This window comes from Salmo salar, chromosome ssa06 (genome assembly GCF_905237065.1).
Source record: "Salmo salar chromosome ssa06, Ssal_v3.1, whole genome shotgun sequence".
Lineage (NCBI taxonomy): Eukaryota > Metazoa > Chordata > Actinopteri > Salmoniformes > Salmonidae > Salmo > Salmo salar.
In genome coordinates this window covers 69,345,422-69,417,101 of record NC_059447.1, presented here as the reverse complement: position 1 = coordinate 69,417,101, position 71,680 = coordinate 69,345,422, and the positions used below count along the sequence as shown (strand labels likewise).

Sequence of the window (71,680 nt, the reverse complement as noted above, 5' to 3'; positions counted from 1 at the left end):
TATTACATTTGTAAAAATTTCTAAAAACATAATTCCACTTTGACATTATGGGGGTTTTGTGTGTAAGCCAGTGACAAACAATCTCAACTTAATCCATTTTAAATTCAGGCTGTAACACAACAAAATGTGAAAAGGCAAGGGGTGTAAATACTTTTTGAAGGCACTGTATAAAAAGCAGGCAGACGGGCATCGAGGCATTCAATTACTGTTCGAATGAATGTCAGAAAAGGGTAAAGTGACCTAAGCGACTGAGCGTGGTATGATCATTCAGTAGCTCAGAAACGGCCAGCCTTCTGGGCTTTTCACGCATGACAGTGTCTAGGGTTTACAGAGAATAGTGCAACAAACAAAAAACTCCAGTCAGCGGCAGTCCTGTGGGTGAAAACAGTACTAGTACTGACCCAATAAAAGATGATAGTCCCACACTAAGCTCAAACCAGATGAGATGGCGTATCACTGCAGAATTCTGTGGTAGCCGTGATGGTTAAGTGGGCCTTGAATTCTAAATAAATCACTGACAGCGTCACCAGCAAAGCACACCCACACGATCACACCTCCTCCTCCATGCTTCACGGTAGAGGTCGACCGATTAAATCGGAATGGCCGATTAATTGGGTCCGATTTCAAGTTTTCATAACAAATCGGTAATCGGCATTTTTGGACACCGATTGTGGTCCATTTTCTTTTTTATACCTTTATTTAACTAGGCAAGTCAGTTAAGAACACATTATTTTCAATGACAGCCTAGGAATGGTGGGTTAACTGCCTTGTTCAGGGGCAGAACGACAGATTTTTACCTTGTCAGCTCGGGGATTCGATCTTGCAACCTTCCGGTTACTAGTCCAACGCTCTAACCACCTGCCTTACATTGCACTCCACAAGGAGCCTGCATGGCAGGCTGACTACCTATTATGCGAGTGCAGCAAGAAGCCAAGGTAAGTTGCTAGCTAGCATTAAACTTATCTTATAAAAAACAATCAACTTAACATAATCACTAGTTAACTACACATGGTTGATGATATTACTAGTTTATCTAGCATGTCCTGCGTTGCATATAATCGATGCGGTGCCTGTTAATTTCTCATCGAATCACAGCCTACTTCTCTAAAGGGGTGATGATTTAACCTCTTGGGGCTAGGTGGGACGCTAGCGTGCCACCCGTGATGCACTCCATCAACAGCAGGTGCATTTCAAGAGCGGCAAATTTGAATCCAAATAAATGTCAAAATTCAAATTTTTCAAATATACAACTATTTTACACCATTTGAAAGATAAACATCTCCTTAATCTAACCACGTTTTACGATTTCAAAAAGGTTTTACGGCGAAAGCATAAATTTAGAGTATGTTAGGACAGTACATTTACAAGAGTTGTGTGTAATGTTTTGTCAAGTCAAAGACAGGGTCACCAAAACCATAAAACCAGCTAAAATGATGCACTAACCTTTTACAATCTCCATCAGATGACACTCCTAGGACATTATGTTAGACAATGCATGCATTTTTAGTTCTATCAAGTTCATATTTATATCCAAAAACAGCGTTTTACTATGGCATTGATGTTGAGGAAATCGTTTCCCTCCAATAACCGGCAGTCAAGTCAGCGTAACAAATTAAATAATTAAAATTAGAAAACATTGGTAAAATATTATATTGTCATTTAAAGAATTATAGATTTACATCTCTTGAACGCAATCAACTTGCCAGATTTAAAAATAACCTTACTGGGAAATCACACTTTGCAATAATCTGAGCACTGCGCCCAGAAAAATACGCGTTGCGATACAGACTAGACGTCATGTTGGGGAGATCTAAAATCGAAAATACTATGTAAATAATCCATTACCTTTGATTCTCTTCATCAGATGTCACTTCCAGGTATCACAGGTCCATAACGAATGTAGTTTTGTTCAAAAAAGCTCATCATTTATGTCCAAAAATCTCCGTCTCGTTAGCACATGATGTAAGCCAGCCGGACTTTCGTCATGAACGAGGGGAAAAAATATATTTCCGTTCGTTCAAACATGTCAAACGTTGTATAGCATAAATCATTAGGGCCTTTTTTAACCAGAACATGAATAATATTCAAGGTGGACGAATGCATACTCTTTTATAACGTATTGGAACGAGGGTACCCAACATGAACTCGCGCCAGGTGTCTAATGGGACATCATCTTTCCATGGCTCTTGTTCGGTCAGATCTCCCTCCAGAAGACTCAAAACACTTTGTAAAGGCTGGTGACATCTAGTGGAAACAATAGGAAGTGCCAAAATATTCCTCAGCCCCTGTGTTTTTCAATGGCATAGGTTTAAAGGTAATACAACACATCAGGTATCCACTTCCTGTCAGAAAATGTCTCAGGGTTTTGCCTGCCAAATGAGTTCTGTTATACTCACAGACACCATTCAAACAGTTTTAGAAACTTTAGAGTGTTTTCTATCCATATATAATAAGTATATGCATATTCTAGTTACTGGGTAGGATTAGTAACCAGATTAAATCGGGTACATTTTTTTTATCCAGACGTGCAAATGCTGCCCCCTAGACCCAACAGGTTAACAAGCGCATTTGCGAAAAAAAAGCACTGTCGTTGCACCAATGTGTACCTAAGCATAAACATCAATGCCTTTCTTTAAATTCAATACACAAGTATACATTTTAAAACCTGCATATTTAGTTAATATTGCCTGCTGACATGACTTTCTTTTAACTAGGGAAATTGTGTCACTTCTCTTGCGTTCCGTGCAAGCAGTTAGGGTATATGCAGCAGTTTGGGCCGCCTGGCTCGTTGCGAACTGCGTGAAGACCATTTATTCCTAACAAAGACCGTAATTAATTTGCCAGAATTGTACATAATTATGACATAACATTAAAGGTTGTACAATGTAACAGCAATATTTAGACTTAGGGATGCCACCCGTTAGATAAGATACGGAACGGTTCCGTATTTCACTGAAAGAATAAACGTTTTGTTTTCAAAATGATAGTTTCCGGATTCGACCATTTTAATGACCTAAGGCTCATATTTCTGTGTGTTATTATGTTATAATTAAGTCTATGGTTTGATATTTGATAGAACAGTCTGACTGAGTGGTGGTAGGCAGCAGCAGGCTCGTAAGCATTAATTCAAACAGCACTTTCGTGCGTTTGCCAGCAGCTCTTTGTTGTGCTTCAAGCATTGAGCTGTTTATGACTTCAAGCCTATCAACTCCCAAGATTAGGCTGGTGTAACCGATGTGAAATGGCTAGCTAGTTAGCGGGGTGTGCGCTAATAGCGTTTCAATCGGTGACGGCACTCGCTCTAAGACCTTGAAGTAGTTGTTCCCCTTGGCCGCAAGGGCCGCGGCTTTTGTGGAGCGATGGGTAATGATGCTTCGAGGGTGGCTGTTTTCGATGTGTTCCTGGTTCGAGCCCAGGTTGGGGCGAGGAGAGGGACGGAAGCTATACTGTTACACTGGCAATACTAAAGTACCTAGAAGAACATCCAATAGTCAAAGGTAAATGAAATACAAATGTTATAGAGAGAAATAGTCCTATAATTCCTATAATAACTACAACCTAAAACTTCTTACCTGGAATATTGAAGACTCATGTTAAAAGGAACCACCAGCTTTCATATGTTCTCATGTTCTGAGCCAGGAACTTAAACCTAAGCTTTTTTACAGGGCACATATTGCACTTTTACTTTCTTCTCCAACACTTTGTTTTTGCATTATTTAAACCAAATTGAACATATTCCATTATTTATTTGAGGCTAAATTGATTTTATTGATGTATTATATTAAGTTAAAATAAAAGTATTCATTCAGTATTGTTCTAATTGTCATTATTACAAATAAATAAATAATAAAAATGTTTTAAAAAATCGTCTTTAAAAAAATCGTCCGATTAATTGGCATTTTTGGTCCTCCAATAATCGGTATCGGCGTTGTAAAATCATAATCGGTCGATCTCTACTTCACGGTGGGAACCACACATCCCTCTCCCAAGATGGCATAGCAGTCAGACGTCAATTGTCCTCGTCTTGTCGTGTCCCGTGTATGTGTATATATTTTTACTTATTTTCTTCGCATATCTTTTTATATATTTTTTTCTAAAAACTCAACTTCAAAGCACTCTCCTGCAACTCGCCTCACCAATTAAAAAAAAAAGTATTATTCACCTAAAATCTCAAATCCACAACAGAAGCTAGCCAGAAGCAAGCGTTAGTACTCAGCTCGCAAGCTCTGGACATTTACACCTGGATCTTGCAGCTAGCTAGCTGCTATTCGAGTGACTATTGGCTAACGTCGGTCCCAGAGCAAACATAAATTATTCCGGAGCTAGCCAGCTGAAGAGTTCCATCAGCCACTCCTGGGCTACAATCACCTATCCGGACCCGTTTTACTGCCGATGTGGAGCCCCACCAGGCCTTCACGACTGGACTACCGACGTTATCTGCCCGAGGGAATTATCCAACTGGCCCCTCCATCGCGACATAACCTGAACGTCCATCTGCGGCCCGCTAATCGTTAGCTGTCTTATCGGCTGCTATATGAATAGGTCTATCGGACAATTCTCTCGGGACACTATAACTATAACTATTTTGCCAATTGGATTGGTCCCCTCTACCACACAGAACTCCACCAATCTACAGACAGAAACGCACGAGGTGGCTAAAAACAGAGCTCCCTCCATCTTCTGCCAGCTTGCTACCTAAGGCCCGGCTAGCTGTCTGAATCTCACTGGACCCTTATGATCACTCGGCTATGCATGCCTCTCCTTAATGTCAATATGCCTTGTCCATTGCTGTTCTGGTTAGAGTTTATTGGCTTATTTCACTGTAGAGCCTCTAGCCCTGCTCATTATACCTTATCCAACCTTTCAATTCCACCACCCACACATGCTATGACATCACCTGGTTTCAATTATGTTTCTAGAGACAATATCTCTCTCATCATCACTCAATGCCTAGGTTTACCTCCACTGTATTCACATCCTACCATACCTTTGTCTGTACATTATACCTTGAAGCTATTTTATCGCCCCCAGAAACCTGCTCCTTTTACTCTCTATTCCAGACGTCATAGACGACCAATTCCCCAGGTGCTCTCTTTTGATGACTTCTGTAACCATAATAGCATTGGTTTCATGCATGTTAACATTAGAAGCCTCCTCCCTAAGTTTGTTTTAATCACTGCTTTAGCACACTCTGCCAACCCGGATGTCCTAGCCGTGTCTGAATCCTGGCTTAGGAAGACCACCAAAAACTCTGAAATCTTCATCCCTAACTACAACATTTTCAGACAAGATAGAACGGCCAAAGGGGGCGGTGTTGCAATCTACTGCAGAGATAGCCTGCAGAGTTCTGTCCTACTATCCAGGTCTGTACCCAAACAATTTGAACTTCTACTATTAAAATCCACCTCTCAAAAAACAAGTCTCACCGTTGCCGCCTGCTATAGACCACCCTCATCCCCCAGCTGTGCTCTGGACACCATATGTGAACTGATTGCCCCCCATCTATCTTCAGAGCTCGTGCTGCTAGGTGACCTAAACTGGGACATGTTTAACACCCCAGCCATCCTACAATCGAAGCTTGATGCCCTCAATCTCACACAAATGATCAATGAACCTACCAGGTACAACCCCAAAGCCGTAAACACGGGCACCCTCATAGATATCATCCTAACCAACTTGCCCTCCAAATACACCTCTGCTGTTTTCAACCAAGATCTCAGCGATCACTGCCTCATTGCCTGCATCCGTAATGGGTCAGCGGACAAACGATTTCCACTCATCACTGTCAAACGCTCCCTGAAACACTTCAGCGAGCAAGCCTTTCTAATCGACCTGGGCCGGGTATCCTGGAAGTATATTGACCTCATCCCGTCAGTAGAGGATGCCTGTTTTTTTTTTTTTTTTTTTAAATGCCTTCCTCTCCATCTTAAATAAGCATGCCCCATTCATGAAATTTAGAACCAGGAACAGATATAGCCCTTGGTTCTCTCCAGACCTGACTGCCCTTAACCAACACAAAAACATCCTGTGGCATTCTGCATTAGCATCGAACAGCCCCCGTGGTATGCAACTTTTCAGGGAAGTTAGGAACCAATATACACAGGCAGTTAGAAAAGCCAAGGCTAGCTTTTTCAAGCAGAAACTTGCTTCCTGCAACACAAACTCAAAAAAGTTCTGGGACACTGTAAAGTCCATGGAGAATAAGAGCACCTCCTCCCAGCTTCCCACTGCACTGAGGATAGGAAACTCTGTCACCACCGATAAATCCACTATAACTGAGAATTTCAATAAGCATTTTTCTACGGCTGGCCTTGCTTTCCACCTGGCTACCCCTACCCCGGTCAACAGCACTGCACTCCCCACAGCAACTCGCCCAAGCCTTCCCCATTTCTCCTTCTCCCAAATCCAGTCAGCTGATGTTCTGAAAGAGCTGCAAAATCTGGACCCCCACAAATCAGCCGGGCTAGATAATCTGGACCCTTTCTTTCTAAAATTATCTGCCGAAATTGTTGCAACCCCTATTACTAGCCTGTTCAACCTCTCTTTCGTGTCGTCTGAGATTCCCAAAGATTGGAAAGCAGCGGCGGTCATTCCCCTCTTCAAAGGGGGGGGACATTCTTGACCCAAACTGCTACAGACCAATATCTATCCTACCCTGCCTTTCTAAGGTCTTCGAAAGCCAAGTCAACAAACAGATTACCGACCATTTCGAATACCACCGCACCTTCTCCGCTATGCAATCTGGTTTCAGAGCTGGTCATGGGTGCACCTCAGCCACGCTCAAGGTCCTAAACGATATCGTAACCGCCATCGATAAGAAACAATACTGTGCTGCCATATTCATTGACCTGGCCAAGGCTTTCGACTCTGTCAATCACTACATCTTCATCGGCAGACTCAGTAGCCTTGGTTTCTCAAAAGATTGCCTCGCCTGGTTCTCCAACTACTTCTCTGATGGAGTTCTATGTGTCAAATCGGATGGCCTGTTGTCCGGGCCTCTGGCAGTCTCTATGGGGTGCCACAGAGTTCAATTCTTGGGCCAACTCTTTTCTCTGTATACATCAATGATGTCGCTCTTGCTGCTGGTGAGTCTCTGATCCACCTCTACGCAGACGATACCATTCTGTATACTTCTGGCCCTTCTTTGGACACTGTGTTAACCTGTTAGGGCTAGGGGGCAGTATTGACACGGCCGGATAAAAAACGTACCCGATTTAATCTGGTTACTACTCCTGCCCAGTAACTAGAATATGCATATAACTATTGGCTTTGGATAGAAAACACCCTAAAGTTTCTAAAACTGTTTGAATGGTGTCTGTGAGTATAACAGAACTCATATGGCAGGCCAAAACCTGAGAAGATTCCATGCAGGAAGTGGCCTGTCTGACAAGTTGTGTTTCATCTTGGCTCTTTTTATTGAAGACTGAGGATCTTTGCTATAACGTGACACTTCCTACGGCTCCCATAGGCTCTCAGAGCCCGGGAAAAAGCTGAACGATATCGAGGCAGCCTCTGGCTGAAACACATTATCGCTTTTGGCAAGTGGCCGATCAGAGTACTATGGGCTTAGGCGCGTGCCCGAGTCGACCCCATGCTTTATTTTCTTTCGTCTGTTTACCTAAACGCAGATTCCCGGTCGGAATATTTTCGCTTTTTTATGAGAAAAATGGCATAAAAATTGATTTTAAACAGCGGTTGACATGCTTCGAAGTACGGTAATGGAATATTTAGACATTTTTTGTCACGAATTGCGCCATGCTCGTCACCCTTATTTACCCTTTCGGATAGTGTCTTGAACGCACGAACAAAACGCCGCTATTTGGATATAACAATGGATTATTTGGGACCAAACCAACATTTGTTATTGAAGTAGAAGTCCTGGGAGTGCATTCTGACGAAGACAGCAAAGGTAATAACATTTTTCTTAAAGTAAATCTGACTTTGGTGAGTGCTAAACTTGCTGGGTGTCTAAATAGCTAGCCCTGTGATGCCGGGCTATCTAGTGAGAATATTGCAAAATGTGCTTTCACCGAAAAGCTATTTTAAAATCGGACATATCGAGTGCATAGAGGAGTTCTGTATCTATAATTCTTAAAATAATTGTTATGCTTTTTGTGAACGTTTATCGTGAGTAATTTAGTAAATTCACCGGCAGTGTTCGGTGGGAATGCTAGTCACATGCTAATGTAAAAAGCTGTTTTTTGATATAAATTTGAACTTGATTGAACAAAACATGCATGTATTGTATAACATAATGTCCTAGGGTTGTCATCTGATGAAGATCATCAAAGGTTAGTGCTACATTTAGCTGTGGTTTGGGTTTATGTGACATTATATGCTAGCTTGAAAAATGGGTGTCTGATTATTTCTGGCTGGGTACTCTGCTGACATAATCTAATGTTTTGCTTTCGTTGTAAAGCCTTTTTGAAATCGGACAGTGTGGTTAGATTAACGAGAGTCTTGTCTTTAAAATGGTGTAAAATAGTTATATGTTTGAAAAATTGAAGTTTTTGCATTTTTGAGGTATTTGAATAACGCGCCACGGGATTACACTGGCTGTTGAGTAGGTGGGACGCAAGCGTCCCACCTAGCCCATAGAGGTTAACAACCCTCCAGACAAGCTTCAAGGCAATACAACTCTCCTTCCGTGGCCTCCAACTGCTCTTAAATACAAGTAAAACTAAATGCATGCTCCTCAACCGATCGCTGCCCGCACCTGCCCACCCGTCCAGCATCACTACTCTGGATGGTTCTGACTTAGAATATGTGGACAACTACAAATACCTAGGTGTCTGGTTAGACTGTAAACTCTCCTTCCAGACTCACATCAAACATCTCCAATCCAAAGTTAAATCTAGAATTGGCTTCCTATTTCCCAACAAAGCATCCTTCACTCATGCTGCCAAATATACCCTCGTAAAACTGACCATCGTACCAATCCTCGACTTCGGCGATGTCATTTACAAAATAGCCTCCAATACCCTACTCAATAAACTGGATGCAGTCTATCACAGGGCCATCCGTTTTGTCACCAAAGCCCCATATACTACCCACCACTGCAACCTGTACGTTCTCGTTGGCTGGCCCTCGCTTCATACTCGTCGCCAAACCCACTGGCTCCAGGTCATCTACAAGACCCTGCTAGGTAAAGTCCCCCCTTATCTCAGCTCACTGGTCACCATAGCAGCACCCACCTGTAGTACGCGCTCCAGCAGGTATATCTCTCTGGTCACCCCCAAAGCCAATTCCTCCTTCGGCCGTCTCTCCTTCCAGTTCTCTGCTGCCAATGACTGGAATGAACTACAAAAATCTCTGAAACTGGAAACACTTATCTCCCTCACTAGCTTTAAGCACCAGCTGTCAGAGCAGCTCACAGATCACTGCACCTGTACATAGCCCATCTATAATTTAGCCTAAACAACTACCTCTTCCCCTACTGTATTTATTTATTTTGCTCCTTTGCACCCCATCATTTCTATTTCAACTTTGCACTTTCTTCCACTACAAATCTACCATTCCAGTGTTTTACTTGCTATATTGTATTTACTTTGCCACCATGGCCTTTTTTGCCTTTACCTCCCTTCTCACCTCATTTGCTCACATTGTATATATACTTATTTTTCTACTGTATGTTTGTTTTACTCCATGTGTAACTCTGTGTTGTTGTATGTGTCGAACTGCTCTGCTTTATCGTGGCCAGGTAGCAATTGTAAATGAGAACTTGCTCTCAACTTGCCTACCTGGTTAAATAAAGGTGAAATAAAAAATATATATATTTTTTTTAAAACACACGGAGATCATCCGTTCACCTACTCTGCGTCTCACAAAGATACGGCGGTTGGAACCAAAAATGTCAAATCAGACCAAAGGACCGATTTCCACCGGTCTAATGTCCATTGCTCGTGTTTCTTGGACCAAGCAAGTCTCTTCTTCTTTTTGGTGTTCTATAGTAGTGGTTTCTTTGCAGCAATTCGACCATGAAGGCCTGATTCACGCAGTCTCCTCTGAACAGTTGATGTTGAGATGTGTTTGTTACTTGAACTCTGTGAAGCATTTACTTGGGCTGCAATTTCTGAGGCTGGTAACTAATTAACTTATCCTTTGCAGCAGAGGTAACTCTGGGTCTTCCTTTCCTGTGGCGGTCCTCATGAGAGCCAGTTTCATCATAGCACTTGATGGTTTTTGAGACAGCACTGGAAGAAACTTTGAATGACCTTCATGTCTTGAAGTAATGATGGACTGTCGTTTCTCTTTGCTTATTTGAGCTGATCTTGCCATAATAAGGACTTGGTCTTTTCCCAAACAATCTTCTGTATACCACCGCTAACACTTTTCTGGTTACTACAGAATTCCCTGTGTTATTTCATAGTTTATGTCTTCACTATTATTCTACAATGTAGAACATTTAAAAAAAATAAAACCCTGGAATAAGTAGGTGTCCAAACTTTTGACTGGTACTGTATATGTACAGAAGTAGGATCTGAGTGTCTGTTTAATAGCCTACTAATTCCGTGAGCACCAAGCCTCACACAACCACATATCGGATAAACAATTTCACAAATGTGGCTGTTTTTAAATCTGTGCAATGTTATAATAAAGGCTTTACACACTTTTTTGTTAGACCAGCCACTCTGGTATTATTTATAATATATTTTGTGTTGCTTACACTGTTCCAAAATGTCACATTTTTATTTACTTATAATAAGAATATTATACCTCTGTTTTCCTTGATCTCCCTATTGTTTTATTACTAATAATAAGTAAAGTCATTACCATAAGTAGGCTTAGTATAGCAGCCTTGTATAACCACTATCAAGCTAAAGGCCTAAGAGCGCACCCTGTTTAGTCTTAATACCGTAACTTACTTAGGCCGATATTTCAATTCTTAAATAGGCTACATATGAGTCTTTCATGATTTGAAATGCAAATAAATTATTTTAGTTTTAAAATAAAGTGACCATTGGTTAATTAGCGTAAACAGTAAATAGGCATAAACCGTTCCATATCTCTAATTTGCATTCACGAATGAATGCAACTGTTTTTAGTCTTTGCTGTAATTAAGGCTTTACAAAAAAACATCACAGACTCACTGGTACTCTTATCATTTACAGTTGAAGTCGGAAGTTTACATACACTTTAGCCAAATACATTTAAACTCAGATTTTCACAATTCCTGATATTTAATCCTTGTAAAAAATACCCTGTCTTAGGTCAGTTAGGATCACCACTTGATTTTAAGAATGTGAAATGTCAGAATAATAGTAGAGAGAATTATTTATTTCAGCTTTTATTTCTTTCATCACATTCCCAGTGGGTCAGAAGTTTACATGCACTCAATTAGTATTTGGTAGCAATGCCTTTAAAATTGTTTAACTTGGGTCAAATGTTGCAGGTAGCCTTCCAAAAGCTTCCCACAATAAGTTGGGTGAATTTTGGCCCATTCCTCCTGACAGAGCTAGTGTAATAGAGTCAGGTTTGTAGGCCTCCTTGCTCGCACATGCTTTTTCAGTTCTGCCCACAAATGTTCTATAGGATTGAGGTCAGGGCTTTGTGATGGCCACTCCAATACCTTGACTTTGTCGTCCTTAAGCCATTTTGACACAACTTTGGAAGTATGCTTGGGGTCATTGTCCATTTGGATGACCCATTTGCGACCAAGCTTTAACTTCCTGACTGATGTCTTGAGATGTTGTTTCAATATATCCACATCATTTTCCTCCCTCATGATGCCATCTATTTTGTGAAGTGCACCAGTCCCTCCTGCAGCAAAGCACCCCCACAACATGATGCTGCCACCCCCGTGCTTCACGGTTGTGATGGTGTTCTTCGGCTTGCAAGCCTCCCCCTTTTTCCTCCAAACATAACGATGGTCATTATGGCCAAACAGTTCTGTTTTTTCATCAGACCAGAGGACATTTCTCCAAAAAGTACGATCTTTGTCCCCATGTGCAATTGCAAACCGTAGTCTGGCTTTTTTTTTATGATGGTTTTGGAGCAGTGGCTTCTTCCTTTCTGAGCAGCCTTTCAGGTTATGTCGATACAGGACTCGTTTTACTGTGGATATAGAAACTTTTGTACCGGTTTCCTCCATCATCTTCACAAAGGTCCTTTGCTGTTGTTCTGGGATTGATTTGCTCTTTTCGCACCAAAGTGCGTTCATCTCTAGGAGACAGAACGCGTCTCCTTCCTGAGCGTTATGACGGCTGTGTGGTCCCATGGTGTTTACACTTGCGCACAATTGTTTGTACAGACGAACGTGGTACCTTCAGGCGTTCGGAAATTGCTCCCAAGGATGAACCAGACTTGTGGAGGTCTACAATTTTATTCTGAGGTCTGATTTCTTTTCATTTTCGCATTATGTCAAGCAAAGAGGCAAAGAGTACACCCACAGGTACACCTCCAATTGACTCAAATTATGTCAATTAGCCTATCAGAAGCTTCTAAAGCCATGACATCATTTTCTGAAATTTTCCAAGCTGTTTAAAGGCTCAGTCAACTTAGTGTATGTAAACTTCTGACCCACTGGAATTGTGATACAGTGAATTAAGTGAAATAATCTGTCTGTAAACAATTGTTGGAAAAATTACTTGTGTCATGCACAAAGTAGATGTCCTAACTGACTTGCCAAAACTATAGTTTGTTAACAAGAAATTTGTGGAGTGGTTGAAAAACGAGTTTTAATGACTCCAACCTAAGTGTATGTAAACTTCCAACTTCCATTGTATTTAGTGTTGTTTACATTGTTCCAAATGGACTCAAAAAGTATATTGTAATCTAACTGCACCTGTTTGGTACACATAATATGCACATAGAGCTTGCTCCTTACCTTCTTTTTCTTGAACTCCAGTATTTTCCACAACTAGTCAAATTCATTCCACACATCTGACTTCCCCTTTACCTCCTGGGTAACCAGTAAACATTTCCCCGTTTCGAGTTTGTCACATCCATTTTGCTGTCGCATGTGCTACCATGTTCAGAGTTTGTTATAACCAATTTATTGATGTGATTATGATATGCTATAGGTCAGGCCCAATTGGTCACATGTGATGCATACATGAGTCATGTGAAGAGAGCAAGGGTTGAGGGAATAGGGAATGTTTTTCCTGAACAAATGAGTGATTTTGGTAGCAGACCTTTTCAGTCAGAAATGGCTGTAATTATGTTGCAGCTTTAGCAACATGGTCAGCACGATAAACACTGATGGTGTTCTGTGGCGGTCGCTGCAGCAGGGAGGAGAGAGAGACAACGGGTGCCAGTCACACAGTCACTTGCAGGTCTGAGGGAAAAAAGGGGGTAGGGGTGCAACTCAATATTAGGAAGGTGTTCTTAATGTTTTGTACACTGTGTGTGTGTAGAGAGAGAAAGAGGGGGGAAGAGACAGAGGAGAGAGAGGTTATGAGACAGTCCAGTAGCTGTCTGTCGTGCCAGAGCTGTGTGTGGGAGTGTGTTGAGTTCTGCTAACATGGGGAGGCTGGAGACACTAGTCTTGTTTATAGGGACGCTATATCATGCTACAGTTGAGTTCCTGTGTGTTGTGTGTGTGTGTGTGTGTGTGTGTGTGTGTGTGTGTGTGTGTGTGTGCGCAAACGAGACAGGATGGGAAGCAGTGCCAGGGCATAATGGCACACACACACACACACACACACACAGGAAACCATCCATCCGTCAGTCCACATGGCTGACAGGGTGTGTTCCATTGTCCCACATATTTATTTATGACAGAGAGAGAAAGGGAGGGGGAAGAGAGGAAGATAGGGAAAAACAGAGAGAAAGAAAAAGGGAATAAAAGATGAAGTGATAAAAGAGAAAGAGAGAGGAATGGATCTTTCTCCCTGCCTTGGGCTGACATTAAATCAGCGGCTCTCATTACCTCTCGTCTCAGAACACAAAAGAGCCAGCCCCATCTCCACACCTCCAGGGTCCAGGGGCCCAGAGGACCACAGCTCCCCCAGGATCAGGAGCATGTCCTAGGCTTATTAACCCAGCTCACCTCCCTCCTACTTCTTCACCTCCGCACCAAGCACAACCCTCTCCAATCACACCTATGGGATATTTTCATTGACCCCCTTTATTCAATATTTTTGTATTATTGCACAGGCTCTACCCACACTCACTGGACTCTACCCACACATACTACACTGACACTAAAACACACACACACACACACACTGCCACTACTGTTTATTATACAATATATCCTCATTGCCTAGTCCCTTTTACCCCTACCTACATGTACATATTATCTCATTTACCTCAACTACCTCGTACCCCAGCACATGGACTCAGTACCGATACTTCTTGTATATAGCCTTGTTATTGTTATTTTATTGTGTTAGTATTTCCTTTATTTTTTGCTAATCTTTTACTTTTCTCTGCATTGTTGGGAAAGGGCTCGTAATTAAGCATTTCAAGGTAATGTCTACATCCGTTGTATTCAGTGCACTGACTTGCCTAGTTAAATAAAGGTTAAATACAAATAAAAAAATGTGACAGGTGCATAGAGGGACGTTTCTGGGGGCTCAGATACACACACTCTCTCAGTGAAGGGGATCGAGGCTGTGCTGGGCTGAGTGCAGGGGGTGGGAGCGATATGCTTTTATGTGGTGGCCTCAGGCACCATAAAGAGTGAGTTAAGATAACGGATGGGGATAGGAGGGGGAATGGGCTGTGGGTAGGGTTTGATGTGGTAAGGATGGGAGGGGTGATGGGCTGTGGGTAGGGTTTGATGTGGTAAGGATGGGAGGGGGGAATGGGCTGTGGGTAGGGTTTGATGTGGTAAGGATGGGAGGGGTGATGGGCTGTGGGTAGGATTTGATGTGGTAAGGATGGGAGGGGGAATGGGCTGTGGGTAGGGTTTGATGTGGTAAGGATGGGAGGGGGAATGGGCTGTGGGTAGGGTTTGATGTGGTAAGGATGGGAGGGGGAATGGGCTGTGGGTAGGGTTTGATGTGGTAAGGATGGGAGGGGGAATGGGCTGTGGGTAGGGTTTGATGTGGTAAGGATGGGAGGGGGAATGGGTTGTGGGTAGGGCTTGATGTGGTAAGGATGGGAGGGGAATGGGCTGTGGGTAGGGTTTGATGTGGTAAGGATGGGAGGGGGAATGGGCTGTGGGTAGGGCTTGATGTGGTAAGGATGGGAGGGGAATGGGCTGTGGGTAGGGCTTGATGTGGTAAGGATGGGAGGGGAATGGGCTGTGGGTAGGGCTTGATGTGGTAAGGATGGGAGGGGGAATGGGCTGTGGGTAGGGCTTGATGTGGTAAGGATGGGAGGGGGAATGGGCTGTGGGTAGGGTTTGATGTGGTAAGGATGGGAGGGGGAATGGGCTGTGGGTAGGGTTTGATGTGGTAAGGATGGGAGGGGGAATGGGCTGTGGGTAGGGTTTGATGTGGTAAGGATGGGAGGGGGAATGGGCTGTGGGTAGGGTTTGATGTGGTAAGGATGGGAGGGGGAATGGGCTGTGGGTAGGGTTTGATGTGGTAAGGATGGGAGGGGGAATGGGCTGTGGGTAGGGTTTGATGTGGTAAGGATGGGAGGGGGAATGGGCTGTGGGTAGGGTTTGATGTGGTAAGGATGGGAGGGGGAATGGGCTGTGGGTAGGGTTTGATGTGGTAAGGATGGGAGGGGGAATGGGCTGTGGGTAGGGTTTGATGTGGTAAGGATGGGAGGGGGAATGGGCTGTGGGTAGGGTTTGATGTGGTAAGGATGGGAGGGGGAATGGGCTGTGGGTAGGGTTTGATGTGGTAAGGATGGGAGGGGGAATGGGCTGTGGGTAGGGTTTGATGTGGTAAGGATGGGAGGGGAATGGGCTGTGGGTAGGGTTTGATGTGGTAAGGATGGGAGGGGAATGGGCTGTGGGTAGGGTTTGATGTGGTAAGGATGGGAGGGGGAATGGGCTGTGGGTAGGGTTTGATGTGGTAAGGATGGGAGGGGGAATGGGCTGTGGGTAGGGTTTGATGTGGTAAGGATGGGAGGGGGAATGGGCTGTGGGTAGGGTTTGATGTGGTAAGGATGGGAGGGGGAATGGGCTGTGGGTAGGGTTTTCTACATTTTCTAACTCTCACCAACACGCATGCAAAAACCACAAATACACATTCCATCCTCTAGAACAGACAAAATCCCAAACTCTTGGAGGAATCAGATCATTCAGTATTATAAATAGGGTGCTGAAATCACTGCTGCCAAACACACCTGTAACCTTGGCAGTTAGTGACACACACACACACACACCAGCTGAGAGCAGTAACTTAATACCAATATAAACACTGGCCACACACCAGCAACGTAATACCAATATAAAAACTGGCCACACACCAGCTGAGAGCAGTAACTTAATACCAATATAAAAAAAACTGGCCACACACCAGCTGAGAGCAGTAACTTAATACCAATATAAACACTGGCCACACACCAGCTGAGAGCAGTAACTTAATACCAATATAAACACTGGCCACACACCAGCAACTTAATACCAATATAAAAACTGGCCACACACCAGCAACTTAATACCAATATAAACACTGGCCACACACCAGCTGAGAGCAGTAACTTAATACCAATATAAAAAAAACTGGCCACACACCAGCTGAGAGCAGTAACTTAATACCAATATAAACACTGGCCACACACCAGCTGAGAGCAGTAACTTAATACCAATATAAAAACCGGCCACACACCAGCTGAGAGCAGTAACTTAATACCAATATAAACACTGGCCACACACCAGCTGAGAGCAGTAACTTAATACCAATATAAACACTGGCCACACACCAGCTGAGAGCAGTAACTTAATACCAATATAAACACCGGCCACACACCAGCTGAGAGCAGTAACTTAATACCAATATAAACACCGGCCACACACCAGCTGAGAGCAGTAACTTAATACCAATATAAACACCGGCCACACACCAGCTGAGAGCAGTAACTTAATACCAATATAAACAATGGCCACACACCACTTGAGAGCAGTAACTTAATACCAATATAAACACCGGCCATACACCAGCTGAGAGCAGTAACTTAATACCAATATAAACACCGGCCACACACCAGCTGAGAGCAGTAACTTAATACCAATATAAAAACCGGCCACACACCAGCTGAGAGCAGTAACTTAATACCAATATAAAAACCGGCCACACACCAGCTGAGAGCAGTAACTTAATACCAATATAAACACTGGCCACACACCAGCTGAGAGCAGTAACTTAATACCAATATAAAAACCGGCCACACACCAGCTGAGAGCAGTAACTTAATACCAATATAAACACTGGCCACACACCAGCATTGGGCTCAATTCCATTTTGTTTCCTGACACTCTCAAAGGTTCAGTTTCAATACCGGACAGTACAGTTTCAATACCGGACAGTACAGTTTCAATACCGGACAGTTCAGTTTCACCTGAAGAGAACTCCTGACTTAAGTGGAACTGACCCTCATTCTACACAGAAGGACACACCTGTAGTCTGAAAGTCCAACTCAAACAGAAACCTCCACCGAGGCAGAGAAAGAAAGAGGGAAGAAAGTGCTGAAATAAAAAAGAGCCAGCTGACTCAGAGAAAAGCACCGGTTTTTATTTTTAGTCAAACCCATTCTCATCCCACAGAATAACCAAGAGGATGAAACGTCTGAGAGACACAGAAAGTCTGGCCAAGTTCAACAGACACACACACACACACACACAGCTGGTCATATCTCAAAGCTACGTGAGACAACTACTATACTTAAACCGCCAAAAATGAGACATGCCACTTTCACATATTGTCTAGCCTGGGTTTCTGGTGGAAACAGTTGTTGGTTACTTATTCCTGTTTTAACAAGCAACAAGCCTGTACTGAACACACCTCTCAAAATCAACAAATAGGAGCCATCACCCTAGAGCAACAGCACCACACCACACCACTTTTCCACCGGTAAAGAATGAAAGGCCATTCTAATGCCTCTGTGCCATGCCATCCTCAGCAACATGCTGTAACAGGACTTGTACCAGGGCTTAAGTCCTGGAGATCAACAATACTCTGCTCTATAGAATCAGATTCATAATTCCATCCACTGGCTCTGAAAATCCCCACTTAAGGCCTGGAAGGGCCCAGCTAAAGGATCTCACATATGGCCTACAGAAAACCCCAAGCTGTAGGGTAGCGCTGTGTGATTGACTGTGTAGACCCAACCTTCAGTGCACAATGAGGGAAAACATTTCCATTGTAGAGGAAGAACCATTTCGCTGCTGCCTATTATGAATATGAACCAGCTAGCAGCACACACTTAACGGGTTATTATGATACAGTAGACTTGAGACATTTTGTGAGTTGTGACATGGATCACTGCATATGCAATGTGAGTTATTACGACACGGTGCTGCTCTGTAAACGCTGTGCGTGCGTGCGTGCGTGTGTGTGAGCCACGTCAGTTCGGTATTATAACCACTACTTCTTCCTCTGCGGTTCTAAGCCTCCACGGTCCTTTATGGTCTCTTCATGTTTAATAAACTGCAACACAACCATAAACGTTCTCCGCTTACATCCTATAAAAGTCCTGTTTCTGTGCGTCGTTGGCATTACAGGGAGCAGCAGGTGGTTTGGATTTTCCTCTTTCTTCCTCCACACTCATCAACGACGTGTAGCGTGGTAAAGTTACGCGCCAGACACCAGGGCCTTAGCAGCAGAGAAGAGATTCACAGTGAGTATGTTACACACTCAGCAATTAGGGAAACTTCTAAACAAATACATTCAGTCATCTTCCAGCCATTTGGGCATGCAAGTAAAGACAGAACCAAGAGTTCTCTCTCATGTGGTTGTTGTAAAGAACAGGACAGGGGAAGCCTGAGAATAACGGAAGAAAGGAAAGAGAGAGAGAGAACGAGAGCAAGCAAGAAAGAGAGAGGATAGAGAAACATCTGGTTGTAGTAAAGAGCAGTGCTTGGATAGGGCGGACTGACAGACATCTGCTTTCATCGTCACATCACTCAGTCAGTAAACCCCTGCAGAGGAATGACCACTGATCTGGGGCCAGTTATGACAGCCAGACCTGCCAGAGACATGACATAACCATGGTCTCAGACCAGCTCCTACAGACACACATGCCAAACATAATGTAACATACTGGTCAATCCTGCCAGATTGTTAGGAGCTCAACAAGTCAAGCACATGCCAAACACATAGAGATCAAAACAAATCTCCAGATTTAATCAGACTGTTTTCTCTCTATTGTTGAGGTCAAGCTGTTTCTAGCTAAACATGCCAACAGGTCAAAATAATTCCTCTAGGTTTAAGCAGACTTCTTTTCTGTGCGTCGATGGGTTAGCTGCCAACGTCAGGAAAGCAATATGCATGCTTCCATGGGGCAGAAATCAGTGTTGATGTGATTCTTGATGGCCAGATTACTAGCAAGATGGTATCAAGAACAAGAGGAAACAATGTCTTGTTTTCAGGTGTTGACTGATTTCTTGTCAATGCTAATATGGCTCAAATTCACTAGCTAGCTAACCAACAACAGTAACAATCTACTCATTGTGCAAATGTATTTTTGTTTTCAATTAAAAAAATTGGAGACAAAATATAGTTTACATGTCAACAATTTAAGCCAACCCCATAGCTGCACACGCTTCTGTGTTGCTGCTAAACAACCAACCCGTCTATGAGCAAGGTACAGATTTGGCGTTGACAGAATGGTGCAGTATGTCAGTGGCGTTGTAGAGCGAGACAGAGAGCTGGGTATGATACATGGGAAGCAGACAAGAAGCACACACAGAGATTCCTGTGTAGAGTATGTCATATAGCCCTATTCTCTCAGCAGAGATACTACGAGGTAATACACACTGGAGCGCACAGAGTTCTCAGTGTTCTGTGGGGGGGGGGGCATGATGGACGATAGGGAGAGTTTCTGCCTCAGGCCAAGGAATTATCAACAAAAGACTTGGAAACAAGTAGTGTTTGACTCTAGAGCGCAGTCAAAGCCCTCAATGCCGATTGGCTGACAGCCGTGGTATATATATTTTTTTTTACATCACTTTTTTTTTGTTAACCTTTATTTAACTAGGTAAGTCAGTTAAGAACAAATTCTTATTTTCAATGACGGCATACACCGGCCAAACCCGGATGACGCTGGGCCAATTGTGCACCGCCCTATGGGACTCCCAATCACAGCCAGTTGTGATACAGCCTGGATTCAAACCAGGGTGTCTGTAGTGACGCCTCTAGCACTGAGATGCAGCGCCTTAGACCGCTGCGCCACTCGGGAGCCCAGAATAATAAACCGTATACCACGGGTAATTAAGTGTGCCTGTGAGATCTTGTGGTTTAACTTCAACTATTGATTACGAGCACTTTAATATAGCAGGTTAATCTCTCCTGTTCTATATTGTCACCAGTTTTACTGTTCCATCCTCTCCTAGGCCACAACAGCATCCAGCTGCAGTCAAAGAGCTCCAAACAAAACACTCCTCAGCCCCTCCAGCATAACACACAGGCCAATGAAAAACAGAGAGAGAGAGAACAGAGGGAAACACTCACATAAAACAACACAGCAGAGAGAGAGAGAGAGAGAGAGAGAGAGAGAGAGAGAGAGAGAGAGACAGAGGACAGGCTAGTATTTTATTTTTAGTCCAACCCATCCTGATCCCATAGAATAGAAAGCAAGGGAATAAAAAGTTCTGAGAGACAGAAAGACAGGAACTGGCCAACAGAAATGCTGAAAGGGATCTCTCAAACGTTATCTCGCTCAACACACACACACACACACACACACACACAAACACACACACACACGTCTTCCGTGTCAGAGAGGACCTCCGCAGGATGTTTTCCAGGAAGGCTTGATAGTCAGTGAAGATGCTTTGCAGAGCTGCCAATACAAACCTATTACAATCCCTTTTAGTTACACTTACCCCAGTCCTCCTCAACCCTATAACACATCACTAACCCCATTGTATAAACATTACAATTACATATACATTACAATGAGTTACTGCTCAAATGACCCAGTCCATGATGACACTATGCTGGTTTATGGTGGGAGGGCTGGCCTACTACTCTTCCTAACATCATGGCTGACCTGGAGAAGTGAGGGCATTCAGATCACACTGGGTGTTGTTCTGGCTGACACACAACCGTTTGGTGTGGGGACTGGTCTGCGAGAACACTACTAACCCCCTGGCACTGACTGTCATCATGTCATGTCACTACACGGGAAGAAGGGGGAGGTTATAATGTTACCCACTCCCTCTGTGGCCAAAGGGGCCCATCTGACCCACTCATTGACAAGTCAGCGAGAGCTCAAATACCGAAGTTACGAGAGGTGGAAAAACATACATTTTCAACCAGGAAGTTGATCACAGCTGAACCAATTCAGTAATACCAACCGAACACTGGAGCTCAAGCTCCAATGAAGTGAAGACTTACGCATAGTTCAATAACATGTACTAGAGGAGGAACTGGCCTTACAGCCTGTCCATAGACTGTGGTGTATGTAATGGTATTTCCTCTGACTTAGGACACAGTAGAGAGTGTTTATACAGGCTCCAATGCAAATCATGAGGATATGATGTCTCTCTCTGTCTGTGTGTGTGTGTGTGTGTGTGTGTGTGTGTGTGTGTGTGTTTGTTTGAGGGAAAGAGGGTGGGGGGTGTCATAGCACTAGCGACAGATGTGGCAGAAAATCCCTGTTTATTTATCCTGAGCCAGTCCTCATTCAGCAGTGTGTGTGGGTTGTCACGATACCAGTATCCCCATACCACAATCCCAGATTTACCTTGGCAAAGCAGACATAACTTTATGATCCTTTGAAAACCTACTATGTCAAATATTGTAGAGCTATACCTTGCAAAGGTAGTCTAGCGGGTTAGAGAGGCGAGCCAGAAACCGAAGGGCTGTCTGTTCAAATCCCGGGTCTGATGGGAAAGATCTGGCTACCAGAGTGTTGCTGCTATCAAATCCTAGATGTCATTGCGCCCTTGAACAAGGCACTTAATCCCCCACAACTACTGCTCCATAGGCGCCCTGTGTGGCAGCCCACTGCTCCATAGGCGCCCTGTGTGGCAGCCCACTGCTCCATAGGCGCCCTGTGTGGCAGCCCACTGCTCCAACCTGTACATGAAGGTGTGTCTTTCAGAGGGGTTGGGATAAAACTGTAGTCAAACTTCAGTTGGACCTTGTTTACAATTGAGGAATAAAGTGATCTTAAATAAGGCCCAATGCAGCCGTTTTTATATCAATATAAAAATATTTTCTGGGTAACAATTACCTTACTGTAATACGTTTCATTAAAATGGGCAAAAATAGCTTTTAAGCTAAAAAAATAAATAATTCTCAAGCAAGGATTTAGCTAGGACTGTCTGGGAGTGGTCAGAGTGGGGAGGAGAAAACTCAAAACTAGCTGTTATTGGCAGAGAGGTTTGGAACTCTTGCTTTTGGTCTATTAACCAATTGACTGCATGGGGATGTCACCATGGAAAGCCCAAACTCCCGCCCATGCAAACCTGCTTATCAGAAGGTCCTGTGTAGATTGTATTTAAAAAAAAAATGATACCAGCAACTATCAGGAAATAACACTGACCAAATGTTTTCACACTTACAGTGTTGTTTCATGAGCTGTTGTACAATATCACACAAAAGACAGGGAATTGACTGCACTGGGCCTGAAATCTGAATAATAAACTAAATCGGACAACATAAAGCTGGTTTTTTTCCAACATAAGGACTGTTTAGGACCTTCCTTACATCTCAATAGCGGTATTGTGCCAACCCTAGTGTGTATGGTGTACAGTAAGTTCCCTTGTACATAAAAGCTGTAAAGTATAGAAGCTGGATGACAACAATAAGCTTTGTGTTTCTGTAAAATGAGCTTCCACCTGCTGTGTGTGTGTGTGATCAATCACAGCAGGGTGTGGTCAGAGTCTAACCGTGTTTGCTCATATTTAAAGGGTAACTTTATTAATAGCAGGGTAAGCACTTAGAGAGATAACACAGACAGGACTACCAGTGTTTGGGCTTCTGAGAGCACTGTTCACCTCCATGTGGTCAGCCTCTCTAACATGAACACAGGGAAACGCTGGAGAAATTAGCTACATCAGTAGAGGTGGGTATAGACAGAGGCACACGCACTGGAGAAACAATAAATACAAGATGCAATGTCACAACACGACAACTCTGAGGTCACTACTGGAGCAGGAATCCTCTGTGTGATACCATTATCAGTCTTATTGTGGCTCTCGGTTTAAACTCAAATGCTTTTATTCATGTGACTGAACATGTTGTCGAGGAAACAGTACTTCTGTTATTTAGCTGCTTAGCAACAAAATAATGAAATTCATTTTTTCTGAAAAGAGTAGTAGGCAGGACAATAGTGTTCGCTGTACAAACCAATGATACAGACCATATACACACACACACACACGACTTGTTGCTTTATCAGCGCATCTTACAATCACTAGGTATCATTTCCCTGATCCACTTGTCTATTCATGGGTGACAAGCCTTTATCATATCTCATGTTTTATGTACAGACCCTGGCCGTGACCCTAATCTCCAACGGTGTCTGTGGGGGAGTTGGGACATGCAGGAAACATATTTCCAATTCACACATGCTTAATACATACTTGTACATGTGTGAAATAGGACAAATACTATACCAAGAAACGCCCTTCTTTACAAGCCATTGGAAAACCTCCCTGGTCTTTGTGGTTGAATCTGTGTTTGCAATTCACTGCTCGACTGAGGGACCATACAGATAATTGTGTGGGGTACAGAGATGGGCAAGTCACTTAAAAATCCTGTTAAAACCCCATTAAATAAACACAGAGTGAGTCCACGCAAGTTGTGACTTAAGCACATGGTTACTCCTGAACTGATTTAGGCTTGCCAGAACAAAAAGGCTTGAACAGGTACTGACTCCAGGCTTTCCAGCTTTTCATTTTTTATTACATTTGTTTTTTAAAAAAAGTCTAAAAACCTATGACAATATGGGTTATTGTGTGTAGGCCAGTGATACAACATTTACAATCAATTTTAAATACAGGTTGTAACACAATGTGGAAAAAGTCCAGGTGTGAGAATACTTTCTGAAGGCGCTGTTACAGCACTCGAAATCATGTTACAGAGCACAATGATGAATGAGTGAGCCCTGAGTCCAGGCACCAATCAGCCTCCCTCAACACCTTTAGACAGGTCACTGGTCCATGAGAGAGCTCAGGGTCACAGCTATGGAAAAACACACTCATGTCGTCTTTGAGGGGAAATAAAAATGGAGGAACGTGGGCGAGTTTCAGCTGTAAAACAGTCGGTCACAATAGCCAGGGTTAAGAGGTGCTGAAACACATGCTGGTGGAAACAGGCGAACACACACATAGGCAAACATACACACCTAAGTTAGAGAACCTTTCCTGCTACCAAACGTCCACACCTGACAAACAAACAGCACCTGGCAGAGAGAGAGAGAGAGAGAGAGAACAGACAGAGAGAGAGGGCGAGGGAGAAAAACAGAGAGAGAGAGAGACAGAGAGACAGAGACAGAGAGACAGAGACAGAGAGACAGAGACAGAGAGACAGAGACAGAGAGACAGAGACAGAGAGACAGAGACAGAGAGACAGAGACAGAGAGACAGAGACAGAGAGAGACAGAGACAGAGAGAGACAGAGACAGAGAGAGACAGAGACAGAGAGAGACAGAGACAGAGAGAGACAGAGACAGAGAGACAGAGACAGAGACAGAGAGAAACAGAGAGAGACAGAGAGAAACAGAGAGAAACAGAGAGAGACAGAGAGAGACAGAGAGACAGAGAGACAGAGAGACAGAGAGACAGAGAGACAGAGAGACAGAGAGACAGAGAGACAGAGAGACAGAGAGACAGAGAGACAGAGAGGGTAAGGGAGAGAAACAGTACATTCAGTGCCTGAACAGATGAAGCGGAGAAAAGAGCATTGTGTTGTTATGTCTTTGTAGTGGCCAGAGTGGCTGTATGAGTTGTGACGTCAGCGCTGCAGGCAGAGGGATGGACACAGCAGAGACAGGCCTGGAAGCCATATGAAAGAACAGGCAGAGGGATGGACACAGCAGAGACAGGCCTGGAAGCCATATGAAAGAACAGGCAGAGGGATGGACACAGCAGAGACAGGCCTGGAAGCCATATGAAAGAACAGGCAGAGGGATGGACACAGCAGAGACAGGCCTGGAAGCCATATGAAAGAACAGGCAGAGGGGTGGACACAGCAGAGACAGGCCTGGAAGCCATATGAAAGAACAGGCAGAGGGATGGACACAGCAGAGACAGGCCTGGAAGCCATATGAAAGAACAGGCAGAGGGGTGGACACAGCAGAGACAGGCCTGGAAGCCATATGAAAGAACAGGCAGAGGGGAAGAGAGGCTTCAAAACATATCTGGATAGAGTAGAGTATAAATGAGAGTTATTGACGACTGATGCACTTAAAAAAGGACACTACTGAAGAAAAAGGAGAGAGAGTGTGTTATACACATTATACACTGTTGACCAACAGTCAAAATATTGTATTTACGGGAGCAGCATAGCAGTTGTGTAATACAGCTATACACTTAAAACAATGTTCTTTCAACATTCTGGTATTTGTTTGTTGCTGTCTTCATCCCAAATGTTCTCAATTTTAACATCTGGACATTTAGCTTTTTCTACTTGTGTCTGTTTCACTAAAAGACACTAGAGTTCTAGAAAACGGATATGAGAACAAAGTAGCCTGAACCCTTGCTGAACTAACACAAACCCTTCAATGAGCTGTGTGTGTGTGTGTGTGTGAGAGAGAGAGACGGTGAGTATGATAAACGTGAGAGAAAACATTGACGCTGTAGTGATTGTGGAGACATCTACCTGTTAATCATTTAGCAGATGCTCTTATCCAGAGTGCACACATTTTCATACGGTCCCCTGTGGGAATTGAACCCACAACCCTGGTGTTGCAAGCGCCATGCTCTACCAACTGAGCTACACGGGACTAGATGGAAGTAGACCGACTCCCTCACTGGCTCCTATCCCAGGGACAGGCCACCCTAGAGGGGATTAAATCCTGCTCATCTCCCCTGGGCTGGGTAAAGCCCCAGATTACACACTGATCAGCATCCCTTCTAGGTCTGTCAGCCTGGCTCTGGTACTCCAACCACGGAGAGAACCAGGGATGAGTGTGTGTGTGTGTGTCCCTGCCGGATGATGACACAATGTTGGTGTACGCACATCTGGACTGGATGATGGCAGAACACTTTGTTAAAGTGTGTGTGTGTGTGTGTGGTGTATTATCCATACAATGTGTGTAGGTACTACGGAGTCACGGCGTAAAAGACCATCTCCCCAATGGCAGAGTTTGACAGGAGAGAGAATGTTCAGGAGAGAGAAAATGTTCAGGAGAGAGAAAATGTTCAGGAGAGAGAAAATGTTCAGGAGAGAGAAAATGTTCAGGAGAGAGAAAATGTTCAGGAGAGAAAATGTTCAGGAGAGAAAATGTTCAGAAGAGACAGCGATAGAAAGACAGGCAAGGCACCCTCACTCTCTACAACTATACATGTTTAGATCCAAGCCTTAATCCTACAGCTCTCACAGGCTTACCACTAGACTGGTTGTACTGGACTGTCTCCACACACACTAGGATTTAATACTTACATCAAAAGAAAAGGGGGGGAAACAGCTTTCCGTTTACTTTAAGTCTTACAATACAGTACAGCGTCACGGTTCAGCCATCCTACGTCAACATAAAATCCATTTCCGATGAGACAGATTAGGAGTTTCTTCCCGTTAGGAACAGGAAATGTCACATGACAAAGTCAAAAGATTAGCATGGAAGTGAGAGAAGACGTCATTGGGGTCACTTTCCCTTTTACCAGTGGTGACAGTTGGGTTTCTTTTCCACATTGTGACCCATTGTGTACACACACACACACACACACACACACACACACACACACACACACACACACACACACCTCTTTCTAACTCCATGTCTCCTGGCCTCACTTCACTCCATGCTGTCATTGCCATCACTAACGGGACAAAAGCCAGTCAGGACGTTTTGAGAATACACAAATCCTTTCCCATCAATGGAAGCCAATGGAAGCAGCCAGACGGGTTCTAAAATGCAACCAGGGTCCAATGACAGAATGGAGGGAGCAGCAGAGCCATGGCTCTGGGGGGGCAATGAGAGAAAGAGTCCATGTGGGCATCTCACGCTACCTCAGACCCCCCAGGTTGGGTGAGAGGGGGATCCAGGCCATGCCAGGGTACAGAGGGATCCAGGCCATGCCAGGGTACAGAGGGGTGAGAGAGGGATCCAGGCCATGCCAGGGTACAGAGGGATCCAGGCCATGCCAGGGTACAGAGGGGTGAGAGAGGGATCCAGGCCATGCCAGGGTACAGAGGGATCCAGGCCATGCCAGGGTACAGAGGGGTGAGAGGGGGATCCAGGCCATGCCAGGGTACAGAGGGGTGAGAGGGGGATCCAGGCCATGCCAGGGTACAGAGGGGTGAGAGGGGGATCCAGGCCATGCCAGGGTACAGAGGGGTGAGAGGGGGATCCAGGCCATGCCAGGGTACAGAGGGGTGAGAGGGGGATCCAGGCCATGCCAGGGTACAGAGGGATCCAGGCCATGCCAGGGTACAGAGGGGTGAGAGGGTGATAACATCATGTTACCTCGTTTCACCACTACTGTAGGTCAACAGGAGGAGAGAAGGAGCCCCTTAACCCTCGTTCTGGTCCGTGTGTGTGTGTGTGTGTGTGTGTGTGTGTGTGTGTGTGTGTGTGTGTACACACACACACACACACACACACACACACACACACACACACACACACACACACACACACACGTGTCTCGCTGGAATGTGAACCCAGTCGGACAGGTGGGCGTACAGGACTAAGAAAACAAGGTTCACAACATGAACAACAAATTAGAGCCACATCAGTCTTCCTCCCTACTATGTTATAACCTTTACTTTAGAGAGCACTTTCATCTATGAAAAACACTTAAGTTATCATTAGGCAGGTATGTGTGTACTATAGGCCACAGTGTGCAGACACAGAGACACAGTACAGTAGCTGTCTAAACGTAGACTGAAGCAGACTGAGCCCAGACCTGCTGTCATGTCCTTCAGTAAGAGTGATTCCATGACAAAAAAAATCAGACACACAAAGGTCCTTGAGAAGCACCCAGGCAGACACACACACTCCACATGGCAGCGTGTGAGAGATGAGGGGCGAACGAGCAAAGACATACACATCTATAAATATCAGAGAGGGATAAGGGGAGGAATGTGACCGCTTTGGGGTGTGTGTGTGTGTTAGTGGTGATCAGCAGGGCATCTGAATGTGTGTGTGTGTGTCTAGGCAGGCTTGTAGTGTGTGTCCTAAGCTATCTGAAAAGGGAGGCCCTAACACTGCCTACACTCCAATTAACCTTCAATGCTGTTTGACACACTTTCCATATTAAAATAACCCACAACTCCCTACTGAAAGACAAACCCTCTATATTTGGCCAAGCCGTTTCTAACAAATGACAGAAATTGGCTTATTATGTGGTAGACTTAAAGGAACTAGATGTAGAATTTTTGCATTGTAATTTCAGAAAATATCCATAATATATCTGGAGTAATAGTATAATTATTTTCTCACAAACAAATTATTTTGGACCAATGCAAAATCACAATCTGAAAATGAAAACTTTAGATTTGACAAAAACCATGCCAGGTTCTGTTATCAAAATGGGAAAACTGCACCCCCCCCCCCTCTATAACATGGGCTTCACTAAAAGGCCTGGTCACCTAACCGAGCACACCGAACAATGGCCAATGTAGACGTCGCTCTGTCATTTCCTGGTTGCTAAAATTCTACACGCCTCGCTCAATTTCAGTTTATTTGAGAAAACAAACACTGAATAGTGTTGGGAATAATTGCACCATCTAAAATCGATGCGAAATCTCTTTTCAATAACAACAAATATTGTTAATATTCACAAATATTGTTTATATTCAACCTAAGAGTGGTTCAAATTTCCCTAGCTCCCACGTGGGTGAGACATTCTACATGTAGCGCCTTTAAAGAAACAGTTCTCCCTCAAATCACACTCTGAAGTCTCCATCAAAAGTAGTCTAGGGTTAAGAGGAGTCCATTTCCCACACCATCTGTGGTGTCGTTGATCTAGCTAGATGCATGAGGAGAATGAATGGGAAAGATAGGCACTATTTCATTCCATCTAATTACATGGTGCCAACTTCAGCGTAGCTCCAAAATAATTCCATGTTCATAAAGCAAATGCTTTTATCTTTACCCAACTTGGGCCTATAGATAACATATCATTGAGTAGCCCATGTGGGAATTAATCCAACAACTCTGGTATTGACAGCATCCTGCTCCATGCCTACTGAGCCATCACAAGTGACAGAAGTTGTTATTGTGTTGGTTGAAGTTCAGGCGTGGCAGTGACCCGTTTTTGAGGGCTGAAGTGCTAACAGGGATAAACTACTTGACTTTGCTTAACCTAACTCTTGATTCACTCAGGTGTTTCCCACCAGAAAGAGAGACAGAGGCTGACCATGCCACTACAATGAACTCTGACCCTCAGACAAACTCAGGAGCATGTGTCCGCACACACAAACACACATGCCCTTCCCTAAATGTCAAGCACCAAGCAGCTAGGGGCTCCTCTTGTTGCTATTCTACTGCGCCTGACGAGTAACAGGATTCCTTCCCATCTGTACGCAGACCTGCACCCAGAGCAGGGTATGGGCTAGCTTTAGCATAGCAACAGTGGCTTTGTGTCTTTACAAAATCATTCTCGTAGCATAAATGCCTCTAGACTTGCCTAGCGAGAGCACAGACTATGCTCAACTTCATTCAGTCTAATATTTCAATAATAAGAACTGTCATAACGAGCCTATTTTATTATATGATCAAAGTGTGTGTGTGTGTGTGTGTGTGTGTGTGTGTGTGTGTGTGTGTGTGTGTGTAATAGAACCTAAGGCGGGCATTTAAAACATGCCAGTGCTTCTCTTGGACACTAAAGCTCCCCTATGTAACCACATTCCAGTCGTCTCTCTCACAGCTTGTCTAGAACTTCCTGGCTCAAACTAGAGAAGACCTGCACTGGCTTCACTAACCTCTAAGTTGGGCTTAAACACCCCCACAGGTAGACTGATGTAGGGCCAGGTGTTTTCCCATTAGGAGCGGCAGGTAGCTTAGACTAGTGTTTCCTAACTCCAGTCCTCCAGTACCCCCAACAGCACACGTTGTTGATGTAGCTCTGGACAAGCTCAGCTGATTCACTGGAGGACTGGAGTTGAGAAACACTAGACTAAAGGATGGAAAGGGAGAGGCTGGCCAGCAACTGGAGGTGTCGCCAGACCCGGGTGGAATCCCAGGTTCTATGGGAAAGTCTGTTGGGGATTGAGCTGCTAACAAGCATACACCCTGGTAGAATGAGGTTGGGTTATAACTAGAAGCCTCCACCCTGGGAGAATGAGGTTGGGTTATAACTATAAGCCTCCACCCTGGGAGAATGAGGTTGGGTTGTAACTATAAGCCTCCACCCTGGGAGAATGAGGTTGGGTTATAACTAGAAGCCTCCACCCTGGGAGAATGAGGTTGGGTTGTAACTATAAGCCTCCACACTGGGAGAATGAGGTTGGGTTGTAACTATAAGCCTCCACCCTGGGAGAATGAGGTTGGGTTGTAACTATAAGCCTCCACACTGGGAGAATGAGGTTGGGTTGTAACTATAAGCCTCCACCCTGGGAGAATGAGGTTGGGTTATAACTAGAAGCCTCCACCCTGGGAGAATGAGGTTGGGTTGTAACTATAAGCCTCCACCCTGGGAGAATGAGGTTGGGTTATAACTAGAAGCCTCCACCCTGGGAGAATGAGGTTGGGTTATAACTATAAGCCTCCACCCTGGGAGAATGAGGTTGGGTTGTAACTATAAGCCTCCACCCTGGGAGAATGAGGTTGGGTTATAACTAGAAGCCTCCACCCTGGGAGAATGAGGTTGGGTTGTAACTATAAGCCTCCACCCTGGGAGAATGAGGTTGGGTTGTAACTAGAAGCCTCCACCCTGGGAGAATGAGGTTGGGTTGTAACTAGAAGCCTCCACCCTGGGAGAATGAGGTTGGGTTGTAACTAGAAGCCTCCACCCTGGGAGAATGAGGTTGGGTTATAACTAGAAGCCTCCACCCTGGGAGAATGAGGTTGGGTATGTGGTGGTATTTAGTATCATGTGGTATCTGAGGTTTATTAAAACAGTCTCTCTGGTGTATTGCCTTCACCAGTGAGTAGAGTATCTGGTATCACAGGCTGTGTAAAGAGTTAATAAGATGGGGTATCTGGTATCAGAGGTTTAATTAAGCGGGCTTTCTGACAACAAGTTGAATCTGGTCTTTGGTATTAGGGAGTGAATATGTTATATGTCAAGTAGTAGACTTACACCAGCTGGAGAACTTGCCTTTCAGTGTCATTATGATGACTGATTCCATCAAGTTCAGCATGTAACCTACTGTCTGTTACTCATCATACATACTCTATAAACTGTGTCTAAGTGGTGTATGTGTTACACTGGGGCGGAGGAGAAGTAGGCTACAGTCAGTCTACAGCTGTTGGTGAATAAGTCCTCCTCAAAAGGAACGTGGACGTACGTCTGGTGTTTTAGTAGATGAAGTCAGACGAAGAAAAGACTGTTAAACCGTACTTCCTCTTGACTAAGTTTTGACTGCTGGGAGGTAGTTGAATTAAGATTCACCCGGGATTTTGGCATGGGATGTAGATTCAAACAAAAAGAGGTGTGTGGTGTGTAAAAGCCAGGAGGAAATTCAGCAACCTGACAACAAATGTTTCCCAACAAGCTGCTGAAGAAATGTAAATTCATCCAAATATGTGCCTTTTGGTAAAATAATATAAATAGACAACAGGGATACAGTTCCCTGGCAGATAAAACATTGACACACTACTAGTAGGCAATCAATCAGGTAGTTTGCTGTGATTCAAAAGTTAGTGTTACAGTAGTTTGTTTACTCAGTGCAGCAGTATGGCAAGTATCTTTGCAATCGTGACGTAGCTGCCTGGCTGGCACAAGGCAGCAAAACATGCCAAAGTGAAAGACAAGCATCAGCACGAAAAAGTACGAACATGTATGCACTCACTAAGTACCTTAAATCGCTCTGGATACGAGCATATGCTTCTTCTTTTTTTTATCGAAGAAAGAATTGCGTCAGCTTCAACATAAGTCCCTACCCTCAAAATAAGATAGTGTGTGGATTGTGGAGAGTCAACAATTAGGCTATCAAAAAGGGAATTGATTTCACGTTCATCTTTGAGGACTAGGAGACAGAAGGATTCGGCTTGTGTGAAGGTTGGTCGTTGCCGCTCCAGCCCGAGGTCCTAAATGTCGTTATGAAGCATGCTTTGAAGACCCCACGCCACAGGCGCCCCAGATCGCGCAGATGGTCAGTGAGTTGCTGGAAATCGATCACATATGACAGGACTCACGCCCGTAGAATAACCGTATTAGCATAACTTCAAACCTAACTCAAACACACGCCATGTGTTTACTCGACAGTGGCACGCCCTCTTGTTTTTACCAATACTATGTGACAATCTGTTATTAATTCATTCAAATATTAACAAACCCGTTAGCTATCCTCAAGTAGCTTGCTGCGTTAAGAGTTTAAAGTAACACTTTCATGATTAATTTAAATAATACTTCGTTTTAAATGGCTGCATTTTGTTACAAAACTATTATTATGACGCTGTACACACAGCATAAGGATACACGTATTACTTTTGAACAATAAACCATAACTACTATATACAAAGTCTGACCAATGATTTATAAACATCATTAGGACTGACTGGGTAGTCCTAAAAAAACTGCTTCAACAACGAAAATATGTAGTGTCAAATACACGACAACCAAAAAAACATCACAATCACACTTACGGATTTTGATTTTCTTGTGATCGAACTTGATGACAGCATTGTGTAAAGTTTCCAGGCGCACTTGAATCCTGCAGGATCTTTGAAACACCATTCCAGCCTCCATCTCAATCCCCAGAAATATGTCGCTTGCATTTCGTGATAGGTCGGAAAGTTGGTGAAGTATGTTTATCAATGTATGAGAGCAAACCTCATCCAAGGCTGTAAATAAAACAGGCTTCCGAAGTTTGCGTCCATCCACCACTATGAAAGCCCCATCTTCTTCACCCAAAGTTTTGGCATCCCTCCTGGGCAACCGAGACAAATGCCGCGGCTCCACGATTCTTTGGTGGAACGGCATTTTTACGAATTCCAGGGAAGACAAAACAAGAAAAACTTCGGTCACAAGGTCTCTACATTAAACCTCAAGAAACAGATCTAATGCTGCTATTGTTTGTGAAGCTACATGATCCTGACATCCCGCCATATTTTTCAAAGATGCGAAATTCCGCTGTACGGAGACGTTGCTCCCAAAGTCTATTCAAATCCAACGAGATCCAGCATAGAAAAACAACTCGCCGAACAAAGTAGAGGGAAAGTACGAGTAAAACACGGAAAAGTACAACCACCTGTGGCAACTGGAGTCTGATTTCTGTATCTGCGAGATGTGGAAGAAACGTTTACCTGCCTCCCCTGCTGCCAAGGCAGGACGGAAAATCCGGACTGGATTCCCTGTACAACGTGAAGTACAACCGTATTTATTTTCCACGGAAATGTGCATTTGGGTTTTGCCCGTTTCAAAGATGAATATAAAGATAGACATTGGACACTAGAACAATTCTAAACATTCTCGGAACATTGTTTCACTCACATACTGTATGTCCAGGACTATTCTAGGCAATATTCCTACCATTGCACAATCTGGTTTCCCTAGAAGGTTGGACCCCAAACTCACATCCAACAATAATTCCAAGGCTATTGTTGATAAGAGTCATTCAGATTTGTCTGAGTCCACAGAAGTAAAATATCTAGGCTGACTTTAGACAGGCAGTCAATTTCAGATATTTTTTTTCCACTAATTGGTGTTTAAGCCAATCATATCAGATTTTTTTATAACAAATTTTTTCAGAGCAGATCTGATTGGTCAAAAGGCCAATTAGGGAAAAAAAGATCATAATTGGGCTTCCGGAGTAAACGCAGCCTAAACTGAGCAGCGCAATGTCCAGTTGGCAGTTGGCAATCATTCCTATCACTATTTAAACACGAGCTGTGTCCACCTCATCCGCCCCCTTGTGGTTTCAAGCAAACATAACAGCATAGTGAACCATCTTATTTTTGACTGGCACTATGGGAGATCAAGTTGCCATACTTGTTCATGGTATGTTGCCAAATGTCGACTTTAATTCTAAATCAACCAACAAACAATGTTCAATGCTGTGTCTTCAACATCAACATGACTAATTGTGCAAACGTTGCCAACCCAACAAGACAGGATTTCACAGGAGGCTTACTCTGCACTTCTCTTTCCTGGTGACATTTCTATCTATGTAGCAATTTCCTTTTTGAATATGGAAAGGATGTCTGAATGGCTCTAATGTTAGTCACTTCCCCTCCTGTATCCTCCCTACAGTAAAGGAGGTTTAGCTGGAATACAGAATGTGGATGACGCATCTGTCACCGGACCAGAAACATGCTCCAAGGCCAAACCCAATGAGCGCCATAAAATACCAATGTACTGGGTGACAATTACACAACTCCAGTGGCCTCGTTTATAACCATTGCATACATTTAATACAACATATCTGCGAGCGCCACTTCTGTAAAAAACTACACAACCACAAAAATACCCATGTTTACCATTATAAATCAGACCTGTCGTAAAACTGCGCGAGTGAACGAGCATAATAACTCTGCCTGAAAAACGTCGACCATTCATTCACCTTTTATGGTGACAACGCCCTTATTTGCTGTATACTTTGGAAGTATTGGAATTAGGCCAAGACAGTATCTAAAGGATGGTGAACTTGATCAAATATCTGTGGTGTTGGCAGAATGTTCTTTTGCAGTGACATTTGCTGTATCTGACAGTTTCTGAAAGACAAAATCAATTGCAGATTGTCGTGGACCTGTAAACAGATCGATTGAAACAATGTTTTGCATTCACTTTTTCCAGAACCTAAATATGCTGCACTGCCTGAAACTTTGTCTGCTCCAGGGGGGGTCAACTACAATAGGCCTACTTTATAGATGTACACACGTCAATGCCAGGGGCGAAAATCTGATATCAACTTTGGAGGGGACAATTAAATGAAATATTCTCAAGAGCAATTCCTGAGGGGGACACCAAAAGTAATGCTGTAACATATAGCCTACATTGTAATATGGTAAATGTATATTGAGGAACCAAAGAAATAAGGTGTTTGCCGTACTCCTAACTACCGGTACCCAAAACTACACAACTAATCACAACAGCAATACCATTGCCTTTAACAAATCTTAGTTCAGTCACCAGTTTAAGTTGAGAGTGGGGGTATCCATGGCATTTTCCAATTATGTTCCTATTTTACAAGTCAAAAAAATTGAGAACCTTTCATAATGTTGCCAAACAAAGACTCAACAAACTTACCTGAGACTCCCTGTCTCTGCCAGTCTGTCCCTGCATATCTGTCCCCAACTCTGCTGTCTGTGTGCCATCTGTTGCCTGCTCTTCCTAATGACATCATTGTGAAACATTTCCATTAGAATTTCATTTCTTTCTTATGCACATTTTATCAACTAGTCTTTGAGATATTAGGCTACTGGGGTTCTTACTATGCGTTTTGGTGTATTGAAAAATACTCTGATGTCCGTCTTTTATTTTTCTGCCATTTTTCTACCTGGCTGGCTGGCTGGCTGGCTGGCTACACACACACACAGTGTGTAGGTTATTTACAGTAGGAGATGGGCTTCTATCATCTTTTATCATTCTATTTGGGCTTCGATCTAAAAGGTAGCTAGCAAATGTGAAACGGATTAAAATGACAAGAGTTGACAGCTGTATGAGTTCACCATTTACACAACATATGCTGCAACTTTTTGTAATTTTAATAGTTTGTTTCATATTGGCTGGCTTCCAACAATAGCTGAATTTGCAAAGCTAGCGAGCACCAATTCAGTTTCAGTGGTGTTTGCTATAATCTTTGCTACCCGGGTTAAATAAAGGTGAAATAAAATAAATAAATACAAGTTCCCTTGCGACAATTTAGCTTTTGCAACGAGACCATTAAATATATTTAAGACAATGGTAGAAGAGAGTGTAGTTCAGTTTGGACTTCAGTTTATCGCTAACCTTATCACAGGGACTTTGAAGCACTAACTTACATCATCTGCATGCTGATCTTGGAATAAATTGACGATCGCAAAGATTCCATCTTTGACGACGCCACATAAATGGAATAGGTACTAGCTAGCTTAATAGTTAATATTTGCGCGCTAGCTCTGCATATTCAGCTAGTGTGTGTGCGCGATTGACTAGATTAACCTCACGTCAGTTACGTTCATTGAGTGCCTTTCAGACAGTAGATACGACCCCTCTGTTACCTTGCCAACTAAAGAACTGGCAGTGGATCAAACCATTGTGAGGCAAAGGGTGGGGGGGTCGCAATCTTTTGAAACTTAAAAACGCTCTATTAAGTGTCTATAATCAGCACAATTGCTTTCATTGCGTATTATTAATATAATTTAAATTACATAGTTATGTTTCAGTGATATATTGGGGGGGACAAATCATATTTTTCCCAGGATGGGGGGGTCGTGTCCCCACCGGGATTTCCGCCCCTGGTCAATGCAAAGTATCAACTTTTTGTCAAATTCTACTGTATGTTATAAACCCTGCACCCTGTCGTCAACATACAGCAAATACTTGAAATTATAATAGCATATCTAATAGGTCCAATTAAATGAGAGATGTGCATGGTAATTTGTTGTATGGCTGGTTACAACCCAGGAACCCAGGAATCCAGTAGGTAAGGAAAAGGTGAGGAATTGATTCTACAATGTTTGTGATATACAGTCATGGCAAAAAAAATTACTTACAAATTTCCCTAAAAATAAGTTGAAATTGACCAAAGAATTTGGTTACTGTTAATATTACAGAACCTTAGTTTTTGATTCAGAAGTTAATATATCAATTTAAATCAGAAAATAAACAGAAATGGCATTAACAAAATTATTGACAGAGCGTCTGCTAAATGACTAAAATGTAATTGACACCCTAGACTTAATATTTGGTAGCAGTCTTTGGTCAAAATAACTGCAATCAAGTGCTTCCTATAGCCATCGATGAGCTTTCTGCACATCTTTACAGGCAGTTTGGCCCACTCCGCTTGTGCAAACTGCTCCAGTCCTCCTATATTTGAAGGGTGCCTTCTCCCAACTGCCGTTCTCAGATCTCTCCACAGGTTTTCAATGGGATTTGTATCTGGACTCACTGCTGGCTACTTCAGAACAGTCCGGCGTTTTATCTCGAACCGTTCCTGGGTGCTTTTTGAAGTGTGTTTGGGGTCATTGACCTGCTGAAAGACCCATGACCGTCGATGGAGAACAAGCTTTCCAACATTGCGCTCCAAAAAGCCTTGGTATTCTCCTTATTTCATGATGCCATTCACACTTTCAAGACACCCAGGCACACGACAGAGGAAGCAAAGCAACCCCAAAACATCACTGAACTGCCTCCATGTTTGACTGTAGGGAAGGTGTTCTTTTCTTTGAAGGCTTCATTTTGTTTTCTGTAAACATAGAGATGGTGTGCTTTACCAAAACCTCTATTTTGGTCTCATCTGTCCACAGGAAATTCTCCCAGAAGGATTTTGGCATGTTCAGGTGTGTTTTGGCAATTTGCAGTCAGGCTTTCTTATGTCTCTCTCTCAGCAGTGGGGTCCTCCTGGGTCTCCTACCATATAACTCCCTTTCATTGAGTTGGCGACGGATGGTGCGAGTTGAAACGGTCGTACCTTCTGTCTGAAGGGCAGCTTGAATCTGTGTGGCAGTTGATCGCGGTGCTTTCTCCACCATTCGAACAATCCTTCTGAACAATCTTCCATCAAGTTCTCTCTTGCGGCCACATCCAGTGAGGCTGGCTACAGTGGCATGGGCCTTAAACTTCTTGATAACATTACGTACGGTGGAAACAGGAACATCAAGGTCTCTGGTGATGGACTTGTAGCCTTGAGATTGTCCATGCCTGGCTACAAACTTGTTTCTGACCTCAGATAATCCTCTAGTTTGCTTTCTTTCTCCATGCTCATTGTAGTACACAGTGACACAAAATAGGAGAATGAGTCCTTTTCTCTATTCAAACTGGTTGAATGAGTGATTTTTATATTGCAGGCACCTTCAACTCACCACAAGTGAGTTCAATTCCAAGGTAAAGGAGAATCACATGCTTGAAATATACTGCTCAAAAAAATAAAGGGAACACTTAAACAACACATCCTAGATCTGAATGAAAGAAATAATCTTAAATACTTTTTTCTTTACATAATTGAATGTGCTGACAACAAAATCACACAAAAATAATCAATGGAAATCCAATTTATCAACCCATGGAGGTCTGGATTTGGAGTCACACTCAAAATTAAAGTGGAAACCACACTACAGGCTGATCCAACTTTGATGTAATGTCCTTAAAACAAGTCAAAATGAGGGTCAGTAGTGTGTGTGGCCTCCACGTGCCTGTATGACCTCCCTACAACGCCTGGGCAAGCTCCTGATGAGGTGGCGGATGGTCTCCTGAGGGATCTCCTCCCAGACCTGGACTAAAGCATCCGCCAACTCCTGGACAGTGTGTGGTGCAACGTGGCGTTGGTGGATGGAGCGAGACATGATGTCCCAGATGTGCTCAATTGGATTCAGGTCTGGGGAACGGGCGGGCCAGTCCATAGCATCAATGCCTTCCTCTTGCAGGAACTGCTGACACACTCCAGCCACATGAGGTCTAGCATTGTCTTGCATTAGGAGGAACCCAGGGCCAACCGCACCAGCATATGGTCTCACAAGGGGTCTGAGGATCTCATCTCGGTACCTAATGGCAGTCAGGCTACCTCTGGCGAGCACATGGAGGGCTGTGCGGCCCCCCAAAGAAATGCCACCCCACACCATGACTGACCCACCGCCAAACCGGTCATGCTGGAGGATGTTGCAGGCAGCAGAACGTTCTCCACGGCGTCTCCAGACTCTGTCACGTCTGTCACGTGCTCAGTATGAACCTGCTTTCATCTGTGAAGAGCACCGGGCGCCAGTGGCGAATTTGCCAATCTTGGTGTTCTCTGGCAAATGCCAAACGTCCTGCACGGGGTTGGGCTGTAAGCACAACCCCCACCTGTGGACGTCGGGCCCTCATAACACCCTCATGGAGTCTGTTTCTGACCGTTTGAGCAGACACATGCACATTTGTGGCCTGCTGGAGGTCATTTTACAGGGCTCTGGCAGTGCTCCTCCTGCTCCTCCTTTCACAAAGGCGGAGGTAGCTGTCCTGCTGCTGGGTTGTTGCCCTCCTACGGCCTCCTCCACGTCTCCTGATGTACTGGCCTGTCTCCTGGTAGCGCCTCCATGCTCTGGACACTACGCTGACAGACACAGCAAACCTTCTTGCCACAGCTCGCATTGATGTGCCATCCTGGATGAGCTGCACTACCTGAGCCACTTGTGTGGGTTGTAGACTCCGTCTCATGCTACCACTAGAGTGAAAGCACCGCCAGCATTCAAAAGTGACCAAAACATCAGCCAGGAAGCATAGGAACTGAGAAGTGGTCTGTGGTCCCCACCTGCAGAACCACTCCTTTATTGGGGGTGTCTTGCTAATTGCCTATAATTTCCACCTGTTGTCTATTCCATTTGCACAACAGCATGTGAAATGTATTGTCAATCAGTGTTGCTTCCTAAGTGGACAGTTTGATTTCACAGAAGTGTGATACACTTGGAGTTACATTGTGTTGTTTAAGTGTTCCCTTTATTTTTTTGAGCAGTGTATAATTTTTTCTAACTACTTGTAGAAGGTGCCAATAATATTGTCTGGGCCATTTTAGGATTTCTTTGTGGAATAAGCTAACATTTAATCAGTTATTCCTATTTTTTTGTTTTGTTCAACTGCAAATCTAAGACATGCATATGTGGATACCCAAAGATTTTTTTCATTTCAACAGTTCAGGAAGAAATGGGGCATTTAATTGAAAAAAAAGTCCAAGGGTGCCAATATTCTTGGCCACGACTATGTATTTATATAAATTAAGAAATGTCACATTACATTATTCAGATGTAGCCTACAAATGTCAATGGAAAAGCTGAACTGTCTGTTCTACCATTAAACAGAGCAAAATAAATTTAAAAAATAGCCTGCTTATAGCTCATCTATTTACTGTGAAGTGGGCCACTTAAATGAGAGATCGGATACCATTTTTCCGAACTTGTAGACTATTTTCTAAAGTAGCCTATGAAACCATCTCAGTCAGAGAAGGTGAGGAATTTATTCTGCAACGATCATGGAAATTAAATAGGAAGTAATTATTTTAGAATGCAAAGTAAACTTTTCACTCTTCTCACTGATAGCAAATGATTGCATGTTATTATATTTAGCTAGTCCTACCTGTTCTTTTGTTATGAGTAGGAGTTTCATCCTGGATTCCCCATTTGCACAAGACTACTTTTGTCTTCATTATCTAACAGGAGGATAAGCACATTCTCACCTCAAATTTCATTTTTAGAAATGACACATTTTGCATGAAAACTGGCACACGTTTTGGGACAGAGTGTACGCAACGTTTATAAAATGATCATTTCTAAAAGATTGCAAAAAAAAAAACATGTGTAATGACACTGATGAAGGTCTACTACATAATCTTAACACCTGGACTGTAACAAAAAGTAGAACAAATTTACCCCTAAATTTAACATTTACATTGTAAAAAAACAACAAAAACACATTAGACATTCAGGTAATAGAGATGAGCATAAATGTAATCAAGGTTAAATATATGCCCAGATTCTTCAAACTCATACAGATCAGAGGAGATGAATACAGCTCATACAGTCAAAGCAATACAAAAATGGATGAGCATTTTTCCAAATTTCATTGTCTTTCAGTTTACACTTGGGAGTTTGACTTTTTGGGGAAACAATATACATAATCTCATTCACCATACTACAGTGCATCACTTCTCAACCCATTGTCTTTCTCCCCCCCCCCCCCAACCCACACTTACAATCCATTTATAATTATTTACATACAAGGCTTGAACAATCTGTATCATTAGGCTACTAGTTGGTGAGCAAAAGTACTTTAAACAAATGAACAAAACAACAAGGAGGAACATCTAACTAGGAGAGGGAGTCGTGATTAGAATCAGGTCTACCGATAAGCCAAAGTCTGACCCATGTTCACACTGTACAACTCTCAGTTGAAAGGAGACTTGGTAATCCATCAGAAACCAAACAACAGGATGATTAATCGAAAAGTCTTTCAAAAGAACAACTACTCATCAACAAACCCTGGTGGCCATCTGACTTCAAGTGAAACACAAAGCATGCAGAAGTAAGGTAGGTGAACAGTCTGAACAATACCAAATAATGCCAGCAAAATAAACTGAGAAATCATGAGTTAAAAAACACCTTTTGAGCTCAGTCTGAGCTCAATAACGGATTACTCTCAACCAGAGACATGAATGACCAGAGAACTAGACGTGATCAGTTTATTACTCTCAACCAGAGACATGAATGACCAGAGAGCTAGACGTGATCAGTTTATTACTCTCAACCAGAGACATGAATGACCAGAGAGCTAGACGTGATCAGTTTATTACTCTCAACCAGAGACATGAATGACCAGAGAACTAGACGTGATCAGTTTATTACTCTCAACCAGAGACATGAATGACCAGAGAGCTAGACGTGATCAGTTTATTACTCTCAACCAGAGACATGAATGACCAGAGAGCTAGACGTGATCATTTTATTACTCTCAACCAGAGACATGAATGACCAGAGAGCTAGACGTGATCAGAGTTTATTAGCGATAGTTCAAAGCCATATTTGAGATGACAAATCTGAATCAATCCATCAAATGATGACGTATACAAATACAGCCAATATTGTGTTTGGCTGTGGACTTCTGAAAGATAAAATGCTATAGAGATGTAACAGTGAAATGACCAAAACAAAAAGGCAAAAATCTTCTTGAATTGTTAGCTGTCAGCTCGTATGTATGAGTCAAATCAAATTAGTGACAAACTCAACACACAGCAGGGTCAATAGAGGACAGTGTCCAGTCTCCCTCAGAACAGACATGCAGTATGTCCCAATACTCTTTACTGGCTTGCTTTCCTTGCCCTCATAGGGAAAGACGGATAGGTTTCCATCCTTATCATTTTCACCTGTCATGTCCTGAGACCAGCGGCCATAAAAAGCAGGGGTCCCTATTACATTCAGCCATTGGACCAGTTCTCCTTAAGCGGACGGTCGAACATAGAATTTGTACACTGCAAATTGACTGCAAGAACCCAAAACAGAAAGTATTTGACAAAAATTGAATAATTTTAAACCTTGATTACATTGGATATGTGATCGTATCCCTTTCTATTTATGTCTGGGAATACTTGGGAACAGATTTTCTAAATTAAAAATCACTGAGCTGATTTCCTGGTGATTTTAGTCTTCTGTCCTACACCAGAAAAACTTAGGGGGCCAAATAAAAATCACCTGCAGGCCGCCTATTTGGGAACCCTGATCTAAAGACTAAAGAGACATGTCTCCTGAAACAGGGAGGCCACTTGAGATGAAATGCCCCCAAATATTACACAGACACAAAAATGATCCTACTCTACAAGAAAGGGCAAATAAATATTTATTAAATCCTTTTTAGACAATCACCCTTTTTCAGCATTCCATTTCGAGATGCCCAAATTTACAAGGCCTCAACCATACTTTCCAATGTACATGTCATATCCCCTCTTCCACCACCAATACCCTTTCCCCCTATCCCCACTTCTCAATGATCCCTCGTTCAGTAGAATAGCGCCCAATCTACCCCTAGCCCCTTCTCCCTATGCACTTGTGGAGATGTGTAAGGTTAGCACAGATAATAACGATACGATAACCTTGCTCTCTGATAGGCTAGCCGTATTGCTTATGTCTATAATCCAACCGTCAGATCCCAGAAGGGTGTAGGTGGTAGGGGCTAGGGGCTAGGCGTTCATGTGGATCTGGGTGTAGCTTGTTCCGCAGCAGTATTGCCACTACAGGAGTGATTGACTTCAGTGTGTTACTCAGGGACTCCTGCTATAGTAAAGGCATGGTGCTGTAGTGTAGTGTGTCACTGTTTGGACTCTGTTTGACAATGACTTCTCTCATTGAACAAAACCCTGTATGAACTTCAGCTCTGTGTTAACCAATGGTGGGCTTGAAAAATGTAAACTCCGGTTAAGAAGTGTCTCAGTCAGATAGAAGCACAGCCATAACAATGACATGACATGACAGAACATAGACTGTGGGTTAGATGACGTCTGGGCAGGGAAGACGGACATTAATACAACAGACTCCTAGAGGTGGTCTCTAAGAGAGAAAAGACAGGTCGGCGAATATACAGCGTTAACTCCATACCAAACTCCGACGAGGTGTATGCAAACACACAGCACACAGATAGAAGTCCCATCTCCAAACTGAGTCTGACATTTCTGTCGCCCTCTGGTGGTCTAGTCCAGATCCTTTCACCCCTCCTCCTCTCTTAACGTACAGACACACCCCACCCTCCCCCAGTCCATCTCCAGGCTTATCTGGTGTAGTAGACTCTGTAGTAGACGCTCTTGGACCTCCAGAGAGAGTAGGAGTTGTCGAACTTGAGCAGGTAGACTCCACGGCCGGGGTATTGGTGACTGCCGGCGTAGACCTCCTCGTGACAGTCCCGCCGGTACACCGGCACTATCTCATCCACCTGGGGCTTCCCTGCCCCCTTCTTAAGCTTCACCCCCTCCCTGGGAGACTCCCCTGAAGATAGAGGGAACACAGACCGTCAGGAGGGCTGTCTGTAGCTACTGAATATTCATCATGTCTGAGGTGGCATTCAACAAGGAGGAAACATGCAAAAAGAACATGAGCCCAGACAAACAAGCAGGAATAACCCCATTAAGGTGAGGACTAACTAAATGGTTATATTAAGCTAGGACAGTCATCTCAGTAGAAATGCATCCTGGGTCTCACTAAACAACAAGTAACATCCTATTAGAACACAAGCAACCTATCTAACCGTGCTCCACCTCACCTTCCTCATCCTCATCTTCGTCGCTTGACTCGCTGACGTGCACGCTGACCGAGGCATTGGTGGCATCAGTCCACTCGAAGAGGACTCCGAAGCCGATGTCGTAGTGGTCCGTGGCGAACTCCCAGAAAAGGTAGGAGCCCTCCTCGTGGGTGGGCACGCGCACCGTCACCACCTCGCCACGCCCCACCGTGATCACACTGTCCACGTCCTGCCGGATCTTCTCCTTGAAGTCCTTGATCTGGGGCCGCGTCCACATGGAGGGAGCCGCGATGACCGGGGGAGAGTCTGCTGGACGGAGAAGGGAAAGTGGGGGGAGAAAGGTATCAGAGGGGTGTGTAAATATAACAGGCAGATTGGGCACCATGTACATACATTTCTCAGGTAGAAATTTTCAGAAAAGACAAATCTGATTCAGTGAGGATAAAAACATATCGTTTTTAAATCATGCTTTTGAGTACTTTCAAATAAAACTTCCTTTGTCAATGAGAGTGGCATCTTAACCTCTCTAGGGTATGGGGTAGTATTTGCACGGCCGGATAAAAAAAAAAACATACCCGATTTAATCTGGTTATTACTACTGCCCAGAAACTAGAATATGCATATAATTGTTTGATTTGGATAGAAAACACGCTAAAGTTTCTAAAACTGTTTGAATGGTGTCTGTGAGTATAACAGAACTCCTATGGCAGGCAAAAACCTGAGAAGATTCCAAACAGGAAGTGCCCTCTCTGACCATTTCTTGGCCTTCTACACTCTCTTTATTGAAAACTGAGGATCTCTGCTGTAACATGACACTTCCTACGGCTCCCATAGGCTCTCAGAGGGCGCCAGAACGTTGAATGATGACTTTGCAGGCCATGGCTGAGAAACAGTAGCGCATTTGGTAAGTGGTCGATCAGAGAACAATGAGACGGGGGCGCGCGTGCACGTGAAGAGTCCATTTTAGATTTTTAGTCTTTCAACGAAAACAGGGTTTCCCGGTCGGAATATTATCGGTTTTTTACGAGAAATATCGCATAAAAATGTATTTTAAACAGCGGTTGACATGCTTCGAAGTACGGTAATGGAATATTTAGAATTTTTTTGTCACGATACGCGCCGGCGCGTCACCCTTCGTTACCCTTCGGATAGTGTCTTGAACGCACGAACAAAACAGAGGATATTTGAACATAACTATGGATTATTTTGAACCAAACCAACATTTGTTATTGAAGTAGAAGTCCTGGGAGTGCATTCTGACGAAGAACAGCAAAGGTAATCCAATTTTTCTTATAGTAAATCTGAGTTCGGTGAGTGCCAAACTTGGTGGATGTCAAAATAGCTAGCCCGTGATGGCGAGCTATCTACTCAGAATATTGCAAAATGTGCTTTTGCCGAAAAGCCATTTTAAAATCGGACATAGCGATTGCATAAAGGAGTTCTGTATCTATAATTCTTAAAATAATTGTTATGTTTTTTGTGAACGTTTATCGTGAGTAATTTAGTAAATTCACCGGAAGTGTTCGGTGGGAATGCTAGTTCTGAACGTCACATGCTAATGTAAAAAGCAGTTTTTTGATATAAATATGAACTTGATTGAACAAAACATGCATGTATTGTATAACATAATGTCCTAGGTGTGTCATCTGATGAAGATCAAAGGTTAGTGCTGCATTTAGCTGTGGTTTTGTTTTTTGTGACATTATATGCTAGCTTGAAAAATGGGTGTCTGATTATTTCTGGCTGGGTACTCTGCTGACATAATCTAATGTTTTGCTTTCGTTGTAAAGCCTTTTTGAAATCGGACAGTGTGGTTAGATTAACGAGAGTTGTCTTTAAAATGGTGTAAAATAGTCATATGTTTGAGAAATTGAAGTAATAGCATTTCTAAGGTATTTGAATATCGCGCCACGGGATTTCACATACCCTAGAGAGGTTAAGAAACTCGATGAGGCAGTAATGGCTTTCGGGCAACACTGGCATACTGTCTCCTTGTTCTATCCCGCATGAACAGAGTAGAAAGAGATACTCTGCTGTTACAGATTAATGAATTCCATGGCTTGATTCCAAACCAGAAATTGGCCTCCTCTGTCCTTGAGAATTCCCTCATCAGAGACCTGAAAGAACTGTATCAATAAGTGCACAATGGGCAGGAACTCCTCTTAGCCAATCAGAGGGTTAGGGTGGAGTCATTCACCTATCCCTTACACCTACGCATCCCTTTCTGATGCCCAAGGACAGAGTGTAAGGTATCACACATTTACCGGTTGGAATGCAGCTATACTGGTTGGAATGCAGCTATACCGGTTGGTCTGTGGGGTGTGAGTGCTATGCAAGGACAACACCAGGAAGGTCCAACCACACCTCACCCCTGCACCAAAATATGTGGCTCCCGCATCAGCCTTTACAACCATCTGAAGACCCACAAATAGAAAAGTGCATTGAGGACAATCATACTCGACTCGAGTGATTGCTGATGATACCTGGCCGGTGTGTGTGCACGTGTGTGTTGGTACCTGGTCGATGTGTGCGTGTACCAATGGGCCCATTCTCAGTGACCTCATCGGCAGGCTCGAGGGGTTCTGGCTCTTTGTCCATGCTCTCAGAGTGGGAGTCTGACTGGCCGTTGAGCATGGGGACCTCCTCTCTAGCCGGGGGCACTGCAGCTAAAGACTCACTGGTGACCTCCAGCGTAGCCTGCACCACCGCATCCTCCTGCTGCTTCTGTAAGGCTGCCTGGAGGGGAAGGACAAGGGTCAATGACTTGGAAGACAACATGACTAAGACTTTTCTGTATAATCTCCACATTGTATTCTCCTCATGAAAATAACAAGGTAAGCCCTGGTTGACATCTCTAATGAGAGACGTAAAGGAGCAACAACTTAATGAACACTTAAAATGACTTAGTACTGCTTATTACCTTATATCTGAAAAAGATGTGTTGAGATGTGGAGTGCATAGGACATTGTGGGGTGTGTGTGTGTACCTGTTGCTGAGCCAGCTGGACTTGGTAGAGCTGCTGCATGTACTGTTGGTAGTGTTGTTCCTGCAGCTGGCGTATGAGACCCAGCTGCTGCTCAGGGCTCTCTGGATACTGTTGGGCAGCATACTGCTGAAACTGCACCGCTGTCTGGGCATTCAATGCTGCCATGATCTGCTGTCTGCAGACAGGGAGGGGGAGGATGGAGGAGACCATCAATGCTGCACCATTCAACGAATACTTGGATACCATAAAAAGCTTCCTCCACACAGTAGATAGAGGTAAAGCTTCCTCCACACAGTAGATAGAGGTAAATCTTCCTCCACACAGTAGATAGAGGTAAATCTTCCTCCACACAGTAGATAGAGGTAAAGCTTCCTCCACACAGTAGATAGAGGTAAAGCTTCCTCCACACAGTAGATAGAGGTAAAGCTTCCTCCACACAGTAGATAGAAGTAAAGCTTCCTCCACACAGTAGATAGAAGTAAAGCTTCCTCCACACAGTAGATAGAGGTAAAGCTTCCTCCACACAGTAGATAGAGGTAAAGCTTCCTCCACACAGTAGATAGAGGAAAAGCTTCCTCCACACAGTAGATAGAGGAAAAGCTTCCTCCACACAGTAGATAGAGGAAAAGCTTCCTCCACACAGTAGATAGAGGTAAATCTTCCTCCACACAGTAGATAGAGGTAAATCTTCCTCCACACAGTAGATAGAGGTAAAGCTGAAGCTAGAGATCTAGATCATGAGACTTATCATACACAGTACTCACTTATGCTGCTCCACCCGTAGCCTCTCCTCATCCAACTGTCTCCTTTCATCCTCCTCCCTCTTCAGCCTCTCCTCCTCCTCAAGCCTCCGCCTCTCCTCCTCCTGTCTCTGTCGTTCCTGCTCTTCATCCTCCCGGCGCTGTCGTTCCTCCTCCTCCCTCCTGAGGTGAGATGGAAGGAAAGAGACAAAAACAAGACAAACTTGAGAATTCCCTAAATCCTAAACTAGGGTAAAGTTCCCATCATGTTGCTCTCATGGGCAGAAATGTCTGTCTGTTTGTCCTCCTGGGCATCTTACCGTTTCCTTTCCTGCTCCTTCTTCTCTATTTGGTGGGAGGTGATGTAAGGAGCGAATAAATTACAGCATTTGTTCAACAGCTTGACAAACTCCACCATGGCCTCCTCCTTCTCCATGTTACCCAGAGCAGCCCACTCTTTCCTACAGAAGGAAGAGAGGTAGTGGCAATGGGACAATGACTTAGGACAAATAACAAGAAAAAAAAGTTCAGTCCAAGGTTTGCTTACGTGGTCTGCAGTAAGGGGGTAAAGAGTTCAACCACTGAGCGTCAGCATGGGCCATCAATTGGTGCACATTTACAGTAAAGGCAGTAGATAAGTGTGTGTTGAGCTGTGAAAAACCTTGATAAAATGTTGGGAGGAAAAGCTCTGTTCCACAATCTGTTCCCTCATATTTCCTGTTTACTGGAACACAGCAGCAGCACTAGGGCTGGAGCTGCTGCTGGAGTTCAAAGCTCATACACACACAATGGGGAGGGGTGGGGGGGGGCTGGGGGTTACCTGCGGTCATTGCCCAGGACGTCAAAGAAGCCCACCTCTGGAGAGGCGTCGAGGTTGTATGGCCCCAGTAACACCTGCTTGTGGAGGGCCACCAGACGAAGCTTCTCCTCATAGGTGGGGTGAAAGGCCTTCCCATCCTTATCTGAGGACAAACTAATAGTCTAGATTCCATACTGCAATACACTAGCAAGGCAAATATGTCATCTGCTGATCATTTAAACAATTATTCATTGCTAGACACTTAGGCCTATATTGGAAATGGCACTCTATAAAATGGGTCATTAAAAATGAATGTTTTGTTTTGTTTTTCCTCATTCCAGAATAGATTATTGCTTGGTGTGTTGCTGGCGAATGATGACTGACATAAGTGTTCCTTTTATTGTGTACAGTCAGCGAAGGAGCTACTTAGCCAGTCTGAGCTTGGTCATAAAGCATGTTTTTCTCCCTTCTCAGCCCCTTATATTGCAAATGCATGAAATAATCAACAATGCATGCAATGCACAGCTTCACTGAAAAATAGGAGGAGTCCCGTTTTAGAACCAGTTTGCACAATGCCCAGAGCCACCTGGAGGGCTCTCACAATAATCCAGCAGTAAAAATGGATTGGATGTTTGAAATGGTGGATGCAATTCAGTAATGTTTACTTAGCGAACACACCCATGTGGGAGAAATAACCTACTCCTTCAATGTTTCCTTATTCTTTCTCTTCCCTCTACATATCTAGGCTTCATTTCATTCCAGAAATGGAACCCATCCCCATCGTTCACTCCACAAGCGTAGATCTGAGATGATTGAGTAGGTGTGTATGTAAGTAATAGTTCCCCTTGTTGTTTCCGCCACACTGCTTCTAGCTATCCAGTCCTGTCAGAGGAGCAGTGAATCAGGGCAGAATGCATTCTTGTGTGCTTTAAAAATGTCTAATTATTGTTACTCTATTGAAGGTGTACATCTGAAGTGATGGTGATAGCATTTGCACTGACTCATTTCCAAGCTAATCCATTGGCTGTGAAATGTGTATGTAGTCTGCGTTCAATGGCCCATTAAAGGAAACCTAAGCCCTTTATTTTGATGGAGCCACGTGCAGTTAATGCATGTGAATTCTGAAGATTGGAAGGCAGTCATCCTACAATTAAGCAGTACAAGTAAGTAAACTGCTTGCAAGCTGTGTACTTTTACTAATGACTGAATGACTAGTCTTGTCTGCTTTAGTTCAGTAATCAATAATTCAAGATCTCAGAAATGACAGGTGGAGACATGTGTATATGCTGATCGCAATGTTTATTTAGTATGAATCACTAGCATTATGTAGTATTATGACGTCTACAAATCTGTGTCTATGAGCTGTATGCAAATCTGCCACCCTGCCCGTAGCTAGAATATATGTATTAATAACAGGGTGTGTGCCACATACCAGTCAAGCTAGCTAGTTACTGGGTTGTCATTCACTAGAGTAACGTTAAACTGGCAGTTAGTAGCTACGTGGAGGAACCACATGACCATATCGACACATGACATGTCAAGTTAAATGTCGCCTCATCTAAACTAGACATAGCTACGCCGTTATTCTTTCGATGTCTGAATAACTATTCTGTCAACGAGAGACAACCTGATAGAACATCCAGCAATCATGCAGATACATTATTCGGAGATTGTTGAAAAATCTTCAAGTTGCTGTGTCATTTTTACAGCTAGCTAGGCATCATAGTTAAGCAAGTGGCTAGCTGGCTAACATTAGCTAGTTTGCTAATGTACCGCACAAAAAATAAATAAACTGGGATGAAACAGCTAGCTAGCCACATCATGTAATACCAAACCACAATTTCAATTCCATTACATTGTTAGGATCAAATACGAATAAATATAAAATACCTTTGAAGAATTTCAATGCTAGTCCGTATAGCTCCTGCAAACCAAAGCCCCATTTCCTCTCTATCGTGGTTTTGGCAGACTCGCCTTCCTGCCCATCGTCGGTGGCTTCGGCGGTGCTCTGGTCCTCTGTCTCCTGCTCCGCCGGCACCGGGTCCGGTTCAACGACTTGCTCCTGCTCGCCCTCGGGATCCGGGCTGAGGGTGAGGCCATCGATTGAGACTTCGAGCCGGCTTGAACTGCCATTGTTGAGGTCGCCGCTCTGAACCTCTGTCGCCATCATGCAGAATATGAGCTGCCTGAAGCGGCCACGTACATACTTCCGATTTAATTTAGCGGAAGTTCCGGGAGATGCTGGGTCGTCACTAGTTACCACAGACACAAAGTCATAAACCCCGCCCATTTCTTCAATTTCTCTTCTTAAAATGTGATTTTAAACATAACCCTAAAATTAACCACACTGTTAACCTTATGCCTTACCTTAAAGTAAGACCAAAAAGCTCATTTTTGTTTTCAGGAATGTTTACTATATAGCCATTTTTACTTTGTGGCTGTGGTAAATAGTGGAAAGAGATTCTCCCTTAGCGAAAAGAATATTGCAGACAGAATGCAGTATAACTGCAGTATGCTGCAAATATTGCGTCCAATATATATATATTTACTGCAGTAATTTTGAAGTGTAACTGCGCAGTTACAGTGAAGTATAACTGCAGTATACTGCCATTACTGTGCAATTACTGCACCAAAAATACCACAGTCGACTGCAGTTACTGCACTTTTACTGCAGTTTCAAAACTCCAATCTTTATTTGTAAGGGCTTTTAGAAGATGGAAATAGTAATGACGCAAGACCGGGTAGCTAAACAACAGGGCACATGCCTTACTTTTTTTAAAGGATTTCTACCTGGGAACCTTGGGGCTATGAATTCAATTTCCCCGCAACCAGACCTCCCAAATGTCATCTCCATTCAAACTGGAAAGCGTAAACGACACTGCATCTTTCCAACACACTTCCAGTTCTACGAATCCCCCGCCCCCCTACCCCAAAACAATAGGGATCCAAATTAACCCCATTCAATCACTTTTGGATAAAATGACATCAACTGTCCTAATTTTGGTTGTACCGTTTTAGATCAAGAATTGCAGTGGCCGCGAATCCTATCATCCTATGTCATCACCCACAGGTTACAGGCCTAAATAGAATAGACAACAGAACATCAAGATGCTTGACATTTCCTTGTAAATCTCTGTGGTCCATTTCCCAGTCTGTCTGATGACAGGGTGTTAATGGGTCTATCTACAAAAGCTGCCTCCTATCACAGCTCAGCAGATCACTGCCTTGAGCATGATGCTCTGACCAGCCAGCCACTCTCTGCTGTTTGATGTTTGAAAGAAAAAATAGTTAATCAACTTTCTCCAGCCTTTAATCTAATTTAACAGATCTTATCAGCAGTAGGGTCAGTGGCAGTCTTTGACTATGCTAGACATACAGTCAACAAAAAAGAACACAATTGTTCAATCTCCCTTCATGGTCCTCCTTTTTTTCATTGAAACACTTTCACAGCCTAATTAATGTATGACAGTTAGGTCTGTTGTGAATAGTTAGCCTACATACGGCTGTGTGGTCTACATCTGCATCAAAAGCAGACAAAGTATTCTAGCCTTGGGGTGTCTGACTCTTGCACGATGCAGAACACCGATTTTGTAATGTCTTGTGTAGGTGAATTTTTGGGTATCTGAAATGTGAATTATTCAAAGATTTGCAAGCAGAAGAAACATGATCTGAGACGTTTTGAAACATCTGAGATATGTCCCTCACGAAGACTTTAGATTATGCACAAGAAGAAGCCTGAGAACATTGACCCAGGCCATTACACAAGATCAGGAACCTCAACAGCCCAATGTTAGCATAACACTCTAGAGGCACACAGACAGACAGTAACCAAATGGAGTTGGAGCCCTCAGACAAAGCCTGGCTTGTGAAGTGCCGCCATATATAGGACTCGATTACAAGCACATTTGAATCCAATGTCAAATCAATGTCTTGTCTGGGGGCCCAAGTGAAATAGATCGATAAATATGTTTCAGAATCCATGCATAATTATTTCAGATTTAGGGTAACTGTATTTGTAACAAAGTTGTTAAATACGTTCAATCATCTATTTCTGTACTGGTACACATATATGGATGAGTGTGAGTTTGATGTTGACCTCTTGACTTGACCCCCTACTGCCCATGTGGAGGCAGGCCATTCACCTCAAACATACCCTCATGACCACCTTTGAACTGGGTTTGTGTATTGACATGCTCTTTGTTGATAGTTAGTGGTATGATTCATCACTATCATTCATAAGACCCACTGGGTCAACAAAAAGTAGGCCTACACATTTTACTATAGTGTATTTCCATGTAGGTCTGGTTTGAACCTGCCTCCATCACTATATCTCAATCTCTTCATTCAAAGACTCAATCATGGACATTCTTACTGACAGTTGTGGCTGCTTTGTGTGATGTATTGTTGTCTCTACCTTTTTGCCCTTTGTGCTGTTGTCTGTGCCCAATAATGTTTGTACCCTGTTTTGTGCTACCATGTTGTGTTTCTACCATGTTGTTGTCATGTGTTGCTGCCATGCTGTTGTCTTAGGTCTCTCTTTATGTAGTGTTGTGTTGTCTCTCTTGTCATGACATGTGTTTTGTACTATATTTATATTTTTCATCCCAGCCCCCCCCTTTGGTAGGCCGTCATTGTAAATAAGAACTTGTTCTTAATTAACCGACTTGTCGAGATAAATAAAGGTTAAATAAAACATGTAATAACCTATATAATACAATATTAAATAAATAGGCTAAACAAAAACAAACAAAAAACATTTTAAAAGTGAACAAATGTTTGCAGCTACCGTTAAAATGGAATCATTGCTGAATATAGACGTATGGACCCATAATTATTGGCGGCAGATAGCCTAGTGGTTAGATCGTTGGACTAACTAGTAACTGGAAGGTTGCAAGATCGAATCCCCGAGCTGACGAGGTAAAATTCTGCCGTTCTGCCCCCGAACAAGGCAGTTAACCCACTGTTCCTAGGCCGTCATTGAAAATAGGAATTTGTTCTTAACTGACTGGCCTAGTTAAATGAAAGTAAATATTATTTTTCAGAAATTCTATATAATGTGTATGCTCAGCATGGTGGAAGCCTTTCAGATCCTCTCTTTGATGACTACTGGTCCATCACTGCTTCAGAAGGGGACCACCATTCTTCAAAAAGCGAATAAATGCTTTCTCAAGTTGTGTATTGGACATGTAGACCTTTTCAAGCGACCTTGTACACACTACCGTTCAGGGTGTCGCAGATTCACACCTTTCTCCAGCCATCAGACGCGCTAGGAACAATGTTCGTCTCCAGTGCCAGCCGTCGCTAATTGCCCGCGCAATTCACACATTCCGACGTCACCTTTGATCACAAGGAGATGAGGGCGGAAATAAAACCGGGGATCAGGCGGTTGTGGTCAGTCAGATTCTGGGAATAAAGACTAGAGGACTAATATGTCAGCCGTCCACGGAAAACTGAGGGTAGGAGACCTAACTCAATTCCCGATGTACCCCGACGGACACATGGAAAGAAATAGCATGCCGCATTCAGGTTGGTTACAGTGTAATTACGCACAAATTTTAAGCGCAATCTCTGTAAATCTTACTGTCTACCTTCGTTACATTTTATATTCATTACATCGCTCTTTGTTTTGACAGATTATGGTGCTGCGGATAGGGCAAACTACTTCAACTCCGCAAACGCCAACGGACAGAGAGCGGACAGCATGACCCATCGAAGGAAGAGAACCAACTTCACCCAGCAGCAGATTGGGGTGCTGGAGAAAGTATACTCCGACACCAAATACCCTGACATATACCTTCGCGAGAGACTTGAGGCTCTCACCGGCCTACCAGAGTCCAGAATTCAGGTAAGGCATCAGATTTACAAGTTGGCTAAGACACAAAAACGTGAGTTTGCATGATAAATCTTGGCAAACTGCTATGGGCTAAATGTTCTAGGCCTACCCACAAAAAAAATAACTTGAAATGCGAAAAAAACGTTACAGGCTCTAATACGTTATCTTCCACAGGTGTGGTTCCAGAACCGACGCGCAAAGTCCCGTCGCCTGGAAGGGTCGTCCTTGTCTATGAAGCTCAATGGTGTTGCCGCCAGCGCCCCCGTGACCCCGTTCGCCCAACTCCATCACCGAATGCCCAACTTCAGACCACCACTCCACACCCGGACGGAAGAAACGCACGCCAAGACCACACTACCCACGAAAACTGGTAACTACGAACACTCAACTATCCCGTATGTTGATGATGCATCCATAAATGGGAGTAGAAGAAAAATTGAGCAAATCGAACGAGATGAGTTAAGCGTTGCGGTTCCGTGCAACAACGTTCATCCGTATCACAAGGGAAATGGACTTTACATCAAGTCCCAGAGCAACATAAGCGGTAGTGCAGGTACAAAACAAGTCCTGGTTGAATATGACAACTTTCCCCCAAACAAGACCATAGGTCCCGAGATGAAAGTTGTTATCCCTCCTATTCCTTCACAGAATAACTTCGGCAGGTCCTCTCCAAATCATATCGCGTGCCAAGTACAGCATCCCCAGGTTAAGACCAGACCTGATAACTTTGGCCACTTCTCTCCCATTCGTGCCAGCAAGGCTCAAGAGTTTTCTGATTCGGATTCAGAGTGGGAAAACGGTGCCATGTCTGGCTTTGGTGACTTCATGTGAATATTCTGTTAATGTGAAATTGACTGATGGGTTCATAACTTCAAAATGAACGGATGTAAGTTTATAAAAATACTTATTTATTGTATATTATTTTGATTGTCTTCGTTTTCAAACAAGCTACCAAATAAAATATATTACATTTAATCTACCCCTACTGTGTATTTTTTCCCCCCTCACCGATCCATATCAATTGTCACAAAATCATGACAGTTTTCTTGGCTATATGTTTAATATAAAATGAGAGCAAGGAATATTTACAAATTCCCATATACAGATTTACAAAACAAAATAAAGGTGAACTGGAGAAATTCTGGAAACAAACATTTTTCACCTTAGTATTGTTTGAATTTAGGTTACATGTCGGTCTGATGCTTCAACAATGCCCTATTTGAGGCTGCCAATCAATTTGAGTCAACTGCATCAAAAACCAGAATTCGCATTTTACAAAAATACAAAAATCTCTTCAGTGCACACAATTACAAAAGCCATCTCCGAGTATGTTACAGAAATGTTAACGATAAATCAGAGTACTCAAAGGTATTGTACAAATATCTACAATAAACAATTTTACAAAACATTCTTTAGCCTACCCTGTGCTTACTACCAGTGGAGTAAAGGAACACAAAACATTGACTCACAAAGGGAAGCTCCAAAATCTTGTTTTATCACCAATTCTTAAAAATAAATATGGATTATAATAGGTACTGTTTGGCACATGAGACCATAGAATAAATCTACAACAAAGTGTGTTGTGAATTCTTGCAGTGACCAAAGTCTAGTCTATAGACCAGGGTCGGTTTGACATGACATTTTGTCTGTGTTCATTACAGTAAACAAGTCATATATACAATAAAATCAAACATGTGGATGACAGACAGCTGTGAGAAAAGGATATTTCCCCACAACCTCAGAAACAGCCAACATGTTGAGCCAGATCATTTCAGTGGGGGCTTTTTGTTTGAAAGTCAGGGGAGCCACAAACCGACCTCTTCTTTCACAGTCACTCGAGATAGTGTGCATGTTCCACTTAGTTGATGCTGACCAGGCCGCTCTCTTTGTGTGTTCAGACCGTGTTGGTGTTGTTGGCTGCAAAGGCGTGTAGGTTTCCCAGCTGACTCAGACCACTCTGGATGTGGGCTACGTGAATTTCTACGTTGTTCTGGAAGCAACTGCACAGGCAGGACAGGACAAACATTAAGACCAGGTGAACATGCACCCTGCCATCTTCTATCCCTTCCTTTAAAAGTCTTCCATCACAGTCATCCATCTCCCCTCATAGCGCTAAATAGGATGAAATATTGGGCAGAATGGAAGTGAACTGTAGAGTCACTCACCTGAGGTTGGAGGGGTCTATTGAGCTCTTTATGTCATTCAGAGAGTCAGTGAGTGATTTAAATTCAAAGGAGTTCAGGTCCCCTCCCTCAGCCAGGCACTGGAACAAACAAATACATGCTCAGGCAAACAAATAAATAGAGTTGTGCTGTGATGCTGTGTGAGCACACCATACACTAACCTTGATCTGCAGCAGTAAGGCAGTGAGGCCTGAGATGAGGTGTGTGAGGCTGGCGTTGGAGACGCACTGCTGGTCGTCACGGAGGGTGTTGGTCTGCTGCACCATCTCCTTGGCCTCCTCCTCACAGCGCTGACGCAGCTCTGTGGGCCGGTCCGCAGGAGCCATGCCCTGATCTGGGGCCAGCTGGAGAGGACAGAGGGAAATAGATGCGTCGATTCATATTCTTGTATAAACTGTTCTGGGACCAGCCAAAGGGAAAGATGCTCATTTAAGCTTTGTAAACAAATATGCAATTTATCGGTATAGCATCATTAGACACCCTTCATTGAGATAATCTAAAAACGACTATTGGCGATGATTTGCTCGTCTCATGCCTTCTTGCTAAGTACACTCCTAGGAAGGTAAGGCGATCTGTTACACATCTAGCTGCAAGACAATCAAATATAGCCCCTTTACAGAGAGTAGACCGAAAGATGTGCCAGTGTGTCGTCACCTCGTAGCAAAACTGCTGGACCTCGTGCAGCACCTTGTTCAGGTCCTTATTGAGCTGCTCCAGCTCCAGTACTGTGGTGGCATAACGCTTCTGGAACTCTAGGCCTATAGGCATCGAGCACGACTTCTACAAACACACAACACAATTTAATGTTAAGTTGTATATATTTACAATTTCTATGACGGAATACACTGTTAGGAACATATTCTGTCATAATACGGTCTTAGTATTTTCTGGGACTCTACCAGTTTTTCAGCTTCTGCGTTCATATCCTTCAAGTGCTTGACGTGTTCTTTCTTGATCATGAGGATCTTGGAGAGCCTCGTCTAGGAGGGAGAGATTCTTAGTGGGACATTTACCTTCACATTATGCTATATTATCCTAGAAGCAGAGCCAAGACAGGAAGACTGACCACTTGGACGAGGAACTTGACAGGGAACCCTCCAAGCGTGTCCCCGTCCGCTCCAGGGAGTTTGTTTTTCCATGGAGACTGGCTGATGAGGGGATCATTGTCCTGTCACAGGAATATGTGTAAATTCCAATGGCAAATAAGCAAAGCAATATTGATTTCAATTAAGAGACAAAGGTCAGTCATAATCATGTTATAGCAGTAGAAGTATATGTACCATTCAAAGTGACCTCAAATAAAACAGTAAAGACATCACCTAACCAGTATCCCAGATTACATCATTCAGAAATGAATGATTAGAAGTGATGAAACTACAGTACCAGTCAAAAGTTGACACCTATTCATTCAAGGGTTTTTCTTTATTTTTACTATTTTCTACATTGTAGAATAATAGTGAAGACATCAAACTATGAAATAACACATATGGAATCATGTAGTAACCAAAAAAAGTATTAAACCATTTTTTTTATTTCACCTTTATTTAAACCAGGTAGGCTAGTTGAGAACAAGTTCTTATTTGCAACTGCAACCTGGCCAAGATAAAGCAAAGCAGTTCGACACAACACAGAGTTACACATGGAATAAACAAACGTACAATCAATAATACAGTAGAAAAGTCTATATACAGCATGTGCAAATGAGGTAGGATAAGAGGTAAGGCATTAAATAGGTCATGGTGGCGAAGTAATTACAATATAGCAATTAAACACTGGAATGGTAGAATGTGCAGAAGATGAATGTGCAAGTAGAGATACTGGGGTGCAAAGGAGCGAGATAAATAAATAAATAAATACAGTATGGGGATGAGGTAGTTGGATGGGCTGTTTACAGATGGGCTGTGTACAGGTGCAGTGATCTGCTCTGACAGCTGGTGCTTAAAGCTAGTGAGGGAGACATGAGTCTCCAGCTTCAGAGATTTTTGCAGTTCATTCCAGTCATTGGCAGCAGAGAACTGGAAGGAAAGACGACCAAAGGAGGAATTGGCCTTGGGGGTGACCAGTGAGATATACCTGCTGGGGCGCGTGCTACGGGTGGGTGCTGCTATGGTGACCAGTGAGTTGAGATAAGGCGGCAGAGACCTAGTAGAGACTTGTAGATAACCTGTAGCCAGTGGGTTTGGTGACGACTATGAAGCGAGGGCCAGCCAACGAGAACGTACAGGTCGCAGTGGTGGGTAGTATATGGGGCTTTGGCGACAAAACGGATGGCACTGTGATAGACTGCGTCCAATTTGTTGAGTAGGGTATTGGAGGCTATTTTGTAAATGACATCACCGAAGTCGAGGATCGGTAGGATGGTCAGTTTTATGAGGGTATGTTTGGCAGCATGAGTAAAGGATGCTTTGTTGCGAAATAGGAAGCCAATTCTAGATTTAACTTTTGATTGGAGATGTTTGATGCGAGTCTGGAAGGAGAGTTTACAGTCTAACCAGACACCTAGGTATTTGTAGTTGTCCACATATTCTAAGTCAGAACCGTCCAGAGTAGTGATGCTGGAAGGGCGGGCAGCGATCGGTTGAAGAGCATGCATTTAGTTTTACTTGCATTTACGAGCAGTTGGAGGCCACGGAAGGAGAGTTGTATGGCATTGAAGCTCATCTAGAGGTTAGTTAACACAGTGTCCAAAGAAGGGCCAGAGGTATACAGAATGATGTCGTCTGCGTAGAGGTGGATCAAAGAATCACCAGCAGCAAGAGCGACATCTTTGATGTCTACAGAGAAGAGTCGGCCCAAGAATTGAACCCTGTGGCACCCCCATAGAGACTGCCAGAGGTCCGGACAATGGGCCCTCCGACTTGACACACTGAACTCTGAGAAGTAATTGGTGAACCAGGCAAGGCAATCATTTGAGAAACCAAGGCGGTTGAGTCTGCCAATAAGAATGTGGTGATTGACAGAGTCGAAAGCCTTGGCCAGGTCGATGAATACGGCTGCACAGTAAGGTCTCTTATCGATGGCGGTTATATACTTTAGGACCTTTAGCGTGGCTGAGGTTCACCCATCACCAAATCAAAATATATTTTATATTCTTCAAAGTAGCCACCCTTTTTCTTGATGACTGCTTTGCACTCTCTCAACCAACTTCATGAGGAATGCTTTTCCAACAGTGTTGAAGGTGTTCCCACATATGCTGAGCACTTGTTGGCTGCTTTTCCTTCACTCTGCATTCCAACTCATCTCATTTGGGTTGAGGCTGGGTGATTGTCGAGGCCAGGTCATCTGATGCAGCACTCAATCACCCTCATTCTTGGTTAAATAGACTTGCATTGCCTGGAGGTGTGTTGGGTCATTGTCCTGTTGAAAAACAAATGATAGTCCCACTAAGTGCAAACCAGATGGGATGGCGTATTGCTGCAGAATGCTTTGGAGCCATGCTGGTTAAGTGTGCCTTGAATTCTAAATAGATCACAGTGTCCGCAGCAAAGCACCCCCACACCATAACATCTCCTCCTCCATGCTTTACGGTAGGAAATACACATGCGGAGATCATCCGTTCACCCACACCACGTCTCACGAAGCCATGGTGGTTGGAACCAAAAATGTCAAATTTGGACTCCAGACCCGAGGATAACTTTCTACCCGTCTAATGTAAATTCCTCGTGTTTCTTGGCTGAAGCAAGTATCTTCTTATCGCTGTCCTTCAGTAGTGATTTCTTTGCAGCAATTCCACCATGAAGGCCGCAGTCTCCTCTGAACAGTTGATGTTGAGATGTGTGTTACTTGAACTCTGTGAAGCATTTATTTGGGCTGCAATTTCTGAGGCTGGTAACTAATGAACTTATCCTCTGCAGCAGAGGTAACTCAGGGTCTTCCTTTCCTGTGGCAGTCCTCATGTGAGTCAGTTTTCATCACAGCGCTTGGTTTTTGCTACTGCACTGGAAGAAACTTTCAAAGTTCTTGACAATTTCCGGATTGACTGACCTTCATGTCTTAGAGAAACCACATTCCATCATTACTTTATGCTTATTTGAACTGTTCTTGCCATAATATGGATTTAGTCTTTCACCAAATAGGGCTATCTTATGTATACCACCCCTACCTTGTCACAACAACTGATTGGATCAAACGCATTAAGAAGGGAAGAAATTCCACAAATTAACTTTTAAAAGGCACACCTGTTAATTGAAATGCATTCCAGGTGACAACCTCATTAACAGGGATGCAAACTGGTGAGGGCCCAAAAAGGCAACTTTTTTGTTGTTGTACAGAAACATGCAAAAAAAAGAACCTGCATTTCCCCTAACAGGGATTTAACTAATTAAACAACAAAGAATATGATCTACATGATCAGTCTGTGTGTAAAATAAAGTGGTTAACGTGAACCTAACTCACAGCTAATATTTTTTTAAAGAAAGCAATCCAATGTTATTTGTTGCCTAGACTGCAAATGACACTCAAGTCTTGATTTAAAAAAAATACAATACACTAATATTGCAGTTAGCCATGACAGCCTTTATAATAGAACGCTTGTGACCATACACATCTAAATATTGCACTTGTGAAAAAAACATCTTAAAGTAGAAATAGCATGAACCAGGCATTCTATTTTTGCTCTATTATAGTTGCCACTATAGTAGACGTCGATCAAGTGCACAAGGCTACATGTGTGCAAAAATAACGTTCACCGAGTAAAACATTTAATAATCCCCCCTCACTCACATGTTACTGTCAAGTTCTACACAACAAAAACATATTTGGGCTACAATGCACATTACATTGTACAGTTTCTGCCTTTGGACATTATTCTACAATGTGCCAGAAGAGCACATTGTAGAATAATGGGGGGGTTCTAGCAGGGGGGAGATTTTCGGCACAACGGCAAGGAGTCGTATACCAGTTAATACTATAGGGAATGGTTAGGTTACTAACGTTAGCTAGCTAACGTCACAACATCAGACAAGCTAACGTTAACTGTTTGACCTTATTAGCCAGCTAATTTTCACACCATAAACTCAAATTATGTGATCAGTTAAGTTGGCTAATATTGCTCAACATTTCTCTGGCTAGCCAACGTGAACATCGATCCAGCTACTGTAGCAATGTACTTAAAAATGCTAACACTTGTTCAAAACATGACGTTTTTCCAAGGTCAGTCTCGCAAAAATAAGCAATCTTGCGTTCTAACTACCCGCTATTCAAAGTGCTCTTAACAAATTAAGGGAATCGTTCAAACATTGGCACATTCTAAGATCCGATGATGGTCCGAAAGCACATTACCGATACTTTCCCTTGGACGTGTATTCTCGCGGGGCAGAAACCTCAGAGATCAATTGGTAAACTCTGATTTACCACCCCAAGATATCCCTGCACAACGTCTATTTGCGCCCCTACTGGATGGAAACTATAAGTGTAATGGCTGTGCTCAATGCAATGGCACTTATAAATGTAGATCCTTTAAAACACCCCCAAACAGGGTAACAGATCCCAATCAAAGGTGTCATCACGTGCTCCACTAAGGGAGTTATCTTATAATTTGTCCTTGTGGTAAAAATTGTGGGTAAAAAAACAAGCGCTAATTAGAAGTACGTATCTTGGAGAATCATAGCACCATTAGTTGCAAAAACTCGACTAACCCAGTTACGGCCCACTTTTTGGAAGAAAACCACTCGATTTCGTCTCTACGTTATATTGGCATCGAACATGTCACCCTCCCTAGGAGAGGGGGTGACTGACCTCGACAATTTATTGTTTAAACGAGAGGCTGCTTGGATCTTTAATTTAAAGACCCTTGCTCCCTTCGGTCTTAACGTAGACTTTGATCGGAAGCCATTCTTGTGATTTTGCCATTGTAAATGTTTGTATCTATGATCGTACGGTATCCATTTATGTTTTTTGTATGCTATTTTATATGAGAATTAACCAATGATATCAGGCCACACCCTGCCATGACTACAGACACCTGTGTGTCTTTTGACACTATATAAATGAGTCACCCCACAGTGTTTGTCATTATACCCTGATGAAGACAGCTTGTCTGTCAAAACGCTGGACATAAATATTTTTGCATCTGAGCTCCTAGAGTGTGCGGCTATTTATTTTAAATATTTTCTTTTTTTAAGTGTTCCACTCCGCTTGCCAGCACCTCACCTCAATAGGTGTGCGTTTCTTTCGCCTCTAAACAATGCTTGTTCTGCCACACTTTCTCCCTCAGCTCAAACTTTCCAAATGCCAGGTGTTTTTCGGTTACAGCGCATGAAGTACCGTTCAGCACCTTCCCACCCCCATCTCGGTGGTCAGGCTTCTTGCCTACCTCTTTGTTATCTTTCAGGGGACACGCTGCTGTAGCTGGTAAATTGCCATTCCACTCTCTGCTCTTTCAGCATGCGCTGATGCTGTAATTAGCACCTTGGTTGTCGAGTCTCTCTTAAGTAGCGTGCTGCATTCTATTGTTATGTGAACGATTGGCTGAACCTTGGATACAGCCAGTATTGCTCCAAAGGCGCATCACTCGTTCTCTTACAGCCAGTAGTGATCCAAAGCATCCCCGCACAAACTTTTCTCATCGGATCTACACAAATCACGTTGGTCACCTATTTTGAGGGGAATTTCACCGAAAGGTGACTAGTTTGCATCCCTGCATGAAGCTAGTTGAGAGAATGCCAAGAGTGTGAAAATCTGTCATCAAGGCAAAGGGTGGCTATTTGAAGAATCTCAAATATATTTTGATTTGTAAATTTTTTGGGGGTTACTACAGTATTCCATATTTATTATTTCATAGTTTTGATGTCTTCACTATTATTCTATAATGTAGAAAATAGTGAAAATAAAGAAAAACCCTGGATTGAGTAGGTGTGTCAAATTTGACTGGTACTGTACAATGTGCACCGTTTCCTTCTTACCATGAGGACTGGTGTGGTGGCGGAGGGGTAGGTCACTCTGGGAGGGGTCATGAAGTTCTGGAAGCGGGAGGGTCTCAGTTTCTGTGCGAAGGTTGAGATGGGCATGGTCTCGTTGGGCTCATTACTCTGGAGGGTGAAAAAACAACAGAATTAAATCAACCATATCGTTGGTAATACAGCAGGAAGTCATTTTTTGGCATTGTCTTTTTCTTGTTCCCTTGTGAATTCCTACTGATAGCGTGTGTGATTGAAGGATTTTTCTAAATGTTTTGTTTTTTAAGTTGATAACAGCACTGCTGGTAATGGACAGACTCCGGTTTCTCTGTGTGTTTGATGTTTGCCGAGGTCAGAATCCCTCATTCTAACATGTCAATGCTGAATGAGTAATGAAGACCAGGCGTACCAGCACTTCGTAATCAGGCACGGTGTGTGTGCCCAGCCCATTCCGGTCAAAGGTCACACGGTAAGTGGCAGCGCCCGTATCCACGGCATCGATCTGCCCAGTGAACAGGCCGTCATGGACTCCCCTAAGACGAGCTGGAACACACAGAATCCATCTAATCTGGAGATTTAAAGGGGACTTTGGGTGCTATGACTACAGGTTTGCTGATAGCTACTTTTAGGGTAGGGGCTGCTGGTATTTAAGAAGTTATTTTGGTTGCCATCACTACAGTGTTTTACCGGTGACTTTGGTTCCTATGACGAGCGGCAGGGGGATCTCGTCGGGGAGGTCTTTGCAGTGTGCCACGTCGAAAAACTTCCTCTGCTGCAGCATACGCATCTTCTGCCTCTTCTGTCTCAGCGCAGTCCGCTCCTCAGCAAAGAACGCAGACGAACACCTAAAGGGGAACATTTAACTAAGTCAATTAGACACAAAAAGTTGGTATACTTGGTGTGCGTGAAAGACAACCAAAGAAGGTTTCTTTAATTAACATTCCAGGATATTTCCCTGAGAATCCATTGTGTCCATAAGATGTGCATCATTGGTGTCTCGAAATAATAAAAAACAAAGGGATATTCATGGGGACAATCTATTCACTTCAAAAGGAAACAAATAAATGCAAACCAGATTTGGAAGGTCAGTCTTTAAAAAGAGAATGTGCTGTAATAATGAACAATACCGTCTGGGTTTCCCCATCAGTCTCCTGATTGTACCCCACTCCACACGGGTCAACTTCCTGGTCTTCAGGTTGGGAAAGGACTCTTTCAGGCACAGGCAGAAGTCATTGTCACCTTCAAATAAAGGTCTGGGTGGAAGAAAAGGTGTCAGAAGTCAAAGGAATTCCACCCTGGGTGGGTGTGTGTGTGTAAGTTATACAGCTGTCGTGGTAGTGTAGCTTACCCGTCTATGTTAGAATAGAACCACTCGTAGATGCACCATTTGTGTGCTTTAGGAAGTTTGAGAAGGTTTCTCAACCTCAGCCCGATTCTCTGAGACACTTTCTTATCTGGGGTCGTCACATTAGCAAACTTCTGAAAGAAAACAATCAAAACAAATGAACAAGAATGAAGTCACTAAATAGTTTACAAAAGCACATCTGGGTTATCCTGTGCTGTAGTAGTTGATCTATAGGAGGCAATGCTGTCACCTCCTCTGGGTTTAAAGAAGGCTGTGTATTTGCAATGAGGGGATAGGACAACAATGCAGGCCAAAAGCAAGGCATTTATTTTACAGAAGCAACAAAGTTTGCTTTGCCCAGCTGTGTGAGTCAGAGTTATACCTGGGGTACAGAGGTGACCCTCTGGCTCCTTCTAGGGGATCTGGATGGGAGGCGCTGCTCCTCCTCCTCTCTGAACAGTCTGCTCCTCTTGGAGCTCCGTGTGGGCTAGACACAGGGACAGGAGGGTCAGCATATCGGTGAGAATAATGTCAATGCTTTATAAAAATGTTTTTCAATGTGCAGATAGTATTGCTTATGGCACACACCTACCCCATCTATGATGAAACAGGGGCACTGATTTGTTTAGAATACAAATTAAGTGTCAAGGTAGAACTGATTGTGCAAATCAGAACATTGAGGGTTACTTGGACAAACTGCTCATGGGAAGTGCTGATAAGACTAGTGTCCACTTAATTAACAGTGATTCAATCACCAGATAAATCAATAGGAGACCTAGAGTTTCAAAGGATAGATGTGATGAAGGGCTAGATTGGCCATCTCACCGTTTCCATGGACACCAAGGTGTGTCTTCCTCTCGTGTTGTGAGCTTTTGTTTGCTTCTCATTCAAAGTATTTGACAGACTGCCCTCTGGAGATGCACAAAATGTGGCGTTATCAAAAATAGATTAAATCTTACAAATCACCACTGCTCTCTCATTGTCTATTTCACAAAACTCTGAAATGTCTTCCTTTCCTAGTATCCTTACTTTATGACCATACAGGGCTCGAAATTAACGCTTGTCCTCTTTCCCAGGGAAAGTTATTAAATTGTCGGACAAAAACAATGCAATAAGATTGTCCAAATGGACAAGTAAAAAATAAAAATCACGCACATTTAAAAAAAAAAAAGAAAAGTGGCTACTTCAATCAGAATTGGATCAGTATCCTCTGGATGCAATGTGTTGCATACTGTCCTCCCAATCTCTGCAAATTGCATCGGAGTATAATTACAGGCATGGGTCTTTCAATCATGCAGTCGCGAGATGCGGTTTTGAGATTAAAGCGAGCCACGTGTGCACATTTGTTGATATTCATTGCTAATTAGTGAGTTATTTGCCCAGTTATAGCACATTTTTGGTCAGCAATGAAAATCCTGGTGTGTGCCAGCAGGCAGTTGCCAGAAGAGAGGGAGAGCCATTTGTGCAGCAAGTAAAATAATGACATACAGACTAACTAGATGGCCAATTCAAAACATATTGTATAGTTGGTTCTCACTAGTTAACTATTAGCATGTCATTGTCATGTCCGATATCCTAAAATAACTTTCCACCGGCACTCGTGTATATCCGCAAACGGCAGACAGTTGATGAAACCATTGCTTCTTACTCCAGTTGTAAAACTGTCCCTCAAGCGCTCAAAATTGGCTATGATTCTCCTCTATTCAATACTGGCCATGTAATTCTGGCAAAGTATTGTTCGGGGCTTAAAATGCCCCACATTTATTCATAAGTCCTCTCTGGACATCAGTATTTACCTAGCATCCGCTATGGGGATTCCTTAGTAACGTTACTTGTTAGCATTTTGTAAAAATTCTGTTAAGTGACATTTTTGGGTCTTTTTTTTTTACATTTGAAAAAAATATTTTAAAAATAGCACCCCTATGGTATTACTACCATTAATACTGTATATCCCAGGATGGCAACAGGCACAGTATGAAGGTATGGATAGTGCCCAACCCTATTGACAAGTAACTCCTATCCTGTCAAGATCTTTCCTGAACACTGAATATTTTAACCTTACAAATAGATAAACATCTCAGTTCGCTTCCTCGCCCACCATAGCCATTTGATCCCTGGTCCATTGAATGAGGGAATTATTTTATAAAATACATAAAAAGTAATGTTGCAGGGTGGCCAACCATCCTCCAGGAGATTCCGGGAGAGCTACTGGGTGTGCAGGCTTTTACGCCAACCCTGCTCGAAAACACCACATTGTAAAAATGTTTTAAATCAGCTGCTCAACAGGACTTTGATAAGCTGACTGGTGTGTTTGAGTAGGGTTGGAGCCAAAGCCTGCACACCTGGTAGCTCTCCAGATGGAGGGTTGACAGCTTATCAGTGCAGTATCTTATGGGGGGCTCAAGGCCACCTAACCAGGAGATACTGTATTATACATGGGATCAGAGACCAACAGCCTTCCATTGTCAATAATAATGAATGTTATTGTGAAGTGGTTCCTTGTATCATACAACACAATTTTCTGTCACCTTTTTGGCCCATGGTGTAAAGTGTGGTTTCGGACAAGTAAAAAACAAAATCAGTCCTACTTGTCCAAAGGACAAGTGGCTAAAAAAAAGTTCATGTCAAGCCCTGCCATAGGTGAAAGGACTGGTTTCCACATTATTGATTTCGCCTATTAAGTCTTCTGCAATCAGTAGTCTTACAGGAAAGGAGAGTTAACTACCTAGAACTACATACTTACCACATCAGACAATGACATCAGTGAATAAAGCACATTGATGGTCTAAGACTATAACAATTGACAAGTTAAGAGTTCAAATGGGCTTAGTTCCGAGTCTGACACATCACCTGTGTGTTGCATTTTTAAGCTTGTAAATAGAGACTTTTAAGACTCCTAATCCAATGAGGGACTGACATCTCCAACCTTTTTGGAAAAACACAGTCAACATGGGCATGCAGTATATGTAATACATAGGTTAAATACACAGACAGGGATAATAAATGCAATGTGTTAAGCTACAGTACCTTTCAGACTGACTAGCGCCTCTGCTGAAGAGCCTGCAATCAAGAGAAGAGGGGGAATGATCCTAGACTGACATGGAATTTGTCCTCCACTTAAACTAAATCCTGCATTCCTATTCATCCTTTCTCTCATTTGATGGTGTTCGAGGATTGAGTGACTTTATTCATGATTTTGGATTTACATACTCATGTTTCACTCCTACAGACAGTGAGTCAGGTGGCCATGGCTTGCTATATACAGCAGGAAGACAGGCATCCAGTTACTGTTTGGTTGAACATTATAATGGGCAAAACGAGTGACTTAAGAGACTAAGCGTGTATGGTGGTCAGTGGCAGGTGCACCGGTTCCAGTATCTCAGAAATGGCTGGCCTCCGGGCTTTTCACACACAACAGTGTCTAGGGTTTACCGAGAATGGTGCGACAAACAAAAAACCTCCAGTCAGCGGCAGTCTTGTGGACGAAAACAGCATGTTGATGAGCAAGGTCGAAGGAGAAGGGCAAGAATCTTGCAAGCTAACAGGCGGGCGACAAACAGGCATATAGCGGCGCAGTATGGCATCTCAGAACCGACAACTCACCGGTTCCATTCCTATCAGCTAAAAACTAGAAGCGGCTCAAGTGGGCACATGAGCAACACAATTGAGTGGAAAAACATTGCCTGGTCCAACAAATCCCGTTGAGTCATGATGATGGCAGGATTTGGCGTAAGCAGCATGAGTCCATGGCCCCATCCTAAATGGTGTCGACAGTACAGGCTGGTAGCGATGGTGTAATCGTGTGGGAAAAATTTCTGCCACACGTTAGGTCCCTTGATACCAACTGAGAAACATTTGAAAGTCATACTTTTTAGAATCCATTCCCAGAATAATTCTAGCTGATCTGGAGGCAACGAGGGGTCCAACCCAGTACTAGATGGGTGTTCCCAATAAACCGAACGTACAGTGCCTATGGAAAGTCTAAACCCCTTGTACTTTTAACATTTTGTTCTGTCAGTGCCTAGATTTGGCGATATTTGACTATTCTTCTTTACAATACTGTTCAAGCTCTGTCAAGTTCATTAGGACAGCAATCGAAGTCATGCCACACATTTTCGATTGGATTTAGGTCCGGGCTCTGACTGGGACATTTACCTTTTTATTCCACTATAGCTTTGGCTGTGTACATCAGGTCATTGTGATGTCATGCTGAAAAGGTGAACTTCCATCCCAGTTTCAACTTTCTTGCAGAGGGCAGCAGGTTTTCCCCTCAAGGACTTTTCTGTACATTGCTCGATTCATTTTCCCTTTCATCCTGATAAACGTAACGCTTTGCATTTCAATTGTAGTTTCGTCAGACCACAACACTGACACATGGCTTTTTTTATTTTTATACTTCAAAACAGGATTCAAGGTGGGCTTTCTTGAGTAATGGCTTCCTTCTTGCCACCCCGCACCTCTCTGATTCAGAGGAGTTAGGTTAAATTGTGTTCGACACATTTCAGACTAGGGTATCCCCTTTCCCTTTTACAGACTTTGACCAGTCTTGACCATAAAAGCCTGTAGCTCTTTCAAAGTTGCCTTTGGACTCTTGGCAGCCTCTCTGATCAGTCTCCTACTTGCTCAGTCATCCAGTTTAGAAGGAAAGCCTGATCTAGGTAGGGTCTTGGCGATGCCATACACCTTCTACTTAATACAATCATCTTGACCGTGCTCCAAGGGATATTTTAGGTCTTTTTTATACCTATCCCCTGATCTGTGCCTTTCCACAACTTTGTCCTGGAGTTCTTTTCAAAGCTCATTGGTGCTCATGGTTAAGTTTTTGCTCTGCAATGTCCAACCCAGCAAAGGGAACATACAGGAACTGCTGAATTTATCCTGAAATCATCCTGAAATCACATGAATAACTACAATTTAACACAGGTGGAGGCTAATTAACTTGGTGTGCGATTGTGAAGGTGATTGGTTACACCTGAGCTAATTGAAGATTTATATTAAAAGGGGGTGGACACTTGTTTATGAGTTTGATTTTCTAAAACATTCCAGGATATTTCTCTCACTTGAAAGTTGTCTGGTAGGATGTGTAGATCAATGGGGGTGGAAATGTATTTATTCAGGCTATAATTTAACAAAAGGAGAACATTTTATTTTGAAAGGGGGGGCAGGGGGGTGTAGGCTTTCTACAAGGACTATATAAGAAAACCCATAGGTCAAATAAAATGTAATATTTGTGAGAATCCAAAATGTGGTGTGTCATAGTGAGGAGGAGATGAGCTCCAGTCAGCAGTCCCCATATAGCCCAGGTGCATCTGTATATGCAAATACTAAAAGTGTTGTGACAAAACAATGCTCATTGGAGAGAATGTAATCTTTATTAACCCAATAACCCAAGGTCAATTATTGAGAAAGGCTACTTTGTTAGACAAAGGTAGTTAGCTAGGTACAAATAGAAAGAATAGCAGGTGGTCTAACCGTTTTCATATTCGAACTCTCTACAATCGATGTTTGTTAAATACCTAGGAAATTGGCAGTTATTGTGGCTAGGACAGTTACCAGAACAATATGACAGCTAGCCAGCAGTATGACCCCTCACATCACCCATTAGAGGGCTGCTCTGTCAGTGTCTTGACAGATAAGACTGCTGAATAGGCGATTTGTTTTGCGATGTTTAAACAGCGAGACACCTATACGAATTATTTATTTTAGGGAACAGTGTTTAATTTATGTAACTCGCTAACAGTTAGCTAAATGTAGCTAAGTAAGTTAGATACAAATACTCAAATCAAGTAAACAAATCTCAGCTAGTTAACGTTAGATTTCTGGGTTGTTAGCTAACGGGCAACAAGCATGCTAACCTTTAGTTAGCCATAATGGCAATCGCCTAATTATTTTTAGAGCAGCTAGCTAGCGTACTAATGTGAGCTAACGCTTGTTAGCTCGGTAAGCAGCTAGCTTCCCAAGCTAACTTGCTAACAAGCGTTAGCTCACTAGCTTTTGCGTCTAGAAAACGAGTTTACAAACGCTTCAGGAAAAAAGTGCGACAAGTATTCAGTTAATAACAGTTACACATACAAGGTTCTAAAGTAAACATTTCCTCACATAATTATATTGTTAGTTTAAAAGTGTTGTTAAAATCGTGTTGTTACTTACTCTCGTCTAGCTGGTCCATCTCCGCCATCTTGAATTAGCCGCGCTGCTTTTTTCAAAGACCATATTGTCAAGATGCATTCTGGGACAGTGTGTCTGCAGGGTAATTTTTTATGGACTGAATTTATGTTTACACCTTGATAATAAACAGGTACATTATTATTATTATTATTATTATTATCATGTAAACTGTTTATGGAAAGGGATGCTTAAATTGGGTAGCAATCAAATTCATGCATTTAGTTATCTAAGCCAATGGTAGAGGGTGGGGGTAGGAAACAATACATCCACCATGCTGACCCTCAACACTGGGGCCCTCAGGGGTGCGTGCTTAGTCCCCTCCTGTACTCCCTGTTCACCCACAACTGCGTGGTAGCACATGACTCTAACACTCATTCCACATAGCTATTATGCTGCATGAGGCAAATGCCCAGCCCTGGCCAAATGCTCTGTTTAAATGCAAATACATCTCATATGAGCAATATTTGTTTTTTTCGAATACAAAATATACACTTACTGTATGCAGTTTATCAAAGTTGCACCAGGAAATATGGAATGGTAGAATGGAAATGCGAGGG

The 71,680-nt window shown here is 43.2% G+C and overlaps 4 protein-coding genes across 10 annotated transcripts in view; 1 reads left to right on the top strand and 3 right to left on the bottom strand.

Moving 5' to 3' along the window:
- nhsl1b (NHS-like 1b) overlaps positions 1-33,559 on the bottom strand; it is a 168,820-nt gene extending 135,261 nt beyond the window's left edge. For 2 of the 4 annotated variants that reach the window (XM_045720942.1, XM_045720941.1), the window contains exon 1: positions 32,932-33,559. In XM_045720942.1, coding sequence (XP_045576898.1) covers positions 32,932-33,268 — 337 coding nt within the window. In that variant the 5' untranslated portion in view covers positions 33,269-33,559. The remainder of the gene's footprint in view (positions 1-32,931) is intronic. The other 2 variants (XM_045720938.1, XM_045720935.1) reach the window with 2 other exon arrangements.
- Positions 33,560-40,679: 7,120 nt separating this feature from the next.
- acbd3 (acyl-Coenzyme A binding domain containing 3) lies at positions 40,680-50,921 on the bottom strand. 2 transcript variants are annotated; one of them, XM_014205682.2, is made up of 8 exons: positions 50,589-50,921; positions 48,720-48,861; positions 48,220-48,360; positions 47,924-48,082; positions 47,160-47,334; positions 46,690-46,909; positions 44,195-44,482; positions 40,680-43,920 (listed from the first exon to the last, which is right to left on the bottom strand). In XM_014205682.2, the coding sequence occupies exons 1-8, from the start codon at positions 50,866-50,868 to the stop codon at positions 43,706-43,708; spliced, it is 1,620 nt and encodes a 539-aa protein (XP_014061157.1). In that variant the 5' UTR covers positions 50,869-50,921; the 3' UTR covers positions 40,680-43,705. The 2 variants fall into 2 exon arrangements, with proteins under 2 accessions (XP_014061157.1, XP_014061158.1); XM_014205683.2 differs by having other exon boundaries at positions 44,195-44,479.
- Positions 50,922-53,685: 2,764 nt separating this feature from the next.
- Positions 53,686-55,506, top strand: mixl1 (Mix paired-like homeobox). 2 transcript variants are annotated; one of them, XM_014205689.2, is made up of 4 exons: positions 53,698-54,224; positions 54,332-54,543; positions 54,706-54,901; positions 55,180-55,289. In XM_014205689.2, the coding sequence occupies exons 1-4, from the start codon at positions 54,128-54,130 to the stop codon at positions 55,182-55,184; spliced, it is 510 nt and encodes a 169-aa protein (XP_014061164.1). In that variant the 5' UTR covers positions 53,698-54,127; the 3' UTR covers positions 55,185-55,289. The 2 variants fall into 2 exon arrangements, with proteins under 2 accessions (XP_014061162.1, XP_014061164.1); XM_014205687.2 differs by having other exon boundaries at positions 53,686-54,224; positions 54,706-55,506.
- A 66-nt stretch (positions 55,507-55,572) lies between these two features.
- On the bottom strand, positions 55,573-71,195 carry LOC106608031 (protein lin-9 homolog). 2 transcript variants are annotated; one of them, XM_014205685.2, is made up of 15 exons: positions 71,106-71,195; positions 67,983-68,015; positions 65,781-65,866; positions 65,338-65,442; positions 64,959-65,086; positions 64,738-64,863; positions 64,298-64,455; positions 64,020-64,153; positions 63,617-63,742; positions 57,781-57,882; positions 57,614-57,694; positions 57,369-57,494; positions 56,876-57,058; positions 56,697-56,794; positions 55,573-56,531 (listed from the first exon to the last, which is right to left on the bottom strand). In XM_014205685.2, the coding sequence occupies exons 1-15, from the start codon at positions 71,131-71,133 to the stop codon at positions 56,426-56,428; spliced, it is 1,620 nt and encodes a 539-aa protein (XP_014061160.1). In that variant the 5' UTR covers positions 71,134-71,195; the 3' UTR covers positions 55,573-56,425. The 2 variants fall into 2 exon arrangements, with proteins under 2 accessions (XP_014061160.1, XP_014061159.1); XM_014205684.2 differs by having other exon boundaries at positions 64,959-65,089; positions 71,106-71,194.
- Between the last annotated feature and the right edge of the window lie 485 nt (positions 71,196-71,680).

Bases quoted from the DNA above. Each gene is read 5' to 3' on its own strand.
- acbd3 (XM_014205682.2), bottom strand. From the start codon at position 50,868: ATGATGGCGACAGAGGTTCAGAGCGGCGACCTCAACAATGGCAGTTCA. The intron at 44,483-46,689 runs GTACCAACACAC...TTCTCCGTCCAG, and splicing joins TACACGCACACATCGACCAG to CAGACTCTCCCCCGGTCATC. The intron at 43,921-44,194 runs GTGAGGTGGAGC...CTCTATCTTCAG, and splicing joins CGAAGATGAGGATGAGGAAG to GGGAGTCTCCCAGGGAGGGG.
- mixl1 (XM_014205687.2), top strand. From the start codon at position 54,128: ATGTCAGCCGTCCACGGAAAACTGAGGGTAGGAGACCTAACTCAATTC. The intron at 54,225-54,331 runs GTTGGTTACAGT...TTGTTTTGACAG, and splicing joins AAATAGCATGCCGCATTCAG to ATTATGGTGCTGCGGATAGG. The intron at 54,544-54,705 runs GTAAGGCATCAG...TATCTTCCACAG, and splicing joins TACCAGAGTCCAGAATTCAG to GTGTGGTTCCAGAACCGACG.
- LOC106608031 (XM_014205684.2), bottom strand. From the start codon at position 71,133: ATGGCGGAGATGGACCAGCTAGACGAGA. The intron at 65,867-67,982 runs GTACTGTAGCTT...GTGCATCTCCAG, and splicing joins GGCGCTAGTCAGTCTGAAAG to AGGGCAGTCTGTCAAATACT. The intron at 64,864-64,958 runs GTAAGCTACACT...TCTTCCACCCAG, and splicing joins TTCTATTCTAACATAGACGG to ACCTTTATTTGAAGGTGACA.